The 70854-nt window shown below is 38.3% G+C and overlaps 6 protein-coding genes and 1 pseudogene across 21 annotated transcripts in view; 4 read left to right on the top strand and 3 right to left on the bottom strand.

Annotated features, from left to right (window-relative positions):
• Positions 1-5037, bottom strand: part of LOC103970706 (protein TIC 56, chloroplastic) — a 6432-nt gene extending 1395 nt beyond the window's left edge. The window contains exons 1-3 of the mRNA XM_009384600.3: positions 4240-5037; positions 2415-2612; positions 1877-2159 (exon numbers count right to left, since the gene is read on the bottom strand). Of these exons, the coding sequence (XP_009382875.2) occupies positions 1877-2159; positions 2415-2612; positions 4240-4921 (1163 nt within the window). The 5' untranslated portion in view covers positions 4922-5037. The remainder of the gene's footprint in view (positions 1-1876; positions 2160-2414; positions 2613-4239) is intronic.
• Positions 5038-7280: 2243 nt separating this feature from the next.
• Positions 7281-10685, top strand: LOC135596415 (ubiquitin-activating enzyme E1 1-like; annotated as a pseudogene).
• A 132-nt stretch (positions 10686-10817) lies between these two features.
• Positions 10818-12082, top strand: LOC135597093 (uncharacterized). 2 transcript variants are annotated; one of them, XM_065089582.1, is made up of 3 exons: positions 10818-11561; positions 11694-11754; positions 11848-12082. In XM_065089582.1, exons 1-2 carry the CDS (start codon positions 10989-10991, stop codon positions 11718-11720), a joined length of 600 nt encoding a protein of 199 aa, XP_064945654.1. In that variant the 5' UTR covers positions 10818-10988; the 3' UTR covers positions 11721-11754; positions 11848-12082. The 2 variants fall into 2 exon arrangements, with proteins under 2 accessions (XP_064945654.1, XP_064945653.1); XM_065089581.1 differs by lacking the exon at positions 11694-11754 and having other exon boundaries at positions 10838-11561.
• A 16974-nt stretch (positions 12083-29056) lies between these two features.
• LOC135597095 (ran-binding protein 1 homolog a-like) lies at positions 29057-32478 on the bottom strand. The gene is made up of 4 exons (XM_065089583.1): positions 32277-32478; positions 32041-32192; positions 31841-31966; positions 29057-29636 (listed from the first exon to the last, which is right to left on the bottom strand). Exons 1-4 carry the CDS (start codon positions 32417-32419, stop codon positions 29434-29436), a joined length of 624 nt encoding a protein of 207 aa, XP_064945655.1. The 5' UTR covers positions 32420-32478; the 3' UTR covers positions 29057-29433.
• A 5376-nt stretch (positions 32479-37854) lies between these two features.
• LOC103970950 (probable DNA helicase MCM8) lies at positions 37855-48013 on the top strand. 3 transcript variants are annotated; one of them, XR_010481116.1, is made up of 19 exons: positions 37855-38074; positions 38749-38889; positions 38978-39095; positions 39186-39408; positions 39497-39660; positions 40474-40734; positions 41985-42080; positions 42225-42377; positions 42622-42692; positions 42787-42905; positions 44722-44851; positions 45047-45098; positions 45170-45326; positions 45413-45587; positions 46220-46390; positions 46479-46592; positions 47109-47177; positions 47267-47317; positions 47516-48013. XR_010481116.1 is itself a non-coding variant. In XM_009384860.3 (18 exons), the coding sequence occupies exons 1-17, from the start codon at positions 37889-37891 to the stop codon at positions 47157-47159; spliced, it is 2382 nt and encodes a 793-aa protein (XP_009383135.2). In that variant the 5' UTR covers positions 37855-37888; the 3' UTR covers positions 47160-47177; positions 47267-47507. The 3 variants fall into 3 exon arrangements, 2 of the variants coding, with proteins under 2 accessions (XP_009383135.2, XP_018675908.2); XM_009384860.3 differs by lacking the exon at positions 47516-48013 and having other exon boundaries at positions 47267-47507; XM_018820363.2 differs by lacking the exon at positions 47516-48013 and having other exon boundaries at positions 37937-38074; positions 38967-39095; positions 47267-47507.
• A 592-nt stretch (positions 48014-48605) lies between these two features.
• On the bottom strand, positions 48606-59717 carry LOC135582459 (uncharacterized). 7 transcript variants are annotated; one of them, XM_065089584.1, is made up of 14 exons: positions 59587-59717; positions 59009-59108; positions 58733-58854; positions 58487-58643; positions 58288-58400; positions 57260-57343; positions 57126-57174; positions 56916-57007; positions 54705-54834; positions 54443-54522; positions 52637-54366; positions 51267-51383; positions 50047-51194; positions 48606-49211 (listed from the first exon to the last, which is right to left on the bottom strand). In XM_065089584.1, the coding sequence occupies exons 2-13, from the start codon at positions 59099-59101 to the stop codon at positions 50644-50646; spliced, it is 3318 nt and encodes a 1105-aa protein (XP_064945656.1). In that variant the 5' UTR covers positions 59102-59108; positions 59587-59717; the 3' UTR covers positions 48606-49211; positions 50047-50643. The 7 variants fall into 7 exon arrangements, with proteins under 7 accessions (XP_064945656.1, XP_064945657.1, XP_064945661.1 ...); XM_065089585.1 differs by lacking the exon at positions 58288-58400 and having other exon boundaries at positions 58527-58643; XM_065089589.1 differs by lacking the exons at positions 58288-58400; positions 58733-58854; positions 59009-59108; positions 59587-59717 and having other exon boundaries at positions 56916-57027; positions 58527-58555.
• An 8377-nt stretch (positions 59718-68094) lies between these two features.
• LOC108951696 (zinc finger CCCH domain-containing protein 11-like) overlaps positions 68095-70854 on the top strand; it is a 16448-nt gene continuing 13688 nt past the window's right edge. For 4 of the 7 annotated variants that reach the window (XR_010481117.1, XR_001976224.2, XR_010481118.1 and 1 more), the window contains exons 1-2: positions 68095-68280; positions 68358-68687. Coding sequence is in view for 4 of the 7 variants with exons in the window: in XM_065089592.1 (XP_064945664.1) it covers positions 68561-68687 (127 nt within the window). In the remaining 3 variants the exon portion in view is untranslated. The remainder of the gene's footprint in view (positions 68281-68357; positions 68688-70854) is intronic. The other 3 variants (XM_065089594.1, XM_065089591.1, XM_065089593.1) reach the window with 2 other exon arrangements.

Here is a 70854-nt window from a genome sequence, read left to right on the forward strand (position 1 = left end):
GAAAAGAATGCACAGCATGTAAATGTAATGAAGAAAGATAATAAGCAACCAATAGAACAAAAAATCTTCCATGGCATACTAGAAATAGGAAAAAGAGGAGTGTAACCAAACCATGTCCCTCCGCAGCAGCTAAAGGAAGTGCAAAAAAATCAGAATAGCAAATGACTAATTGCTACTATCTCTTCCTGCATTTATACCAACAACTGCCTGCATATCACTCCTTTCTTTATGATAAGTAGACACTCGAAGGGGAGGATAAGAAAAGGTTTACTTGCTACTAAGACTGAAAAACACAAACATACAAGAAGGGATCATTCGAAAAGAAAAATGCAAAGGACCACATTTATAGATATATGATCTCTATTAAAAAAAATTGAAAATCTTAGAGACAAAAAGTTGGTGTACTAAAGCCAAAATGGTCTGCAACATCCTAATTTCGAAGGACATGGTCTGCAGCCAAAATGGTCTGCAGAAATCTTAGAAACATGGTCTGCAACATGTCTGCAGCCAACAATCTTAGAGACATCCGATTTAAAAGATATATGGTCTGCAGCCAAAAATCTTAGAGACATCCTATTTAAAAGATATATGGTCTGCAGCCAAAATGGTCTGCAAAAACCTTAAGAGACATGGTCTGCAACATCCTACTGATCCAGGAATGGAAGAAGGTGGATCCAATCATGAAGTCTACTAATTTCATGGAATCAGCTGTAGCTTGGTGGATACTCAATTATATTCCGCCAATTTTGACCACATTCCACTATTCAGATGGAGTTTGGCTTGTTCCTAGCAATTCCTGTTAGTTTCAATTTCTTTAGGAGGCCGAAGAAAGACTAGTTAGCCTGATGCTATATGATCTCTGTGGGAAAAGTTCCCGACCACAGCTTCAATCAAATCTCAATTTGTTCCAACTGATTCCAAAACCAACTTATAGTCAATTCTGGTTATTCTTTTGAAGTTTTCAGCAATCCCTCTGATTCGATTGATCCAGATAATTTATCCTAAATGTTTACTGGATCAGATTTATGAAATTTGACAACTAACAAGACAGTGAACCAATGGAACTACAGTTACCACAGTTCCTGCAATTCAACAAATGTATAATAAGGTTCCTGCCCAGTGGCATCCAAATTTTCTATTCTCATTCTACGAATTTGCTTAGAGATGACAATGAGTGGACCAACTACAAACACAAATTAGTTTAGGCCTTAACTAACAGACAGAATACAAACAAGCATTAGAATAAAAACTAGAGGTACAGTTTTGAGATGAATGAGAAAAAGAATAGTGATTCCACGGCCATTTAACCAGGGTATCACACTGAAAGCAAAGTACCCAGCCAAGTCCTATTGATGTACATGATCAAAGTTTGCGGTGCTTAGAAACTTAATTTTGTGACAATGTGGTCTAGATGATTTCTAGTAAGCTTCTCAAACCTATTGTACAAAATAAAATAAAAGCTTAAGAGCACCTTTATAATTTAATTATATTATGAAGCCTTTAACCAATGAGGCATGCATTGGTATAATGGTAAATTTGCTCTTTTGTAACCTGGATGAATTGAGTTTGGCTCACAGAAATAACCTGTCTGCAAGTAGAGATAAGACTGACACCCCATACCATGCATTAGTGTGAAACTCCTACACTGGACCCATCCTTTTTTTCTGGTCTTTAAGCATCAAACTCAATAACAAAGCAAGTAAAATACAAAATTGCACAAACTCAATCCATCAAAAGTTTCAAACAACAGGCACTGCCTAATACAAAACTAAAATAAAGAAATGATATGTGAAGAATGTGGAAAATGGTATATAAACCGAAAGGGAGGATCTGATTCAGAATGAACGAAGAAGAGGAGAAATTAGGAAGGTGATACCTCATCTCTTTGGGAATATATTTGTTAGGCATGTGATCTCTTTCCAAGATTGTAGTGAGTTCGGAGCCACTAGCCCAAAGAAACATCGCATGGCTAGGAGTTCTTACACCAGGCCATATGCCACCGTTGGCTTGAAGAACTGCCATGTCACGTTTTTTGCTCTCAATAGCCTCTTCTTGTAATTCCTTGTAAGTCTTCTTTTCAAATCCCTTTAGAGGAGTCCAGGGAGATATGCCTTTCTGTAGTTTGTGAAGGAAAGCTGTTGCAGCAGCACCTAGTCTGACTGATAAAAATGAACAATGCATAATTCAGCAGCAATTAATCAAAATACTACCTTACAAAGTTACAAACTATTCAGTTATGATAAATCATAGAGAAGAGTCAAGTAATTAACATTTAATCTCTAAAATGCTATGCATGAGAATTCTTGGGTCAGGTAAAGCACACTTAACAAGTAAGCATACGAGCTCATCGCGTTCTAATATTGCCTACAAAATTATCAAGCAAACCATAATAACTCTGTCAAATTTGAACTAACCTTCCCAAGTCGCAATTGCTTTCTCTAAGCCATAAACCATTCCGATAGGTGCCCACTCATCCATGTCTTCGCCCCAGATAAATGTGTGTGTATCAATTATCCCAGCAGCCCATGCAGTTTTAAGAGTTATAAGCTCTAATGGTCCTCTGGTACGTCCTAGCCTGTCCTTGTAATACCAGCCACCGCTTCTCATGATAACTATTGCATTCAGAATTGTGAATAATTTCAAGAAATGGATATAAAAAAGCATAAGTTAAGAACAAGAACAAACCCACATGTAACCAAAATCACATACCAAGAGATAAAAGGAAGATAGCTTATCCAAGAACAATCTAGAAATACCAAATTACCATACATATAGCAATTTATAGAGAATTAATGACCATTATTCTCCACTACTACTATTACATTAAAAGAAAAAATCAGAAAGGAGCATGCCAAGGGGCACATGATATAAGATGAGCCAAAAAGAAAGTTTATAAATAAAGACCCATTTAAACTTCAATCAACCACACCAATGAATTGTGCATAAGAGAACATATACTGCGATCAATTCTTCAGTGCATGGTAACACAGAGTGGATGGCTTCATAATTATCTCAACACTGGCGTGGAAACCATTATTTACATGTTAACAAGACCATAACAACCATTCGTGAAGAAAGGCACTTGAAAATGCTTGTTCTTATTGTGTACGTGTCAAACACCAATTTGTTGAATACCTTTAAGACCTTTCAAAAATTAGGACAAGTCCATCATCCAGACTTATGTTAACATATAATATATAGGACTCATAAAATCCACATAAGGCTTCTAGACATGTTGAATATTGGAGATAAGCATGTATTTTGAACTTTTTAACTCAAAGTGACGATACGTATCTCCTTAACCTTTTGCATACATGTTTGAATTCTATGGCAAATGGTTGTTAGGTAATGAATATAAGTATACAATGGATGTAAGTTGTCTAATTGTGTAAAATATATCTTCATATACAAATTGATTACCAATATATAGAAGATATAAAACCACTGATTCTCGTCTTGTCCAATGTTGACCTCGGAATATCGCGTTGTGCCAGTGACCCATGTCCACGACAGAATTCCTTAGCAAGCATTATTACCCAAAATTACATAGTTTTTTAGCTAATAAGTAGAAAATGCAACATTTTACAAACAACTTTAAGCAAACTATTTTAATCTTAATGCAACTTTAGAACTTCAAACAAATGAATCATACTGACTATTACCTTGCAAACCAAATAACAACCAGCAGAGCCGCTACCAGATTTAATTGGTAATAAGCTTCACTATAACTAAAAGCCAACACTAGTGTTCACTAAATCTAGTTGAGCCTTTTACAAGTTTCCAGTAACATCTAAAGCACTAACTAAAGGGCTAAGTATCGTGCCCATAAAAAACCACAAATGCAGAACCCACGCACGCACATGCACGCACAAAAAGAACCCTGAATCTTTCTATTTCAATGCTGGATATTTTCATCCCTAAAGATTTTGAACTCAAAAACAACTTGCCAAACAACCACTCACGATCTGATATTTTCATCCCTACAAGTTTTTGAACTCGAAAACTACTTGCCAATTAACCGTTTACAACCTTATATTTTTCATCCCAATAAGGTTTTGAATTATAAAACTACTTACCAATTAACCATTTACAACCTATGTTGTCCCTCTAGTCTCATCAGTCCACAAAGGGGTTTAACACCAAATAAGTAGCAAACAAATGAGTAAAATGGAGAGTAAATCACATCAGGATCAAATTGCTAAGTTGAATTTGTTGAATGCACCAAAGCTTATGACTTACAGTCATAGTACCGCTTCTCCAGCCGCTTATACCCGATCGCTTGTGCCACATCGATGGGCCGCCCGGGAGGGTACGGACGCTGCTGGAAACCCCACAGCCCAAAGAAGAACTGCCTGGCGAAATCCCAGAACTTGTCGTCAGACTCCTTCCTGGTCCTTATCGACTTCCTCGGCATCGGCCGCCCGTCCAACCCAGGTACATGGGGGAGCTTCTTCCACAGATCCCGGTCCTCTCGCCGGTAGGGGTGCTTATTTTTCTCGAGCTCCAGCTCGTTGATCCTGTCGGCGATGACCTCGGCGCGGCGCAGGAACTCGACCACGGGGTTCTCGTTGAACTCCTCCCACCATTCCCGGTTCTCTTCGACCTCCTCGGGCGTGGGGTTTTCCTTCTTGTCGAAGCAGGTGTCGTCGGCGAGGATACGCTCGACCTCCGGCGTGTGGCGGAAGTCGGGCCGGTGATCGCACTCCCAGAAGAACTGGTCCAGCATCTGGGAGTACTTTCCAGGGGCCTCCTTGGTATCTGCGGGGGCAGAGGAGGAGGATAAGGAGGCGGTGGGGTTGGATTTGGGATTGGGGAAGGAAAAGTTATGGCTGCCGATGCAGGCGAAGAAGGGGGGTTTGGAGGGCTTCGGGGGCTTCGGAAACCAATTGTCGCCGATCCATCCGAGGTTGATGGACGCCATGGATGGGGTGATTAGGGTTTTGCGAGGTGGGGATTACGGCGTCGGGCCTCGCCGCGGGAGGTTTCGAAGGAGAGCAGAAGATAGGGTCGAGTCGAAAGAGTTCAGAACGAGACAGAGAAAGAACGATACTTGATCGAAGACCTGCGTTGCCATTCGACACAGGGTGGGACCCAAGTGAGAGCTTCGCGAAAGAGATAAATTGGGGTAAAAACTGTTTCAGAACTATGCGGGCTGCGCTTTCGACGCCCACAGAGAGAACATCACTCCTCGAGATACCAGCATTACTATTGGATTTACAGTGGGACCCGAGGAATACGCGGGCTGTGCTTTTGACTCCCACAAGGAGAACGGAACAACAAAGACAAAGAACATGAATACGTTACTCGCAAGTATACCTGCGTTATTATTTGAGGACAAGTGGGACCCGAGTGAGAGCTACGCGAAAGCTATTAATTGGTAGGAAACTGTTTCGGAAATACAAGGGCTGTGCTTTACACGCCCAAATCATACCCAGAAAGCCAACCATTGTGAGATCGGCGTCGAGTAGAATTGCTGATGGCGTTGACGGCTAGGATTATTCGGTATCAGCACGGGTCGTTTACTTTTGTGTGAGAAATCATTTAGCTTGATTAATATGCCATGATACATCCCACAAAAGGCATTAATCAAATGCATCAACTATATAAGTCATATTATTAATTTTTACTTTTTTTTAATATATAGTGTTCTCCCCCCACTCTCATCATCTTGCTAATTTGTGATCATATTAATCACAAATAATGATCCAATCCATATCCCTATATATCAATTCTCTTTGTGAAAAAAAATTCCACTCATGTATTTAAAAATTAAATTATTTTAAAAATATATGATAATATGTGTATGTAGATATCACTATATAAAGTCTCGCATGCTAAATTTGATTAATGCTTATACTGGATTAAATCTCAAGTTATTACCAAGCTAAGTCTCAAGTTATACATTATATGCACTATATTTATATTAATGTTTGATTCTTAGTTAAGTTGGGATATGGCTTTATTATAATATTTGATTTTGAGTTAAATTGATTTAATGTGGGATTAAATTAGGATATTACATTAGCTGAAAAACAAATTAAAGCATGTCAATAACAAATTTTAAGTAGCTTTAGGTGCACTGTATAAGGCAATGAATGCCCCTTGGCATTTATAATCATTCAAGTAATGGATGCTTATAAAGATGATTTTTCTTTTTTTTATTGTGAATGCTTATAAAGATGTTTTCCTTTTTTTCCCCCACAAGATGGAAGTCATCATAAATTATTTATTGAAGAGCTTTTTTTTCTCTTTTTTTTATGTAGCACTTACCTATCTATTACATTAGTAGGCTAAAAAATATTTTCCAAAAAATAACATCACAGAAGAGTTTGCCTGAATAAAGCAAACATTATCTGAAATATAACAAATAATAACATATTATTGAGAAATTTAAGATTTTCTGAATCATGATTAATTTTTAATCATCATAAAAATGACTAACTCATTAATAAACCGAATTAGCCGAAATCGAAATTTAATAATAATAAACGTGACTTTATAAAATGAATGTCTCTCTATCTATGATAGATGTGAGACTAAATTGGAGTATCAGAAAAGAACCGACGAATGTAGATTACAATGATACATAACAGAACCATAATTGCATCGATTTGGATATTTTATCAAGAATCAAATATAGTTAAAAATAAAATAGATATAATCCATAAGAAGAAGAAAAAAAAAAAGTAGGAGAATCTCTCCAAATTAGTAGAGCATTAGGGTATCATTGCACCCACATAAATTATTGTTGAATCATTTAGCTAACATATATAATTTATTTTTTAAAAATATTTAATTAATTTTAGTTATAAAATATTATCTATTATTTATTTATGGTGAAGATTTTAGCTTATTTCTTTCGCTTCTTTTTTCACCTTTTTTTTTCCTCTCTATTATGAACATATCTCGAAAAACTAGTACCATTTTTACATTATCTAATTGATGAATTCTTGAAAAAATTTATAGCTTTATGTTTTTCATACATATCATTGTGTTTTAGGTTTGAAAAATTCTAACATAACGAATAAATTATTTTACCTATATAATATTTAAAAAATATATCATTTTACCCTTAGTTGCTCGTGCTGCCAACCGTTACACATTAGAGCTGTGAGTGACGACAAGAACTCTTATGTGATGATCATAAGCAAAGGGGGGCGACCTCACACGATAAACTCTGGAGGGTCACAAGTAACAATAGGATGACAAAGATTGATACCTGTAGATTGATAAATCCTTACTTAGGGTTGTAAGCGACGATAACCCATCGCACAAGGGCTATGAGTCATGACGAGATTGCAAGGGCCGACGATGAGCAATGGTTAATAACAGAGGACACTAGTAGATGAAGGACAAACGGGTAAATATACTTATTTTTCTGAAAAAAAAGTTTCACTATTAATGTTTTCCATGAATTCGCCCAAATCTAATTACTTTTATTTTCTTCCCTGACCCTGGAAGCATACGGGGATTCTCCACCGGCCTTGTAACCGGTTGCTGTGAGCTCCAATGGGTTCCACCCTGACTCAAATCAGAAGGCAGGTAGTTATTGTGTAGGTTGCCGTAGGGTGGAAGAAACAAACAGTTTTTACTATCGTTCAAGATTAATTCTTCGACCACCTATTTTTACTCATTCCTGTCTTTATAGTTGAGTTTTATGTGGACCCCATATGATATTTGGTCCAATTAAAGGTCAGGTATTTCGAAGGATAATAATAAACAGGTGGGAAAACATCGCCTTCTCTTCCGGAACCGTCGATTCTCACGCCATGATACTGAGGCAGTGTTGGTGGTGACATGAGACCGGTCGATCGAGGGCGATGGGATTCATCAGAGTCCAATCTAGAAGGAGGAAGAAGACGAGGCGCGCTTCCGACCCCTGCGGTACGTCTCTGTTTCTTCCCTCTCTCTCGATCGACCGATCGAGTTCGGATTTCCGTTTGGGTTGGTTTCGCGGTCGTTCTTGAGACCGGGAACTGTTTTTTTTTATATTATCGTTTCTGATTTGTTGGGTTGTGAGCAGCGTGCCGCTCTATACGATTTCGAGGAAAAGAGCAGTGGAAGCCGAGATCGACGAGGACCAGGCTGCAGCAGCGGCGGACGAGACTTTGCTGAAGAAGACGAGGGGTGCCTCCCTGATCTCTTCCGCGGCTGCTGAGGGTGCATCGGCGATGGATGAGGAGAACAGCCAAGCAAACGGAATGGAGGTCGACGTGAACGGTTGCAACCAGGCCGAGATCGACGAGGACCTCCACAGCCGGCAGCTGGCGGCGTACGGACGGGAGACCATGCGCCGGCTCTTTGCGTCGAACGTTCTTGTTTCGGGCCTTCAGGGCCTTGGTGCTGAGATCGGTAACGTTTCTGGATCACCGATCTGATATTTTTGTTTGAATTCTTTAGCACTTTTTCTCTGGATATAATTCTGTTATCTGAAGGACCTCATATTCTCATCATTAACGATTCACGGAAATGCACTGTGTTTCTAGTCATTGTGTTTGTTGAACAATAACTTCTGTTGCAATATTCATCTTTGTTAAGTTTTTCTTCTTGACAATTTGCAGATTTGTAATATTTGCATGAACACAAGTTGAATTGTCGAGGTTATTTGATTACACCAATATATCAAAGTGGAAGGAGCGATGGGGATATTAATTTTTTTTTTCTTTATTCTTTTGAAGTTTGTTTTAATTGCTTATAAAAAATTAAAAAAATATCTTTTTTAATATGAAAATTAAAAAACACCCAAATGCATTTTAGATAGAGTCAACGCATTCCTATCTAATCCAAATGCATATGCTGCTTCTACGAGGAATGCTGGTGATGGCCAGGCTAGGGAACTTCTTGAACGTGTTCTCGAGTGCCTTGATATGTTAACTGGGCGCGACTAAGGTTACCCTCAGCATCTTCTCTTGTTCTTTTCGAGGGGGAATTTCGGACTCTTATATTGTATATTACTAGGGCTTTGTTTTATATGTATGTCTCGATGGCCACTGATAATGATTTTTATTCAGGCAGAATTTGGTATCTGATACTTTTGCGCAGACTTCTTTTTTATCATGCAATTATATTCTGTTCATGTTTTTATTTTTTATAATAGTGTCCTCTCAGGTTTGAAGATTGCTTCTCCAACCGTGTGAAGCAGTTGACATTTACTTTCCCTGAGGATGCCACCACCAGCACCGGTCCACCTTTCTGGTCTGCTCCTAAAAGATTTCCACGACCATATCAGTTCTCATCTATTGATCCCAGCCACCTTCAATTTGTCATGGCTGCTTCCATTCTTAGAGTTGAGACATTTGGACTCTGTTCCTGACTGGACCAAAAATCCAGAGAAGTTAGCTGAAGCTGTTCATAAGGTATTAGTCCCTGATTTTTGGCCCAAGGCAGATGCTAAAATTGTGACCGATGAGAAAGCTACTAACCTGTCCACTGCTTCCAGTTGATGATGCTGCTGTCATCAATGACCTTATTGCAAAGATTGAAGAGTGTGCCAAGAAGCTGCCCCCAGGATTTCATATGAACTCAATTCAGTTTGAGAAGGTTAGTCCTCTCTCTCTCTCTCACACACACACACACACATATATATGGCATCTCCTAAGGATATATGCACATATACTTTTCAATCATGTTGAAACTTCAGGAGTTCAATTCATAATGAGATTTGCTCTTGACTTGCTTGATTTCTCTTATGATGGGCATACTTTGCATATTTTGAAGAGTCATATAATGGTTTCCTTTGGGTCAAATGATTTTGATACCATTCAATACTTGAAATTTATATTGTTTTGTACACAAAAGGAGTTTCGCCCTGGGAACTTTGGCTTCTAGATGACCCAGTTTTCTGTAATCACATCTTCCCTTCTTGTATACTTTCAGACCTTTGTTTTGTTGAAATGGTTATAATTTTAGTCACTTGTTGCATTGAAAGAATGGATTTCATTTGTTGTCATTTTGGTTCCACCTTTTCTTTTCACTATTGTTCCATTTTTGTTCCATCTCTCGTATTATTCTTATCAACCACTTTTTGGTTTATTGTTCTACTTGGTAGTCTTTAAAGTCTGCTTTTCTATGGCGATTTATTGTGGTTGTTGTATTCATAGTCAGTGTAGCTGAAGTGATTGTGGACTTGCAATCCTGTATCGATTTGTTAAGCTGACATGTTGTTGGTCTCTGGAAAGTGGTCCATTCTCTAACTATCTTTTGCATTTACTGGTAATGTACAGGATGATGACACAAGCTACCATATGGATTTTATAGCTGGGCTACCCAACATGCGTGCAAGGAACTATAGCATTCCCCAAGTAGATGAGCTGAAGGCAAAATTCATTGCCGGGAGGATCAACCCGGCGATTGTCACGTCAACGGCCATGGCTACTGGCCTCGTATATCATCACGTCAACGGCATGAGACTACTACTGCCGTTCGCTGGCTCCTCCTCTGTTGCGTTTATGGTTCCGTTACGTGTTCTCAGGACCATGGTAAATGTATATTACTCTATCAGTGACATGTTTCATCATTGACAATAACCCCCAAGTTCTCTCGCAGCTTAAGATTGATTATGTCTCTGAGATCCAAGACCTTTTTCCTCATTGAGCCATTCATATCTGTCATCCCCAAACCGGCCGTGTCGCCTTCCACCACCCCGTTGAAGCTTCAGCGGGAGGGCTTTTACGAACGAAGAGTCGGATGTCACGCACATGAATTTGACAGGGGCTGGCTTTCACTTACGAACTCTCCCTCCCGTGTTCGGTAGTTATCAATCGGTATTGTTCGATAAGCCTGTGAATTTGGTTGTGATTTCTCCCGTTTGTTCGCTTTATTCTTCTGAAAAGTCTTTTATTTCACATGGGGGTTTCAGCAAGCGACGTCCATCTGCTGAGTTGGTATCATGCGGTTGGATACTGACGTGGTAGATCAACAGCGACGCCCCGCGACCGGAACCGGCAAATGGCCTACGTCCATGGCGCCGGAGAGCTCGACGCGTGTCCATGAATCATCTGCTACGTGCACCGAGCTCCGCAAACCTCCACCTGTTGCCTCAAGCTCACGAACGCAGGCCTATTAATCCCGACCGTCGTGATGCAGCTTCAATCGTCTTGCAGCGGGAAGGGAAGGGAAGGGAAGCGGTCACGATGGCGCAGGAGACGCTGAAGCTGGTGTCGCCCTCCATCGGCAACGAGGGGCGGCTGCCGCGCAAGTACACGGGGGACGGCCAGGGGGCGCGCAAGGACATGTCGCCGCCGCTGGAGTGGTACGGCGTACCGGAGGAGGCGCAGTCGTTGGCACTGGTGGTGGAGGACGTGGACGCGCCCGTCGACTCGGACGGCCCCGGTGTGCCTTGGACCCACTGGGTGGTGGTCAACATCCCGCCGGGTCTCCGAGACCTCCCCGAGGGCTTCCCAGGCAAGGAGGAGGCTGTGGGCGGGGAGTACGCGGGCATCAAGGAGGGCAACAACGACTGGAAGGTTCCCGGGTGGCGCGGCCCCAAGCCGCCCACGTCCGGCCACCACATCCGCTTCAAGCTGTACGCGCTCGACCAAACCTTACGTCTTGGCAACAAGGTATTTATTTATTTATATACGTTCCATTTATTATTATTATTATTATTATTTGGAAACAAGTTCGAAAAATTCCTGAAAACAAATTTAAAAAATAAAGAAAAGAAACGTCGTCTTAAGAGCTTTCGTCTATAGACAAAAGAAGCGGACAGACGAGTTTGAAACGCTATTTCTTCCACCTTTCGGCGGAAAAGAGGTTGTAATTTTCTTTACTGTCGCCTTCTGACCTCTCTCTCTCTCTCTCTCTCTCTATTCTTCCTCCTTAGTTGTTTGTGCACGTTTCTGACAGGTGACAAAGGAAAGGCTGGTGGATTAGATGGACGGACATGTTGTGGGAGAAGCAGAGTTGGTGGCCATGTATTAGACTACGAAGCTCTGGTGGTTGCTGGACGCTACGGTTCCCTCACGTTGGTTCTCTTTTCCTTTTTCTTCTTCTGAAAACGATACAAAGGGAAGTGTTGTCTCAATGCAAATAAAGTCGTATCAGATTCTCCCTCTCTCCTCCTGTACAGGAAGGGATATCAGTAGGTGTTTCAAGATCTGCTTCTGCCTCGTCGCTTAATAAATAAAATATAAGATAAATGTTTATACAAAATGTTATTTTTGAAAATTTTTAATAATTTATTTGAACTTTCAAAGACATTTTCGTATGATAGTTTTTCTTTACCATTGGTTCCGTCGAACTTGTCATTATCTCCGTCGGATCTTTTCGTCGTCGATGGGATTTGCAGAGACAATGATAGAATTGAGGGGGCAAAACAGAGGGGAGGGATAATGAAGATAAAAAGGTAAGTTAATTTTTTTACACAACAAATGTAAATTAATCTTTCTACATAAGAAGCGGTGTTGTGCCCATGGTCAGTGAGTCGCTGTGTATCGTTTATAGTCGACACGTCTACGATAATATTAGTATCGATTTGATCTTCATTGTCGATTGTAAGAACATATGTTTTCTCTTCTCTTTAATGGTGATAATAATTTAGTGTCGTTGGATACGTAGACGTCCAACATGCAACAAAGAACATATGTTTTCTCTTTGATGATGATAATGAATATATATTTTCTATTTGACGATGATAATAATTTAGTTCTGAAGAGGTCCAACATGCTCTCGGAAAGAATAGAAGATAAGAAGAATTATTGAAGAATTTTTATTAAAGAAGTAAAGAAGTTTAAATATATTAACTATTATGTCCCCGCAAGATGGTGCTCCTGTTAAAGATATCAATCATTGCTGCTGTTGTGGTTGCTATTGCTGTTATTGTGGTTGCGATGACGACGTCTGCTAAAGGAGAAAGCTACAGCACTGTAGTAGAGAAAGAAGTCACAGCAAAGGAGGAAGCTGTAACAAAGGAGGAAGCTACAGCAATAGAGGAAAAAGCTATAATGATGTTGTAGTGATGCTACAATAGTATCAAGGAGGTGAGAGGTGGGTGACTATGGTGGCTTGAGTTCGTGTACGCAGCGACGATCCACGTGGTGTTGTGCGTAACACGACTATACGTATACGCGAAGGAGAGCGCATCGGACTGTTGAGTCCCGGCGTGTAGACTGTTGAGGGCATAAGCATTTCCTTCGTTCTTCTCAAGTCCGTCGACTGTTGACAGATCAGTGAAGATTACCGCGGTGAGAAAAATGAGGATTGGTTGCGGAGCCTCTTAGGAATGTGCCTGTAGTGGTGTTGGTCGCTGGTCGGAGGCAAGGTGAAGCTTCGTTTTTTTCACTGCTTTGATACCATGTTGGAAAGAATAGAAGATAAGAAGAATTATTGAAGAAATTTTATTGAAGAAGAAGAAGTGAATAGAACGAATTTATTTTTTTTTAAAGGGTGGTTATATAATATGAAATTCAAATATCTGTGCACTTAAATTGTGCACGGTTCAGTATATCACTTGATAATTTTATAAAATTTAATAATATTTAAAAATTATTAAGAATTTATAAATTAAAAAAATCATTGAAACATTATGATCATAAATTAATTATTTATCATAAGTTAATATCAAAATAAAAATTTAATATTTTAGCTTTCAAAATATGAGAGATTTTTAATAATTATAATAACTCGACCAACTTAGAATTTTAAATAATATTACAAGTAAGATGTTATATATAATAATATTTTATTAAATTATCAAAAATATATCATAATTTTTTAGTATTTTATCGATAGTTCAAAACTAAAATGAATATAAGTGATAAGAAAAAATTAAAATTTATGTAGCAACGAGATTATCATATCCATAGAGAATACGAATAATATAGTAAAACATTTTGAGTGTAAAGTTTGGATTTAAAAATTAATAAATATCATCTCACTATATTATACTTCACAAGAGAGTAAAAAAATAATATGAGCTTATCAATAACAATTAGAAGGAATGAGCTCAAAGTGTAGTCATATTTAATATTTTATTTAATTTTATTGATATCAAAGAAGTATAAAATAATATATGAGTAAAACAAGATCACGATTTAAGGTATAAACTAAGAGTCATATTTGATAATTCAGTTCATTAATAACATGAGAATAAAGAGTAATTTATGAGTAAATCAAGATTCAAAAGGCATGGGTGTTATATTTGATATTTCATTTGATTTGTGATAACACTGGAATAAAGGGTAATTTATGAGCAAGTCAAGATTCAAAGGTATGAGTGTTATATTTGATATTTCATTTGATTCATGATAACAAACGAGGAATAAACAACCAACCAGTAAATCAATATCAAAATATAAGGTAATGAGTAATTATATTTGATATTTAATTTAATTTATTTATATGAAAGAAACATATAGTAACAAATAAGCATGTCGGAATCATATAAAAAAATATAAATTATGAAATAAAGATCATAATATATCACATACAATCAATTTCTTAGTATATATAGCTTTTGATGGCTCCACAATTGGTAGTATTTATGTAATGTGCGTTTAAGTGATGTAGGACTAACTTCGATCAAAAGAGAGATTGTCAGGCGTTAATACCGTAGGTTTGGGCGGTAGTACCGTCTAATGATCGGGTGTCAAGCAATGGTACCACCAGACTGGGAGATGGTATCGCCCAGTATTAGTGCTGTAGGCGATGGTACCACCCAGCATGAGCGATGGTATCGTCCAGCACAGGTGGTGGTACCGTCAGGATCCGAGAAACTCGGGATGAGACGCCTTTAGGCTCTAAGTTTGAATCCACTTGAGACCTATAAATATCTCTCTCATCCATGGATAAAATACACAAGAATTGAGAGTGAAAAAGAAGGAAAATGTTGTTGTAATCTTGTGTGAACTCCTCTCAAACTCCAAGTGTTAGTAAAGTTTAAGATAGGAGGTTGTGGGGGTTGTAAAGGTTCTCTCTTGAATTTGTCAAAAGGAGGATAGAGTTGTAAAGAGGTGGTTGGTCTTTGTCTATTGAAGGAAGATCGTTGTGGATGCCAATGGTCTCGACGAAAAAGGAATCGATAGAATGGATGTAGGTCACGATAACCGAACCACTATAAACATCTGGTTTGTATTTCTTTTAAGCAATTTATTTTAAATTGTAAACTGCTTTCATTGCTCTACTTTCTAATTATATGCTTCTGTACGTTTTCAAAGTGTAGCATTTTCGATATTGGTTTTCATCGAACATACAAAAATTTCAGAACCGACATAATTTTATCTGCTGCACTAATTCACCCTCCCTTTTAGTACCAACTCGTTCCTAACAATTGGTATCAGAGCCACGTTATATATATATATATATACTGTATATATATATATACTGTATATATATATATATGTATATATATATATATGTATATATATATATGTATATATACATACATGTACATACATGTACATGTATATATATATACATATATATATATATATATATATATATATATATATATATATATATATATATATATATATATATATATATATATATATATATATGTATGCGTGCGTGCGTGCGCAGTGTGTGTATATAAATATGTATATGTATATATATATATGTATATGTATATATATATATATATATATATATATATATATATGTATATGTATATGTATATATATATATATATGTATGTATATATGTATATATATATATATGTATATATATATATGTGTATATATATATATATATATATATATATATATATATATATATATATGTATGTATGTACAAAAATTTCAGAACCGACATAATTTTATCTACTGCACTAATTCATCCCTTCTCTTAGTACCAACTCGTTCCTAACAATTGGTATCAGAGCCACGTTATGTATGTATGCTTGGACATCAAATAATATTAAATTTTATGTATGTTTTAAGAAATAATAATGTATATTTTGATGATTTTCGATTTTGATTGAAAATACTTTATAAAATCCTGTTTGATGATATCATGCTTAATGAGTTTATAATTTGAAATTGTGCATGTTATATCTTAAAAATTTGAAACCATGTTTTGATATCATGCCCAAAGCAGTGATGCATAATGATCATGCTTAATAAGTTTATATTTTGAAATTATACATAATGATTTTTTGTGATTCTTGCCTTATCGATCTTTGTCGCATTGGAAGTTACCTTTTTTTTTTTTTAAACAAGATTGATGGTTTTCATATGAAATACTTGAGCATATTTATATTATATATAAAATAAAACACATAATATATATATATATATATATATATATTATCATTAAAATTAAAATGATAAATCAAATCTCTTGTTTAAAGAAGTCATATGTTGAACATGTCATATTTTTTGTCATGATGATAAAATTTGTTGTTCGATCTTAAACAATGATACATATTTTTTTTTGTATAAAAAAAGATAAAAAGACATGCTTATATGAAACAAAAACTTAAAATGAAACATCTTTATCTTATTGATTTTTCGATAAAAGATTTATGAATCCATATATATTATGCTTTTGTGAATCTCTTGGACCATGAAAATATGAATTTGAATTAGTTTTATTGAAATCATAATTTTTTTTGAGACTTATAACATGAAATCTTTTATGAATCAAGATCTCTTATTTGATCTCATGTTTCTCTTTGACATTTACTAAATAGAAAAATAATTCAATTCATGATCTTGATTTCTTGATATTTGATACTTGAGATTTTTCTGTGAATTAAGATCTTGTATTTAATCTCTTATGCTTCTTCTTGTTATTCACTAAAGAGGAAAATTTTGTAGATAAATCATGAATTTTTTTAAATTATAATTATTTTTTAAATTGAGACATTATGTATGAATCAAAGTTCTCATGTGAATTTATCTACGTTGTCTTCGTTGAATTTTCTGAAAAGTGATTTTGATGATTTGATGATTTGAATGAGTTTTATCTATATCATGATCAATCTTGAATTCTTGAAATCAAATCTTGATAGTTTCTTTATATGAAACAAGATCCATCACTTTTTATTCTCGAATGATTTCTTACATTTTTAATAAAGAGAATATCTTGAATCATATCTTTTGATATTAATATAATCTTTCATGATATGATTTTTGTTGGGAAATCATGGGGGGCGACATCATATGCGCAGCGGAAGAACAAGAAAACAAAAATCCCCGATTCCCAAAAAGATGTTCGTCGTCGTGCGAAGATTGGTGCGCAAAAATCCGCAAAAACACAAAACTGCGTATAGAGATTGTGTTACCTAGGGAGATCGTATATCCCTGTTTCCTTGCAGATCCTTAGGAGAGGGTGAAGGAGGTCAAGCGTCCTCCTCTCTAGCGGTGATCCACACAGCAGGGTTGCGACGACGCTCCTCAAAACTCCAGGCCTACTCTGAGGTGGAGAGGGAGAGGAGAATAGGAAGGGCAAGCAAAGACTCTAGCCTATGAGGCTGTGAATCCCTCCTATTTATAGAGATCCCGTGTCAAAACCCTAATGGGTCCTTTCCCTAGTGGGTATTGGATCTGCATCCAATAAGACAAGGGCTCCGTCGGATATCTCATATCCGAACCTCTACTCATCGCAATGCCTACCATATGTGTGTGACCCTCTAGGCCCAATATCGAGCTGGCCGTGAGTCATACCTGTCAGAACTCCTTCTAACTTAGTGAATTATTATCTCTGTAATAATTCACTCGACTCATCGACTACGGAAGTACTAGGCCACTACGCCGTAGTCCCCAGACGATACAGGGGAATCCAATCCATTGGACCTGTCTGTCCTCAGTTACCATGTACCTATAGTCCCTCATCCATCTAATATCCCAGAGACCGTATATCGAGCATGGTGCTGTCAGACCCATACGGTTTCTACTCGAGTCTCGCTCTAATCGGATTCTCCCGGAGAACTCTTTCTCTCTCAACCCGAATGACCCTGGCCAGGGATTTGTCTGAGCAAGAACACATAGGATATTCCTCTCATGACGCCGAGAGTGGATGATCCTCTGTCGACACTCAATAGCCCTCGTAAGGTCGACTACCACTCCCAATGACCAGCTGTACTAGATCTGAGAACAGTCAAACCTATAAGTCTGGTATCAAAGAGTGGAGCACTCATACAGGACATCCTTGGTGTCTCAAGTCTAAGGACCAGATACACCACTAGGACTATGGAATCGCTGTCTGACAATAAGGCATCATCAACCATCCAGCATTCCGTAAGCGGATCAATCAGTGAACTCATTCTCCAATGAGCACCTGTACTGTATCCCTAGTGTCCCTACACGAGCAGCTATGAGACCAGCTGCATCCATCATATGGACGGGTATACAGCACACCAGTCTATCCGGTTATCACGATGTCCCTCTCGAGTAACCTATGACCGGGATTATTTAGGATATGTATTTAAAGGTGAATCGATCTCATTATCGTGATCTCATCACGATCCGATTCCCATTGCATAAATCCAAGGACATCACAATATATATGCATTTATGCAATAGTTATAAAGTGATATACGCCATAATATAATAAGCAAAAAGATTCTGTATCAAGTCACACGTGCCATCACTCACGTGATTGGCTTGCTGGGCACCTATGACTAGCAATCTCCCACTTGACCTAAAGCCAATCACCTATGTGTCTGATCCCCATCAGACCCCTGTGACGCTCAAAAACAATCTGAGACAACGGCTTTGTCAGTGGATCTGCAATGTTATCTTCGGATGGAACTCTTTCCACTACTACATCTCCTCGGGTCACGATCTCTCTTATAAGCTGGAACCTCCTCAGAACACTTCTGATAAGACCCGGGTTCCCTTATTTGAGTAATCACCCCATAGTTGTCGCAATATAAGGAAGTCGACTTGTCGCTATCTGTATCGACTCCCAAATCTGTGATGAACTTCTTCACCCAGACTCCCTCCTTTGCTGCATCTGATGCAGCAATGTACTCCGCCTCTGTGGTCGAGTCAGCAGTGGTATCTTGCTTGGAACTCTTCCAGCACACTGCTCCTCCATTCAAGGTGTACACATACCCTGAATTCGACTTGCTATCATCGACATCAGACTGAAAACTTAAGTCAGTGTAGCCTTCAACCTTAAGGCTATTACCTCCATATACTAGTAAAAGATCCTTAGTCCTTCTCAAGTACTTAAGGATACACTTTACTGCTTTCCAGTGCTCCAAGCCTGGATCCGCCTGATACCTGCTCGTGACACTCAGAGCATGCGCTATATCAGGCCTAGTACATAGCATGGCATACATGATAGACCCTATTGCTGAGGCATAAGGTATCATATCCATGTTCGCCCTTTCTTCTAGAGTCTTTGGGGACATACTTGTAGAAAGCGATATCCCATGTCTCATCGGTATGAGACCTCTCTTGGAATTTTCCATGCCAAACCTTTTGACAATAGTTTCTATGTACCTGGACTGGGACAAGCCAAGCATCCTTTTGGATCTATCTCTATAGATTCTAATCCTCAAGATATAAGATGCTTCTCCTAAGTCCTTCATGGAGAAGTGTCTAGATAACCAAGCCTTTACTGTGGATAGCATTCCTATGTCATTCCCAATGATGAGGATGTCATCCACATATAACACCAAAAAGGTGATAGCGCTCCCACTTACCTACCTGTACACACAAGGCTCATCTTCGTTCTTAACGAAGTTATAAGATCTGATTGACTCATCAAATCTTATGTTCCAACTTCGGGAAGCTTGCTTTAGTCCATAAATGGATCTAAGCAACCTACACACCTTATCTGGGCAGTTCTTGGACACGAATCCCTCAGGTTGCATCATATACACCTCCTCCTCCAGGTTCCCGTTGAGGAATGCGGTTTTCACATCCATCTGCCAGATCTCATAATCATAGTGTGCTGCAATAGCCAATAGAATTCTGATGGATTTTAGCATTGCTACGGGTGAGAAAGTTTCGTCGTAGTCAACACCTTGCCTTTGACGATACCCCTTAGCCACTAGCCTTGCTTTATAGGTCTCTACCTTTCCATCTACTCCGATCTTTTTCTTAAAGATCCACTTGCAACCGATGGGTACAATACCTTCGGGTGCATCAACTAGGTTCCAAACCTTATTGGAGTACATAGAATCCATCTCAGAATTCATGGCTTCTTTCCACTTCCCGGAGTCTATACTCATAATAGCCTCCTCGTAGGTCTGAGGATCAATATCCTCTACATCCTCTGCTCTAATATGTCCCACATATCTCTCAGGAGGATGGGATACTCTATCAGACCTGCGTAAAGTTGATACTTGTGTATTAGGTACCTGAACAGACTCGGGCTGTAGAGTGGTGCTTGAGCTTGGTTCCCTAACTTCGCTCAACTCTATCATTCTCCCACTGTCTCCGCCAAGAATGTGTTCCTTCTCAAGGAACACTGCTCTCTTAGCTACAAAGACCTTTTGGTCCTCGAGATGATAGAAATAATACCCACAAGTTTCCTTGGGGTATCCCACAAATTTGCATCGCTCTGTCCTTGATTCTAACTTATCGGGGTTGTGTCTTTTAACATGGGCAGAACAGCCCCAAATCTTAACAACCTTAAGATCAGGCTTCTTCCCTTTCCATATCTCATATGGTGTAGACACTACCGACTTAGTTGGAACTCTGTTCAGAAGGTAAGCTGCGGTTTCTAGGGCATATCCCCAGAATGAGATGGGTAGGTCAGCGAAACTTATCATGGACCGTACCATATCTAATAATGTACGATTTCTCCTTTCAGAGACACCATTGAGCTGAGGTGTATAAGGAGGTGTCCATTGGGATAATATCCCATGGTCCTTAAGGAAGTGAGTAAACTCTGTACTTAAGTACTCACCTCCTCGATCTGATCGAAGAGTTTTGATACTCTTTCCAGTCTGGTTCTCCACCTCATTCTTATACTCTCTGAATTTCTCAAAGGCCTCGGACTTGTACTTCATTAAGTACACATATCCATACCTTGAGAAATCATCAGTAAATGTAATGAAGTAGGAATAACCTCCAATGGCATGAGTTGACATGGGTCCACATACATCACTATGTATGAGTTCCAACAACTCAGTGGCTCTCTCTCTAGTTCCACTAAATGGAGAGTTGGTCAATTTTCCACGAATGCAAGGCTCACAAGTTGCATAAGACATATAGTCGAATGGATCTAGATATCCATCATTTAGTAACTTTTGAATCCTTCTTTCATGGATGTAACCTAGCCTACAATGCCACGGGTATGCACTGTTCACCTCATCTCGTTTCCTCTTAGACACATTTACATTCATGATATGTGGAGTGGTGTCTAACATAAATAAACCATTATGCAATGTTCCTTTCGTGATGATCTTATCATCTAATAATATCGAACGACCATTGTTCTCAAAAACAAATTTATATCCACTAACTGTTAAACATGAAATGGAAATAATGTTTTTGATAATAGAAGGAACAAAATAACATGCATCTAATGCAATAAAAGCTCCACTAGGCAGATGTAGAGCGACCTCGCCAACAGCTAATACAGCAACTTTTGCTCCATTACCCATTCCATCTCGCCTCTCTCTAATCTCCTAGGCCTTGCCAGAACCTGCAATGAATTGCATATATGATAAGCACTACCGGTATCTAATACCCATGTGTTATCATAAGAGTCTGACAAATGGAGACTGATCATGAATGTACCTGAAGCTTCATCAAGCTTTTGTTTCGCCCTTTCTGCAAGGTACTCTTTGCAGTTTCTCTTCCAGTGCCCATCTTTACCACAGTGGAAGCACTGGCCTTTGTCCTTTGTTGGGTCTTTCTTAGCAACCTTTGCTTTACCTTGTTTGCCCTTGCCCTTTCCCTTCTTAAGGGACCTTTCTGCTTTCCTTTTCTTTCTGGTCTCACCAGTGTAGAGAACTGGCTTCTCTTTCTTAATAGTACTCTCTGCCTCCCTCAACATATTGAGGAGCTCTGGGAGAGTCACCTCAAGCTTGTTCATATTAAAATTCATTATGAACTGTGAAAAGGAATCTGGTAGGGACTGAAGCACAATGTCCACACACAAGTTATCCTCTAGGACCATTCCTAGACCTGTGAGTTTCTCTATCCACTCAATCATCTTTAGGACATGGTTCTGAACCGGTGTCCCCTCAGTCATCCTAGCGCGGAAAAGGCTCTTGGATATCTCATATCGTTGAGTCCTTCCCTGTTCCTCAAACAATTTACGGACATGTAGGAGAATGGATCTGGCATCCATCTTTTCATGTTGTCTTTGTAACTCTGGAGTCATAGAGCCCAACATATAGCACTGAGCAAGAGTGGAGTCATCAATGTACTTCACGTAGCGAGCGATCTCATCCTCGCTTGCCCCTTCTTCGGGCGTAGGCATCACTGTATCAAGGACGTACACGATTTTCTCCGCTGTGAGAACAATTCTCAAGTTACGGAGCCAATCCGTATAATTTGGACCAGTGAGGCGGTTGACATCAAGTATGCCACGTAAGGGATTTGAAAGCGACATTTTCTGAAAATAAAGATGTAGCAAAAATGAATAACATGCAGATTTTGCAAGAAATAAACTATCAAGATATGGACTTCTATCTTAATATGCTCCCACTATTTTACTAACGAGTCACGCGACACCCTCAGCACGTGAAACGGAAGTCTCCGGCAGACTTCTAGTGGGGATCAGGATCCAATCAGCGTCTTAGTGTAACCTCGAGGGACTCGACCAATCACACTAAGCCTAAAAGGTAGACAACTCTTGCCGATCACAACTCCTTGTGATTCCCGTCCTGTTCGGCCTCCGAATCACCATGGCCTCGAGGGACTCGACCAACCATGATGCTCGGTTAAGTCAACACCTTCGTTACAAGATGAGTCTGATTTGATGATATACCCTCGAGGGACTCGACCAAGCATATCATGCCCTCAGGTCACCGGTGACATCTCTATGTCGTAAGCAAGATAGCGAATCGCGATATAGGTGAGTCTCGAGGGACTCGACCAACTCAACCTACACCGGGATTCGGTTCCTACTCATAACGATGGAAGGCCACGTGGGTCAATCTAATTGCCTCACGTTTACCGACTTAATATTATCGAGAGATGTTTCTATAATTTGGTCTCCTAATATGACATGTCACACATATACATATTTAATATATATCTACATCGCATGCAAATATATATACTTATCTAGTATGTGTATAAGCAATCACATCAGATGATCATGGACCACAACCTAATATGATTAGGCCCGAGCCAGTAGGCCTAATCACTCACATCAAGATCTATGTGTGCAACGGTGCATCTCCATGCCCTGTGATCGTCCATCTCGTCCTCGTCGGTTTCGTCGATATCTTGATGCATCTCCATGCATCACGATCGTCCGTCTCGTGGGTCCCGCTGTCGCATCCACGCTCCCGCTGTGCCTCCTCATGTGATTACAACTTAATCATAGGCACGCAGGCCCGACAATAAACGAGAAATATAATGGAGGTTCGCAGACCTCAATAATAATAATCACAAGTACACACATCACACGGTCCATGATCATCCGTCCACACATCATACATCACATGTATAAATAATCATCATCATGTAGGACTACTAGATAATAATAAAAAATAATAATCAACTAAACCTTTTAATTAATTAATATTTTTCTGAAATCAGGGACATGTAGGGAATTTCTCAATTCCTAAGGGTATTTTCGTAATTTGGACAAAAGACAGAAACTGGAATTTCTCAAATTCCGAGGGGCAAAACTGTCTTTTTCCCAGAAAACCCTAATGCCCTTTCCCCTTTTCGCTGCTGCCGCCGCCGCCACCCTGCCGGCGGCGGCCTGTGCGGCGAGGGGCGGGGCGCTGCCCTCGCCTGCGGGCGTCGCCACCTCCGCGGGCAGTTCTGCCGGCGAGGCAGCGCCCGCAGGCGGTGCTGCCTCGCTGGCGGCCGCCCCTGCGGGGTTTTTGCCCGTGGGAGCAGCGGCCACAGGCGCCGCTGCCCTGCGGTGCCTCAGCCCGCGCTGCTGCCCCGCGGCGCCTCTGCCCGCGGCTCTGCCCTGCGGTGCCTCAGCCCACGCTGCCAGCCCCGCCGGCCGAAGCCTGCTTCAAGCAGGCCGCCGGCCGGCTGCTGCAGGCACAGCGCTTGCGCATGCGCCGGCGCTGTGCTGCCTGGCTGCGACTGCGGCTGCCGCTGCAGGTGGCTGCAGGCATGCAGATCGAGGGTAGCAACTGTTGCTACCCTTCCTCGCTTTTGCGTCAACGATTTTGACGTCAATTTTCTTCCTAAACACAATACACGCAGTTCAAAACCAATCATTCGCACGAACAACCTGGCTCTGATACCACTGTTGGGAAATCATGGGGGGCGACATCATATGCGCAGCGGAAGAACAAGAAAACAAAAATCCCCGATTCCCAAAAAGATGTTCGTCGTCGTGCGAAGATTGGTGCGCAAAAATCCGCAAAAACACAAAACTGCGTATAGAGATTGTGTTACCTAGGGAGATCGTATATCCCTGTTTCCTTGCAGATCCTTAGGAGAGGGTGAAGGAGGTCAAGCGTCCTCCTCTCTAGCGGTGATCCACACAGCAGGGTTGCGACGACGCTCCTCAAAACTCCAGGCCTACTCTGAGGTGGAGAGGGAGAGGAGAATAGGAAGGGCAAGCAAAGACTCTAGCCTATGAGGCTGTGAATCCCTCCTATTTATAGAGATCCCGTGTCAAAACCCTAATGGGTCCTTTCCCTAGTGGGTATTGGATCTGCATCCAATAAGACAAGGGCTCCGTCTGATATCTCATATCCGAACCTCTACTCATCGCAATGCCTACCATATGTGTGTGACCCTCTAGGCCCAATATCGAGCTGGCCGTGAGTCATACCTGTCAGAACTCCTTCTAACTTAGTGAATTATTATCTCTGTAATAATTCACTCGACTCATCGACTACGGAAGTACTAGGCCACTACGCCGTAGTCCCCAGACGATACAGGGGAATCCAATCCATTGGACCTGTCTGTCCTCAGTTACCATGTACCTATAGTCCCTCATCCATCTAATATCCCAGAGACCGTATATCGAGCATGGTGCTGTCAGACCCATACGGTTTCTACTCGAGTCTCGCTCTAATCGGATTCTCCCGGAGAACTCTTTCTCTCTCAACCCGAATGACCCTGGCCAGGGATTTGTCTGAGCAAGAACACATAGGATATTCCTCTCATGACGCCGAGAGTGGATGATCCTCTGTCGACACTCAATAGCCCTCGTAAGGTCGACTACCACTCCCAATGACCAGCTGTACTAGATCTGAGAACAGTCAAACCTATAAGTCTGGTATCAAAGAGTGGAGCACTCATACAGGACATCCTTGGTGTCTCAAGTCTAAGGACCAGATACACCACTAGGACTATGGAATCGCTGTCTGACAATAAGGCATCATCAACCATCCAGCATTCCGTAAGCGGATCAATCAGTGAACTCATTCTCCAATGAGCACCTGTACTGTATCCCTAGTGTCCCTACACGAGCAGCTATGAGACCAGCTGCATCCATCATATGGACGGGTATACAGCACACCAGTCTATCCGGTTATCACGATGTCCCTCTCGAGTAACCTATGACCGGGATTATTTAGGATATGTATTTAAAGGTGAATCGATCTCATTATCGTGATCTCATCACGATCCGATTCCCATTGCACAAATCCAAGGACATCACAATATATATGCATTTATGCAATAGTTATAAAGTGATATACGCCATAATATAATAAGCAAAAAGATTCTGTATCAAGTCACACGTGCCATCACTCACGTGATTGGCTTGCTGGGCACCTATGACTAGCAATTTTTACTATGCAAGTATATCTCATCACCAAACTTTTATTGTTATCCTTTATGTAATGATTTAAAAATTGATGTAACGAGGAAAATTTTGTATTATTGTAATCATCCTTTCTTTTTTACAATGACAAAGGAGGAGCAAAACTTGCTAGCTTGCTCATCTTAAAAGAGAAGTAAAAGTGCTATCTTGCCTATCTCAAGAAGCAAAACATACTAACTTGCAAATCTAACAAAATTTATAAATTTATAAAATTTAAAATTTGTTAGCTTGTATATTTTAAAATGGTGCATTACTATTTTGCTAGTTTTCATATTGTAAAATGATATAAAATTTTTCTAGCTTGTGCTTTGCAAAGGAAGCAAAAAATCGCACTTCTCAAAAGAGAAGAAAGAACATGCTATCTTCAACATCACAAAAAAATTACTATCTTGCCTATCTTAAGAAGCAAAAATGTAAACTTACAAAATTTGTAAACTTGTACATCTTTAAAATTAATGATGATTTGAAGATTATGCATGTTATAAAGTGATGAAAAAATTTACTAGTTGTATGTTATAAAACTTGTATGATGATAAAACTGGAGATTATATTTATTATGCAATAATTTGAACTTGCATATCTCAAACACTTGATAGTTGTACTTCTCCTTTTTGTTGATGACAAAGGGGGAGAAATATGATGATGTTATGCATAAGTTTTTTGATAACATGTTGCTTGGATTTTTGAATCCAAGAGTTCTATCAAATATGTCATATTGATAGGGGGAGTTTGGTTAAATTCCGGGAATTTGTTTAAACTCCGTCATCAATTGTTTATCATCATCAAAAAGGGGAAGATTATTGAATCTTTAATTTTGATGATTAAACCAATTGATAGTGTTTATCTAATGTGTATTTGAGTGACGTAGGAGTAACTTCGATCAGAAGAGGCAAATCGATTAAAGTATGAGGAATCAGACGTTGGGCCGGAGCAAACATGTCAGAAGATTAGACGTCGAGCCGGATGATCGGTCGATATGTCGACAGAAGACTTCGGTCCATGAATTCGAGCATCGGGTCAAAAAGATCGGACATTGTACCAAGGAGATCAGATGTTGTGAGAAGACAACATGCTGATTGGGCAATACGCCGAAGGGAGCACCGAAAGAATCAATGACATGTCGGAGAACAAAGGATTCGCTTGTAATTTGATTATATCTAGATCGAGTTAGTTTAGAGTCTAATTGAGTCGATTTAGAATGTAATTAGACTAACTCAATTAGGAGCCAACTAGGCCCAAGTTTGGGTTGTGTTGGGCCAAGTGAAAAGGCCCAAACAGTGACCCAATAGGTGGCACAGTCTCTAACACTATGTCGGGCGGTGGTACCACCCAGACACAATCTCCGAGAGATTGTCAGGCGATGGTACCAGTGGCAAGGTGTTAGGCGGTGGTACCGCTAGAACCTGGGAAACCCAAGATGAGACTCTTTTAGGCACCAAGTTTGAATCCACTTGAGACCTATAAATACCCCTCTCATCCCTGGTTAAAGAACACAAGAATTAAGAGTGAAAAAGAAAGAAAACGCTGATGTAATCTTGTGTGAACTCCTCTCAAACTCTAAGTATTAGTGAAGTTTAAGAGAGGAGATTATGGGGGTTGTAAATGTTCTCTCCTGAACCTGTCAAAAGGAGAATAGAGTTGTAAAGAGGTGATTGATCTTCGCTTATTGAAGGAAGACCATTAGTGGATGTTGATGACCTCGACGGAAGAGGAATATGTGGAGTGGATATAGGTCACGACGATCGAACAATTATAAAAATTTGATTTATATTTCTTTTAAGTAATTTACTTAAAACTGTAAACTACCTTCACTGCTCTATTTTCTCATTACACGCTTCTGTATGCTTTGAAAGTTTAGTATTTTCGATATCGATTGTCATCAAATGTACGAAAATTTCAAAACCGATGTAATTTTATCTGCTAAACTAATTTCTCTAACCCCATCCTCTCAGTGTCGACTCGTTCCTAATAAACGTAAAACAATCTTTTTTTTTATTTTTGGCTAAGGATCCAGAATATTTTATAAAATAGGATGCTATGATGAGAACATTAAAAAAAAATGTTATGGGTAAAAATATATCGAAAACACGTGTAAAACAACAAAAGCATAAACTTTTAAGGATAATTTGAACATACTCATAATTCATTTAATTATAGTCCAGATCAATAAGTAAGTGATAAAAGAGTTTAATCGATAATATGACTTTAATTATGAGAGGATTCATAACTTAAATCAAGTTTTGAAAGGTAGATGCAAGAATTACAACATTTGTAAGGTAAATTGCATGATGTTCATATAGCAATTGTGCTCCAATTTATTCGAGAAAGATATCATTGAAAAAATATATGAGTTTATTTTTTAATAAAATAAATCTTGTGTAAATTAGAGTTGTCTTAAAAAAGATAATTTGATATAGATAAATCAAAACATATCTTTGTATAATTCAAGAGATCAAAAGAAATAATCATTTGGATAGTCATTTATATTTCAAATCATTCAATAGGTACTAAATAAAAATTATAAGAGTTTAAATTTCATTGAAAAAAAATTACTTGATTTAGAATCTTATACGGATCACTAATTAAAATAACGTAGATAGGTTAGATCATTTTATTTTTATTTTATAGAATTCGAGGGATCAATTGAAATAAACATTTCAATAGATAATTATACATTAAATCATTCAAAAAAGGCAATGATACAATGATATAAGAGTCTAGTTTTCAACCAAAAAAAGGAATTTGTTCAAGTACTTGTAGATAGGATACAGATAGATAGGTGGTTAAAATTCTTAAAATTCACACATTGTAAGCTTACAGCTCAATTGAGGTTAATGCTATGGGAAAGAGACAAGGCTTTACAAATTATTTACAAATAAGAAAAAAATCAAAGATAAAAAAAAAAAAACTATAGAATGAAGATTGAACACTTGCCATAATAAAATCAAATCAGCCAAGGCGAGAAGACTTTTTTTTGTTTTTCTCATTCAATTCTTTCCCTCACTGGGTAGAGAGGGTTGCAAGGTTGTAACTTGATAATATTTTACAAGTGTGCAACGAAAGGTATGTGTGTCAATAATATAATAAGCACGAGTGACACATTGACTCTTCCTCTCTTTTTTATCTTTCATATTTTTTTCCCTCTATTAATTTAACATAACATGAAAACTTTCACAAATCGATTCATAATTAGGCCTCTAGCATTAATCCTCTAATATAATATCACTTAATATAAAATAAAATTTATAATTTATTTAACATAACATTGCTTCTGTCTACATCATGTACTCTTTTACCCGAGGAGAAACTAATTGAAGATAGATGAACAGAGGAGATGACACACCACATAATTCGAATAATGACCGATAAAAACAAGACAACATTGCCAAAGAGAAAGACTCAAAAACCTATTTTGAGGAGCCAACCATGGCTTCCGCAAGCCAAAATAAACAACACCCACAATGACCGACTTGACTTGACTTGCGGTCACTTATACAACTATTCCAACAACAATGCCAAACTTGATATAAGTGATGATAAACATTTTCCAGCAGAACCGACTCCCATCAAACAACAACAACACCCCTCGGACTTAGTTGATTCCTCAGCTTAGGGTTTTTCCACCTCCGATGATTCTTCTGCCTTGACAGAAGCGGCTGGAGCTTCCTCTGAAGCTTTCTCTGTTTTGCTTTCAGCAACACTCAATTTCTCCAATAGTCCAGCAGCTGCCGAGGCATCCTCGCTCTCCTTCTCTTCGCTCTTTCCGAGAGTTTCAGTAATGCTTTCAACCGTCTCCATGAACTTCTTGCAGTCTGCACCAGATGACCAAAGCCAAAGGTCACAAGTCAAACATAAGTTGGGACAGTAGGGAAGAAAATAAATAGAGAAGAGAGGACAGGTGATAATTAATTATTTTTAATCCACTACAGTAACAGGGGAAGATATGACTTGAGAGAGAGAGAGAGAGAGAGGAGGACAAAAAATTTATTCTGCATCTTGAAAAATATAAATGTTTTGTTTTGTTCCGGATAAGTGTCATGTGAAGCTGGGTGCAAAAACTTGCAGGTCTAATTAATTTCCTGCCTAAATGCTATCAAGCACACACGTCCCAATGTTTGGAATGAAAGACACAGAACGACATGCTTAATGAAGTAAATTTTGCAACAAATTTAAGAATAAACAGATATCGAGGTTGAATTGCATGAGCACACACATCCAAGAAAATAGCTACAAAAAAAAAAAGGAAGAAAAAGGAGAAACTCTACATATGCTTCGACTGGCCAACAAACAAACAAATATGGAGTTTAATCATCACACCAATGCGGTACATCGACTAATCCCACTTTGAAGTTTGAGAATAGTAATGATGGTGTCTAGGGCCTCGAGCATTTTTTTTTTACTACATTCCAGATTGAGTTATTAGGCCACTAAGTCCACTGAACCGAATAATGGATTATGACAACACAACCACAGTTAAGTATTTATTTCACACTAAATACTCAAAGTCATTTACTATTATCACAGAATAATTGGATATACCCACCATCTCTCTCTCTCTCTCTCTCGCTCTCTCTCTCTCTCTCTCTCACACACACACACACATAATAATTCAGTTTGACCCTTGGCGGTGCATGTCCATGGAAGCATAAAAGAACCCTGCTCATTAACGTGCATTCCTAGTAAAACTTTGGACTGTAGGTGTACCAAGAGAACTTCTATTTCCAGATAATTTCATTTGTCAGACTACAATAACATAGGAGATCATCAAACGGATCGATAAAATACAATCATGTGCATGTATAAAAAAAGTGGGTTGATGGTCCATCATGGCATTATAAGTGAAATTAACCTGCACTCTTAATAAAACATAAGTGTTTCAATTTAAGTCACTCCATCTTTTTTTGTTCAAAATTCAAGAAATTGACTAACTAATCATATTTGCTTTGTTTATATCATGAAATACTTAAATTTTCGAATAAAAAATTTGGTGGGATTCATCAAAGACGATTAGCCACACTTATATCTGATACTTAGTGATGAATGCAACATAAACTCCATCTGCTACAACTTATAACTTCAATATAAACATTCAAAGAGCTAAGATGTAGAAATTACAAGTTCAAAAAACTAATAGAATGCAAATGGATAGCAAACTCCCTTTCTTGAAAGGACAATGTAAGCACCCCAGTGACTCTACTACCACATATAGTAGGTTTGCTTACAAATACCACCATGATTATGGTGACAGCTCAACCTAGGCTAACAATTACATGGGGGACAAAAAACAATGACCACAACTCCAAATATTAAAATCAAGTGATCTTAAAAAAAAGCCTAGAGATTACTGGCATAAAGAATTCTTTCAGCGTACACACAAAAAAAAAGGCAAAAATAGACAAGTAGAAAATAATGGAAAGAAGGTAAATCACGCATATGCAATAACAACACAGCTAAAATACCCACAAACAATAACTTTGACACGTATATTAGATCTAAAAAAATCTAAGATTGGATGATGTTTTCGAGTCTGCAGCACACGAATAATAAGAACCGACCCTAATTGGACGAAAGTGGATGAACTTATGCTATACTTGTTTCACATCTAAACAAAAAGATCTAAGCAGGCTCTTCTCCCAAACAGTAAGAATTACAGTATAACTACTAAAAAAAAATTTGGTATTCTGGTTAGTGAACCAGCAAAATCAGCACAACTCAAAAATTTTCAGCAAAGTCCTCTATGACTCGTTACGGAAGCAAGTCTTCTATAACTCGCTACCGAGGCAAACGAACAACCATAAATCAGTGACCATGTCTTGGTAATGTTAGGACGACAGCACGATGAACAAAATCTCATCGGGCCTCTGTGAAGCTTAAAAACCTCATAAAGGTGTCGGATATGGTATCAGCAAATCGAACTAAAGCAGCAACTACTAGAGCAAGGAATTAGAATGAATTAATTTCGGTTAGATAGAGTTAGAATAGCAACTTGCGAACAAAAGAAGATGAAAAAGCTCACTTTCCACTGAGCCGAACCGAATGCAGAACATCTCCTCCTTCAACTCCCCATCAGCGAAATCCGACGCATGCCACACGCACGACTTATCATTCCCCGCGTGCTCCTGAATCTTGATCGACGGAATAACTGAGACGGCAACAAGGAAATTCCAGATCCAACCAAACGAGAACCAAGAACCAAGAAACCAACAAGAGCTCCACCTAGATGGTTGGCGCAGATCTTGAGGGTTTTCGCCTGGCGCATCACCAGCCGCACCTTTCCCGTCTCCCGGTGCTTCAAAAGCTTCACGCTCCCCGTGCCCCTCTCTTTCCACTGGTTCCCCTCCTTATCGAACCGGTACAGCTTCGCCTTCCTGAAAAGGACGAAGGCAAAGCAAATCAAACCTCAAGATCTCGAAGAGTCCAACAGGGCGATCAGGAACAAAGAAAAAGACTACAGATCGAGCAAGGCGTCCTCCTCCTCCTCGCCGGTGGTGACGGCGACTTCCGAGAGGGTGACGATGGGGGCGATCTGCGCGCCAGTGTCCTCGTCCTCGCCGGCAACGGCCTCCTCCTCGCGATCTGGATCGTTGCTCGCCATGGAATTCCAATCGGGTGCGAGACGTGATGAGAAATGGATCGATTCGAGAAGTGGAAAGCCATTAGGGTTTAGGCCCTTATATATGGGCTTTAGCGAGGTGGGGGCCGAGGCGGTGAGTGGGAAAGCGGAAGAACACGCAGAAACTTTATGCACGGATCTATAGCTGCCGTCTATTTCCACCTGTCAAGAGATCTGACCCGTTGGATTAAGTGCCGTTTAGGGAAAATGGACGCTTTCAGATCGACGAACTATTCGATCGGACGGAGATGGACGACTTTACATTCTTATCCTCTCCGAGTTTGACAGCAGGGAACATATCTGCCGTCAGTTATACCCTGTGGAGAGATCTGAGCCGTTTGATCACAACTGCCGTGTATGAGAAAATGGACGCATGAGATCGACGAACTATTTGATCGGACGGAGATGGACGATTTTACGTTCTTATCCTTTCCAAATGTGAGAAAGGCATATCTGCGTACATTCGCGTCGTGTACATGATGGCGTCTGTACCCCACAGGTGGGTCCCGGAGAAGCCTATGTCGATTTCGAATCACCGCTTGGGTAGGAAAGTGGGCATACATATTGGAGATCGGAAACGTAAGTGGCCGTTCCTTTCGAGCTTCAAGCTTACGACCGTATCTTTTTGTCTCGTAAAAACAAAAAAGGAATCCTCCCAAACAAACATTAAGCAAAATATTACAGTAAATTATCGTCGAGAGTCATTCGGACGTAGTCCAAATTCAAAGATATAAAAGTGTCTAAAGTAAATTTGAGGTGATTGTTGAGCGGCCCTGAAGTGGGGGCCGAGCTTTCGAGGCGTCATCTACATTAAAAATACTTCAATTCCTCTTTTGTATCACGATAAAAGTGATAGTACTTATATTCGTTCCTCCTCTTCAACAGTGTCTTCGTAAGTTGATAGTCTTTTAAGAGCTTTTTTTTATTATATGTAAAAAGACTTCGGTTCTAATCATGTTTAAGTGAGTCGACTCTAACCTTGAGCAAGGCAGCTTGGGTCAATTATTTTTTCTTCGCCTCATATTCTTTGTCGGGTTGGTCATTTCTTTCTTCGTCGTGGTGACCTTAAGGTTGGGATTGACGGTAACCACTCTTGTCGCGATCTCTTGTGCATCTTCTTGTGCTTATTTGAGACCATTGCCTCCATCACTATGTATTAATTGGTCCTTTGGAGGACCTCAGGTACCATCATCTGTCGCCTCTTAACCAATGACTAGAAAAGGCGAGAGGCCCTGAGCTCCATAATGAAGGCTCGAATCACGAGTGACGAACGTGCTTCTTGCATGCCATAGATTTCGTTAGTGAATTAAGTGACAAAATTAAAAAGTGTCGCTTCCTCTCCTTACCTAAGTCTGAATAGCATCGTTGCCAATGGCCTCGAGCGTATATTCTCGAAGAAGTACATCCCGAACTCTTTTGCAAGCTGAGCAAATGAGTAGACCAAGAGTGGCTTCAAGCGAGTGTATCATTCTCGTGTCAGGTCTCTTAACGTTGTTGGGAAGGCATGACATGCATCTGAAGTATCATACAATGACATTTGGACATTAAAAGTAATAGTATGCTCTATCGTTGGTACTGTCGTTAAAGGGCTCCAGCAATAGGATGCAAAAGTTTATTGGGATTGGTTCCTCCTAGATGTTCTAAGTGAATAGGGATCGACCTAAGGTGGGATCAGTTGGACTCTTCCCTATGGACTGTTGAAACTCCCATCACATCTCATCTAAGTGTTGGTCAATTTGTTGTAACCGGACCTTTAGAGAGTCATCCATCGAATCCATTGATTGAGTCTTAGATTTGGGTAGAGCTGAACGAAGGTGCGGTGGTGCATTGAACTCCACAATTGGGGAGTAGGGCTCTCCTTTGGTTGGCAATTCTATAAGCCTGGGGCGATCCTAAAATGTTGGCATCACATTGGTCGGGGGGATCTCGATGGGTGTCGATACTAGTGCAATTAAGGTGTCGACCGTGGCTAAGATAATGATGTCACTTGTTGGGTTAGCTAAGGTGAGAACGGGGTGATAGCATGTATCATGCTAGTAAGTGTCTACACTAGAGAGATGAGATTTAGAAATATCTTAGCGGATACGAGTAGGTAGCTTGAGTTCATCACTAAAAGTGAGAGACTTGGGCCATTGAACAAATACTAGTACCTCACCGACATTTACATCAAAGTGGACGCATCCACATGTGAGAAGAATATCAGTTGTCTCCCTAATTAAAAATATTATAGGTTAGAAGCAGGACCTCCTCATTAGAGCATTTGTTGAGAGGATTAGCGAATGAACATTCTAGCACTGAAATGTTAAGGTAAATCATTATTAACGTTCTAGTCCAAGGTTCTTTTTGATATTAGTTTTTCTCAAAAAAAAGAGTTCTCGCGTTGGGATTACCTTTTATATTTGGTCTTGGAGGGGACAACTTGTAACATCTTCAATGTCCCTCCCTTACATTTTACCCATGTGGGCGATAAGAGGGAGACAAATTTTTATCCATATGAGGAAATGAGAGGAGATTGACTTAGACCTTTTTCTTTCACGATGACTTTTATGTGATGCTTACGTGTGATCGTTAATATATTCTGTATCATATAATTTAAGTAATATGCTAACATACCATGTGATTTAGAGAGACGATAAAAGAGAACGGCAAATAATATCAATTAATTGAGGTCTTTTTGGTTGACAGAATTACCTATGTTTATAGATGATGTAACAGGGCGGTCAAGTGTGCAGCCCAATATGATACAAACTCTAAATTTAAACAGACTTGGGTAAGGGAGTGGCCCTCCAATCTGCTCTTTTTGTTAGGCACTGATGCAATAATGGGTGGATTCCACACCTGATATAGTAAATAATATATTTAAAAAAAATGATATGTTATTGGCCAAACATTTGTTGTTACGTTAAACGGGAAAGATGCAAAATTCTAACTGATTATTAATTAATTATAAACATTTACTTATTTTTACCCTAATTTGAAAGTTCGGTGCGATTTCGTAGAAACTCGTTCTCCCGCTCGATGCCTTCAAGTCGCCCATCAACAAACTCCCAACAGAGTCACTGGAGAAGGATCCGATCACCACAATGGCCTCCCTCGAGCAGCCACCTCCCGCTTCGGTCCACGTCGACGCCGCCGGCGCCTCTTCCTCTTCCCCAACCCCGCCGCACCCCCGCCGCATCCCCTCGTGGCGCCACTCCCGGAGGCTCCGCATCGAGATCGACCTCCACCTGCCGCGGTGCGGTCTCCGCCCCAGCAAGGTCCTGATCCACTCCTTCTGGATCTCCCTTGTTGGTCTCTTCCTCATCCGCCTCTCCACCGCCGTCACGACGGCCACCGAAGTCAGGGTCTTCTCCATCGCTGGCGCTGTCGCCGCCTTCCTCCCCTGGCTCCTCCTCTTTCTCTCCTCCTCCGCCATCACCGTCCTCCTCGAGACCGGCGTCTGCGACCTCACCTGGATCTTCTCCGGCTCGGGGGGCGGTCCGCCAGGAGGGGAGCCTCGCCTCGTTTCCGGCCATGGCGACGACGATCGGGACGGCGAGGGCATTGGCGGAGGCGAAACTAGCTATGCGATCGTGTCATCTACCATGGGGACCGACGCGTCGACGTTCTCCACTACGCAAAGAGAGACAAGCCTCGTGGGCATCGGCGGAGGCGAAGCGAGCTATGGGATTGTGACGTGTACCATGGGGACCGACGCGTCGACGTCCTCCACTACGCAAAGAGAACCAAGCCTCGTCTCCTGCCAATGTGACGGTGACCGCGACGACGAGGGCGAGGGCAGCGGCGGAGGCGAAGCGAGATATGGGATTGTTTCGTATACCACAGGGACCGAGGCGTCGTCGTCCTCCGGTACGCGAAGCGAGCCGCGGCTCGTCTCCGGTCCGGGTGACGAGGACTGTGACGACGAGGGCGAGGGCAGCGGCGGAGGCGAAGCGAGCTATGGGATTAGCTCCTCTACCGCGGGGAGCGAGGCATCAACCTCTTCCGCGACGCCTCCAGCGGTGCTGCCAGAGTCCGTGGAGTCGGCGCCGCCGGTCTGATCCCTTGCGCCAGCGAGCTCAGTGAGACTTGTCTCCATTTTTTTTTGGGTTTTTAATCGCTTCAATAATATAATTTTTAATTATTCTTCATTGGCATTTCTACTTGCCACGTCTATATTTTTATAGGAGATTTATGCATTAGAACATTTCGTTAAATATTTAGTAAGCTGCTTGGCATTGTAAATTCCTTAACACCATGAGCAGATTAGTAGTTATAGAATTTAGTTTGTATTTCTTAAAACTATGACAGCAGATTTTTGCTGTCATAGGGGTTTTGCAAATTTCTAGCAAATTGATTCAACATATGAATTAATTGAATATATATATATATATATTAATATTAATATTAATATTATGAATATGATGTGGATAGGATTTGAATACAAGACTTTTGGTTATGAAATCGATTTAAATTAAATCTCAACCGCCCATTCTATTAAAAAAAAATTATTTGAAGTAACAGACGAACGGTCAGGATTTAGAGGGAAAGTGAAATGGACGGTAGTGAAGATTCTTTTGTTCTCTCTAACAAACTGGATGATGCTGTGTCGCCGATCCAATCCCGAATTGCATAGAAAATGAATTATCGGGTATGGATCTTTTCATTTAACCCGAACCCAATCGAGATGAAAGCAATACAATAGTGTCAACCGAATCGGGCTATCGGTTTTTCGGGTCCAAACGCGTATCCACGATTTCGCGATGACAGGTTCAAATCCAAAGGAGCACGTTCGTTATATCGCCATAAAGACAAGGGTAACTTGGGACTTTGGCCCTCTCTCTAAGTTGGCCTTCGAGAGCGATCAAAACCTACAAATTAGTGGATATTGTTAATATCTTAATCCGTTTGTGGATAATAAAAATATTATAAGGATCAATAAAAATTATTTACAAAAAAAATAAAGATGAAAAGTTTTGATCTTAGAAGTCCAATAAAATAAATAAAATCAGTTAATTCTCGGATATATATAACAAAAAAAAATCTTTCACTAATACTTGACTGATATTTCTCAACACATATTGGCACTTAAGAACATATTATGACTCTAATATCATTAGCACTTTTTTACTTATATCATCTACAGGGATTGTGTGTATAAATAGGATTTCTGAAATTAATGTTTTAATTTTTTGTTAAAAAACATTTTCAAGGATAAGCATTTGCTATTGTCATGCTGCTTATAAATAATTCTTAGTCAGTCCCCACAGAAGAAATTAGATCCGGACCCGAAACCTCAAGCGGGTTACATTTGAGACGGTTCGGGTTTGAATCGGATCCTGCTTGTAACCGATCGGATCCGGGTAATCGGGTTCTTGGTGTCATCCTCATAAATAATTACTCAATTTCAAGCAGCTTGTATCCCCTTCGCGCTCCCTCTTTTCTCCTCTCTCTCTCTCGATCCCTACCGCGATGTTTGCCGAGGGCGGAGAGAGGGGCGTTCCGGGTGGCCGCCCCCTGGATCTGAGTGCGGCGTCGAGGATTTGGCCCAACTATTTCCCGCAGGTGGAGTTCGCCTTGGAGGATCGCAAGGTCAAGCTCGTCGCGTTGCTTGCTGATTTCTTCTGCACACCCCAGGCCGATCCTTTCCTTTCTCAGGTCCTGAGATCGTATTATCCCTGGTTTCTTCTTTGACTTAGGGTTTCTTGCTCTGGGTTCTTAGGTGTCAGTACTAATCTCTAATGGTAAATGATCTACGGTGTGGAAGTTCGTTTACTGGGTAAGGTTAGTCGGTGGTAAATTGCGGGTGGTGCAGAAGTAAGAGATCACACAGTTTGAACTCAAGTCGTGATGCTTATCCCGAGAGCAAAATAAGCTATGATGAGTGCAATCTGTCCTGGATGCGTATACCGAAGATAAGGTCTGTCACTATGAATATATGGATCGGAATGCGTGGGAATTAGTGCCACTGAAAAAAGTTGGAGAAATTGATCTTTGTCATTTTGTTTTGCCCCCAGGAAAATAGTTTCGTTAGGTTGTAGGCTCTGATTGAATGGTTTGCTTCCAACGTTGATGATTGTATTTGCGTTATTGACTGCGCAAGCTACAGGTAGATTGCGTTGAGATTGACCTAATATTGAAGTCCTTGGAGAATGGGAACCACAGGGCATATGATTTCAATTTTTGATCCGTTGTTTTATGTTATTTATGTTGTGTCTTTCATATTTTGACCCAGTGGTCAACTTAATGTCTTTACTGAAAGAACTGGATGATGCCCTCTTTTGAATTTTCTACCTTAATTTCCACATTAACAGCTTTCTTTTTTGAAGCAGGTGCAAGATGATTGTGGCAACTTCTTTCTCCCCATTGACATGCAGCATTTCCAGAAGGCATGTGGAGTTGATGAATATTATGCCGTTTTGGAGGAAGCACCTAAGGAAGCTCTGTCATGCATGGGTGCTGCAGTTCACATGGTACGTCTCATAAAATCATCTAACTTTATTTGTTCTACTTTTATATTGTTATCCATACGTTTACCACCAGTTGTTAGACCGTGAACAGGTTCTCTCAACAAAGAAGATTAATTATCATTTGGAGGACGCAGAGAAAATAAACATTAGGCTATATAACCACCCTGATTCAATGATCACTTTAAAGAACTTGAAAGCTGCATATATAGGTTGTGTTTTATGTTTCTGACTATTTTCCCCCTTGGCCAGCCATAATTTTAGTGCACAAAGATTGAGGTCTTTACATTATTGTTTGACAGGGAAGCTAGTTTCAGTGCGTGGTTCTGTTGTCAAGGTCAGCACAACCAGACCTTTGGTTCTGCAGATGGAATTTGCATGTGGAAAGTGTGGAACTGTTATTGCGCGTGTATTCCCTGATGGAAAGTTTTCTCCTCCAGTAGCTTGCAGCATCCATGGATGCAGGAGCAGAACTTTTATGCCAAATAGATCTACTGCAAAACTGATAGATTTTCAGAAAATAAGGTATGCCTTTTTTCTCTCAATTGGAAGTTACAGTTTTATCTTATGCAGCTGCAAACTGAAATGTTGATGTTATCTTTTCCCTTGTCAGAGTCCAGGAACTTCTTAAATCTGAAAATCATGAAGAGGGTCGGGTGCCTCGAACTGTTGAGTGTGAATTGGCTGAGGATCTTGTTGATTCTTGCATTCCTGGTGATGTTATAACAGTTACTGGAATTATAAAAGTAATTAATAATTACATGGACATTGGAGGAGGTATAGTATTTGCCTGCCGCTATGCTCCTAGAAATTGACTGTCCCATTCATGTTTTCGCTTTTGGAATTATACTCGGCAATCATCTCATATGATATAGGATATAGTGATAGATATAAATTAAACTGATTGATTGGAACCAAATGTTAAAAGAGAATTTGTTGAAACATTATTAAACAACATGATTATATTTGTATTATAACATTTTGTAAAAAATGATTTCTGTTGTAATATTTTTGATCCTTGTGACTGATTTAATTTGGAAACTTAGTGTAGTAGAAGAGATCAATGAGTTTGTAGAAGTTCAATAATGAAACTTCTAAGCTAAAATTTTATGTGATCGATCTCACAACACTGTTCTCCTTTGAACAAAAACATGCAGCTCTGTGGCTGGTGCTTCCATCTTGCCCTCTGATTCTTAGTGTGTGCAGTTGAGATGGTTTCTGCTTGGACTGCTTGCGTACTTCAAGAAGTAAAACCATCACTACAACCTTATTGTTCCATGAATTATTGCATAATTTTGCATATTCCAAGTGACATTTATACACAAATTGTGTTTAACACTGAATTCTTGTTTTCATGTGTTTTCCTAAAATTCTTAATGACTGCTATTGTATTTGCTGGATATGACATGGTAATTTCGTGACATAATAACTTTTTATATATCATCTTGTGCTATGTGGCTCATTTTCTTAAGAATTTGGAAATTACACTCTTCTTTCTTTCTCTCTTGGGAAGCAAGAGAAGCAATATATTATTTGTTTCTTCATGTTTTGGTGTAGATTGAAATAAAGTGAACTTCTGCAATTTTCCAGGAAGGTCCAAAAACAAGAATCAGGGGCTGTATTATCTATATCTGGAAGCAGTTTCTGTTAGAAACTCAAAATCTCAGAGTACTGAGGATGTTCGTGTAACTAATTCTGAAAGTGGAGCTTATATGCTGTTTGATTTTTTTTCTTTTTCACCCAGAGATCTTGAATTTATTGTGAAATTCTCTGAGGAGCATGGTTCTGACATATTCCGTCAGATAGTTCATTCTTTCTGCCCCTCTATCTATGGGCATGAACTTGTGAAAGGTATGCTTATTTTCATTGACGATATGTGCTGTTATGCGGAATTATTCTAATGCAACCTTTTCTACTAAAAGATTCTTTAAAGTCTTATCTTTGTCAGTATTTATTGACAGATTATTACATTCTATAATGGTTACTTATCCTAACTTCCATTGACATTACCAATTATTATTATTATTATTATTATTTTTGACAGTGATGCATTTTTTGTCATTTATTTTTTGACCAACTGATCATGCGGTCATGGAGACAAGAAAAGAAATCAAGAGAAAATACCATTTTTATTTGAAAGATACCAAAAGAAAGAAAACCTGGTTAAAATTTCTTTAGCATGTTAAAAGAAATCCTTTCCACAGGATCTAAATTTCAGATAATATGAATATATCACACAGTTCAGGCATTTTTCCTCCATCATCATTGAAAAAGAGTGCAACCACCACCAATAATACACCATCATCTCTAGGTCACTTTGATTGGCAACAACAAACCCAGTTGTTCAGTCTTCTCATTTCTCAGGTGCAGGAAAAAAAATGCTTTATTTATTGCCCTGTTTCCTTTTCTCAGTAACTGAATTATTTTACATCTTTTACCAATAAAACTAATATGACTGTTTGCATTACAAGAAATGTCACAGTACTAAAGATTAAACTAAAATTATAGAGGCATGCTTTCTTAGCTAGAACATCCGAAAAGCTCTAAGAAGCATGCTCAAGGTATGCCTCAGTACAGCTTATAAGCCTCATCTAATGCAAGAACCAAAACTTAGTTCAGTGAGCTTTATGCCTCAGGTGTTTCTAATAAGTCTGATTGTCACAGTCATTACTCTTTGCCACAACTAAATAAATGTTATGACAGAAAGCTGCTCAGTATGAGGCAAGTATATTGTCAATTATAAAGAAGCAGGTGATTTGAGTTGACCTGGCAGATATCTATCCACCAAAATTATCAGACCAAAACCTCTACCATGCTACTTGACACTTCCCTTTTTAGGTCTATTACCTTTGTACAATTATTGCCACCATTGCTATTGTTGATTACACACTTACTACTGCTTCATCATCCTTATCATTGTCATTGTACAATCATACTTGTTTGTCTATACTATCAGCATTAAATTTTTAAATTTGTCCTAAAATGAAAATGTGTTCCATTGGCCATACCTGGTGATTACTTATTTCTGATTTAATTTAGTGGGAATTTGCATCTACAAGGGATTACTGTGCTTTCGTTGATAAGTTTGATCCTCTCTGTAGCTGGCATTGTGCTTGCACTGTTTGGGGGGTTGCAAAAGCATTCGGTGGATCAAAACAAGGTCCCAGTTCGAGGAGATATTCATGTCATTATTGTTGGTAATTGCAATCTACACTTTGTTTACTGAATTCTTTCTGGCTTGTCTGTTTTGTAAATTTACTGCTAATTTGCAGCTTGTGGATTTATCATTGTATTTTGGCATAAAACACTTGTTTATATAGGCTTTATCATCTTTGTTGTAGGTGATCCTGGATTAGGTAAGAGCCAACTCCTGCAAGCAGCAGCAGCAGTTTCCCCTCGAGGCATCTATGTTTGTGGCAATGCAACTACTAATGCTGGCCTAACTGTTGCTGTCGTTAAAGATCCTATGACAAGTGATTATGCATTTGAGGCTGGTATACATGAACTTTTGGCATATTTTCGGTGTTAACTTTTATATATCTATTTCCATGTTCCATTTGTCATTAATATCTCTGTGAGGCTGCAAGAAAACTACATTTCCAGCCTTCTTTTAATATAACCTTCAGTTTAAGTAATCATTACAAAAGGCAGCTGTCATATATGCAGGTGCATGTGCACTTGTATTCATATGTTGTATACTATATATCTTGATGATTAGCATTGATGGGTCTACCACAGGTGCCATGGTTCTTGCTGATCGTGGGTTATGCTGTATTGATGAGTTTGATAAAATGTCTGCGGAACATCAGGTACGATGATAGTTATATGATGATCCATGAAAAGGTGCCTTCATCGTTGGGCTTATGAAGAATTTGGAAATCCTAATTGAATTCAGTTTCTTAGGCTTTACTGGAAGCCATGGAACAACAATGTGTCTCTGTTGCAAAGGCTGGATTGGTGGCAAGTTTGTCAGCTCGTACCTCTGTTTTAGCAGCAGCAAATCCTGTTGGCGGTCATTATAAGCAAGTTTCTCCCAGTTGCTTCTTCAGACCTTTTAGATTATTGTCCTAGGAAATTTCATTCATGTGCCTCAATAGTGATATATCATGTGTGAGCTTCTATCTAATGCTCAAATGAAACTTCTCTTATTCTAGTTACGCAAGTCAAAGGAAATGTTAGTTACTAAGAATAGTGTCCTACGATTTCCTAGCTACAGAAACTCTTCATTATGAAGTCTACTGTTCCTTTCAAATGGAAAAGAAGAGAATGATATCACTGTTAATGTTTCTGGTTGCCCGTGGACAAGTGTGAATATGCTCAGACCAAAATTTGATTTTCGAAAGGAAAATTAAATTAAGGCATAATGTTGATGGAATATATTTTCAGGAAAGACCTAGGGATACATGTTATGACGACAGCACACTGGATGTGAGAAAAAAGTAGTGTTTTGTTGTAAGGGATAAATTAAGTTGTATAACCAATTCTTCTGGATCTTTTGATGATTGTAGGTTTTGTTTTTGTTTATTCATAGACGTCCTGGGGTTTAAATTATAGAAGGGTTTTTCATGTATAACACTCATTTTGCTGTGAAATCATAGAAAATCCCCTCTTTATTTATATCTGGAACTCAACATGACTTTTACATAATTATATCTTGAATATCTCTTTGTTTTGTATGCTATATTTAGATTTGGAACTCAAGTACTTGAACTACCCTTGTCTGTCTCTTTTGCTCTTAACCTTCGCCTCTATATTGTTCTTGATAGTGGTAGTTCTTGAGGATAAGAGGCCAATAATGACAAAGATAGTGATGGCAATGGTGCTGAATTTGGGGACTGTGGTTGTGATTGACAAGGATGGACAAACCATAAAACCACAGTGCTGTGGAGTGACAAATGGGTGGAGCTGGGTGGAGCATGGTGAGGAAGGTAACGTGGTAGGTGCAGTTTGTGACATGGCAATAATCATGGTTTCAAAATGGAGCAATGACGCCATGAATGTGAATGATGGAGAAGGCGGGGGGGGGAGGGGAGGAGGAGGAGATGGTGGCGGTGGCTGTGATGGCGACAATGTGATGAGTTTAAGTGAAAGAAAAGGTGGTGGTAGTGGTGAACACAGGAAAAGGAGCTGGTCTCAATTTGGTATAGCATAGGGATAGCAGCAAGTTGAGTGGGTGAGGATTGTTTCATAATTATGTTTCAGATTTATGTACAAGTATATTACAAAGAAAGGGTATTTTCCAAGACAATATGAGTTATTTGTGGATTAGGTGCATGGGAGTTTTATGTAATTTTGGGACAATGCAGGGCTTATATGTGAAATCCCTTAAGAAAACGTAAACTTTTGAGTAAAGATGGCATCTTGTTAGAGAAACTTGTTATAATTTAATTGCTTCAAGCTTATCTGTCAATAAATGATATAATGTTCCAGATTGTGTTTGTTTTTTTAACAATCGTTAGAAATTCTACCTTAGTTGCAATAACATTGATCAAATAAGACAATGTAATGGAAGCAGTCTTTTTTTCTATGATTATAGCAACATTAATGCACTAGAAAATGTCCAAATTTTACTCAAGAATCAATTGTCCATATTTCTCATATTATTGATACTTTTTCCTCATAAAATTCTTTATCGTTATCTTCACTTTCGTAAACTGCAGTATTGTCATGAATCGCTTCAATTGTTTTGGGTTTCTTTTAATTCAGGACTACAAAAGTATCTTATTTTTCCAATGGTTTGCCTTCTCAAATTTGCTTGAACTTACTATTTTAAGTTATTGCATTGTTGGTCTGTCATCTATTTGAGCAGCTTTCATTTGTTATCAATAATCATTGCAGCCGGGCAAAAACTGTCAATGAAAATATAAGAATGAGTGCTGCTCTCCTCTCACGATTCGATTTGGTTTTCATTTTACTGGACAAACCAGATGAGCTGCTGGATAAGCGTGTCTCTGACCATATAATGGCAGTAAGTCACCATACTGATTGTAATTGCTGTGGGGCTCTGTTGTATGTGCACCATCAGATAACGTTCTTCATTTTTGTAAGCATAAGGATGACATGAAATATACTACCATCAAAATTTATGTACCTATTTTTCATATGAGAGAGCTGATCCATATCTTTGTTAGATATTTGATAGATTTTAAATCTCATATTGCAGCTTCATACAAGGAATTCAGAGCATTTGTTTTCTACCAAGAAGCAACGCACAGGTACTATCTCTCTTTTGTTTATTAAAAAAGTTGAAGTTCATGTGACAAAAAAATTAATATAGCTTACGCAGCTATGCAACCTGACAAGAACATGGAGGTAGGTGTTCGTATTGGTTCATTGGGTTCAAGGTTGAGACTGGACCCGGTGAAAGACAAGGACTTTGTTCCCCTTCCTGGTCCTCTTATTCGCAAGTATATTGCTTATGCAAGAAACTTCATCTCCCCTAGGTAATTAATTTATGTTAAAGGTTGTGTCACTTGTGATAATTTTTGTGTGTTGCTGTCAATGAGCCTTGTTTCTTCTTTTTTGTAAGGATGTCTAGACCAGCAGCTGAGATTTTGCAGAAATTTTATCTGCAACTTAGAGATAATAGTACTTCAGCTGATGGCACACCTATCACTGCAAGGCAGTTGGAAAGCCTAGTGAGGCTTGCAGAGGCTCGTGCTCGATTGGATCTCAGAGAAGAAATTACCGTTGAAGATGCAATGGTAGTCTTCTGAACTGTTTGTCCTCGTGAACTCTTATATTTATGTTCAGTGCATGTCATGCATGTTATTAACTAACTCGATTTATGGTCTTTTTCGAATTGTGGCTGATTAGACATCAGGAAGGAGTAACATACTATAAAGGGCATTTGAATACACGAAACTTGATATATCCTATCAGAAATAAAAAGGCAGATAAATCATCTTCGGAAGCATTAATTTTCTACTTTGTCTTCATCAATTATTAATTACAATAACAGGTTCATTTTAGGCCCTCAATTAGAGGGCTAGCCTTGGTATCACAAGAAGATTACTCCTTTGCAATCTAGGTGGCCAGGGCTTGGGTTATGGAATTGGTTTCTTGGCTTGTAAATTAAGACAGCATTTATTGACCCTTTCTAAATATTGCTTTTGCGGGTGTCTTATGTACTATGCCACCCTTTTCTTTGTGTCTTCTCTGGATGTTACATGAGTTTCTAATTATCAAAAGTTGGTTAAGTGTACTGTTACCATGCAGCAATTTGTTGGTGTCCAAATAGATACAGTTGGTAGCAGAATTTTTGTTCTGCCGCAGATATTGCTTTGTTATCAGAAATTCATTAAATTATCATTATGCCACTTCATGTGGTTGGCAGGACGTGGTCGAGATAATGAAAGAATCCTTGTATGATAAATATGTTGATGAGCGTGGTTTTGTCGATTTTGCACGAAGTGGTGGGATGAGTCAACAGAAGGAGGCAAAAAGATTCCTGGGTGCTCTTCACAAACAGTCCGAGTTGCAGCAAAAAGATTGCTTCTCAATTTCTGTAAGCAGCATAATCCTTTGATTGCATAAAATGTGGATGGTCCTCATTTCTCTTAATTCATGACAATACCTTTTATTTGTTTTCTCAGGAGATATACAGCTTGGCAGACAAAATCAGTTTGCGGGTTCCAGATATAGATACATTTGTGGAAAATTTGAACAGTGTAGGATATCTGCTTAAAAAAGGACCTAAGATGTATCAGGTAATTCCATTGCGACTTCATGATTTATAAAGTGGATAAAGAAAAAAAAATATTTAATGGACATAATAGCAGTAGTTGCTTTTGAAGTCAGTGTAAAGCAAAGTGTCGGCAGAATGAGACAAGCATACAAGGGTAGTTGTAATTTAAGATGAGAAACTAATCCCATTAATGGAATATCCTGCGAGTAGTGACTAGTATTCTGAAATTTGAACAAGACTTCACTGTAATTCGATAAGAGAAGAAAGATAATTTTTAGATGCTGGGTCATATAGAGTGAAGGTTTGCTCATATAGAGAGACCTCTCATGCCTACACTCTCATCATTCTATTTTTCGCTTATCTCCCTTACTTACCATTGGTGATTTTCTCAGCACCACCATGTGGTGGCCATTAGCAAGAAGGCAAAATCATAGGATTAGCAAAACCTACAGGTCTTGAAACAGCCTGTATATTTATAATTTTCAGTATGTTTGAGCTCATGAATACTTTATTTTAGTCAAGAAACATTTCTGTGCAGGTTTTGTCTTCGTCATACTCTCACAGTCAGTCAACAAGATCAAGATGCTAATAGTTGCTTGAACATTTAGTAAGTCTCACCTATCATGCTCGTTGAAAGTCTGTTTTGTGCATGCAGTAGCAGTTTACTAATCGAAGCATCTTATGTTCCACCAATAGGATTGTGGTAAAAGAGTTTCAAAGAGGACAGGTCTACCGATATATTGCCAGGTTTGACAAAGCTATTCTTCTGTTATTATTGGCTATGCATTCATGGGTAATAGAATCATTGGCTTTTGTCAATTTTGAGTTATATGTGATCATCGTACCACATATTTGTTATCTTTTACAAATGATGTTTCTTGTTTGTCTCATGGTATATAAAGATCATTCAAGAACTTCACATTCTTTTTTGTTGATCTCCTGCAGTGCAAGGAATACAATATTAGCTTGCTGAAAGTGTATTCTGCGCATCACAGTTGATAGGGCTTAGCTTAGCCAAATTTACTCATTCATGCTTTTCTGTTCAATTCTCCATCGTAAGTGTATTCTGCTGCTCGTTTTTGCATGAAAGATCTGTATTTTTCTTCTCCACCCCACCCAAAAAAAACTTCTTGATTATTTCCATCGTTAAGACTTCTACCATCATCCATCTAAACCCATATAAACCTGAACACAAAAAGAAATGTCATGATTCAGCAAGCTTCAAGAAGCTGATTTCATTTCTTTTTTCTCTCTGGGTTGTCATAACATTACCACTATTTATATTCCTTTTCTCTTTATCCATCGTCACTCATCACCATTACAATAGCCAAAACCATCTCCACTTCTGGACAGAGAGAGAGAGAGAGAGAGAGAGAGAGAGAGAGGTTTTCCTTTGGCAGCTCATCTATAGTAATAATGAAATTTATATGGCTATCGTGCCATGTGACTATGCTCGGCACTGCTTTGACGCTCTTTCATTGACCTTATTTGGGTCCAACGAAGTTTGTCTATTAATTGTTGTAAAGTTCTTGAAACGGATAGTTATTCTGAATCCAATTGTGTTACGATGTTTTGGACAACCGAGTGACTTTGGAGTTCAACTTGATGCTCCGCAGCACTTTTACTCGCACCGACTGAAGTTACAATCAGTCACCATAGACAAGCTAAGACAAATATTTTTGTTTGCAATGATTAGCCCATGCACTGACTGGGCTAATAATCATGCTGACAAATACATTTCTCTTTATCATTGGTTATGCGGTTCAATAGAATCTGAACGTCATATATTTTAGTAGCAAGTACAACATCGGTTTAGTAGAATTGATGAGACTATAACGTTGTTCTAAAGATGCAACCACTAGAATTTAGAATATGACACAAGGCAGAAAACGAAGACATAATTTGATGACCGATCCTCTTTGGTGCACATCAGAGTAAATCATGTAGATCTCTTACCTTTTTGTCCACAAATGTAAACCCCCAATAATTTTGGAGAAGAAACTCCATGTTCTTCGCCTTCCAAAAAAACAGCACCTTCTTCACAAGCGTTTCTTATTATTGTAATTAAAAAAAAAATTGTATCTGGAGCTTCTACAGATAGCAGGATCCTTTTATCACATTTCAGAAAACTATCTTATACAGCTTCTCAAAAAGATGTTGCATCACATCTATAAGGATTAAAAAAGTAAATCCTTCTTAAGAAACCAAAATAGAGGATTTTTTTTTTAATTAATGTTTCCACCTTGAGAAAGTTTAAGCACACACCTTTAATCTTTGGATTTCATTAGCAAGATAGTAGCAAGACAAACTACGTAACCAATCTGAATCTGATGTTTCATCGGCTATGTAAATACTGTCAGCTACCCTGCTACATGACAAAATCATATCTTTAATTCAAGTCAAACATCATACTCACAGTTAAAATTGTCTGGCGAAGTCCGTCGGTCATCGGAAAAGGTCCTTGAAGCCTCCGTGAATCAATCAGCATTCATGAAGGAAAACAGAAGAACCCTTTCACGAGCCGGCCTGCTTCCACCATGTAAGAAATATCCAACAGTTCTTCCTGTTGTCCCCATGGTAGAACCATGCACCAAGGCAACAAGAATACCCAAGAAAGGACCCGATAAAACATGATGAATTGCTGAGAATAAGAGCGCAAGAATAGGAAAGAGATTAATTCCAAATGTCTAAGACACCACTAAGTTAACTGCATCTACTGTTTAAATAACTTGGTCTGATGTTGAAACATGAGGTCTAATAAACATTTAACCAAAGAAATTCTTACCAGAAACACCAAAATACTTATTTAATTGACAAACAGTCAAAAAGAGAGAATACATGAAAAAATAAGCAACTATTGCAGGAGCAAACATAAAAGATACTTAACAAGATGATGAACCTTGTTGCAAGAGAATGGCACTTAATAGAACTTAGAAGTCCAGGTGTAACAGCCTCAAGTGATGCAATAGAAGCCCAATCATGGCTAGTCCAGCTTCCATCCCTTGTGTGAATCCTTTAATACTACTATTACATCATGAACCAGCAAATATAGGTTTCAGATTAAGATGCACAACATGGAAATGGGCATCATTAGGACTATCCAGGAATTTCATCTATCCATTTGCAACAGATATTATGTGACCATATATAGCAAAGGGCTAACACTTGAGGTTATTAAAATTCCTCAGTAAATATTTCCCAAGAAATGTCAAAGCCATTACAAACATTATCCAATCACCAACATGTATATTGCTCTTAGATTAAAAATGATTATACATACATGTAGCCTTCAATCAGAACTCTACATAATTCTATAGTTCTACATTCATCATAAAATTGTTGACAATTCCAAATAATTTCGCGAAGTAAAGCATAGTATATATAATATGACCTTACAACTTAAAAGTAGAAGAACTAAAATAGTTGCTAGTCAATGCAGGACGTAAAAAGATCTGAAAAGGCAATGATAAACCTACCTGACAGTGTTGTGTAAACTCCAAGCCGACAAAACAAGTAGAACTTCAGCATGAGCTCGCTCATCACTCGCTTGGGCATTCCTTTTAATGTGGAGCTGATCAACATTTCTCCAACATTATATTAAAGAAACTATCGGTAAGTTTGCTCCACTTATGCATTCAGTCTTAGACCACTCATCTGGCGTGCATTATATTGAAAACTTATGCGGCAACACTCTAGTTCCTAACAACCACCATCGATTAAAAAGCTCTCTATCAGCAAACTTTGCTCCCCAAGACAATCCAAGATCAGAAAATTCCAAAATTCAACATTTTAAGTGTCACCTATCATAAAAGGTCAGAGCTTTGGTTTTGTAGAACCAATGATTCTCCTAGTATTCTCAAATTTGATACAGATAGATAAAACCCATGTTAACCTTTGATGGAAGAGGCTGAATGTATACTCTCACTTTCAAAATGCACAGCCAACCTTTGAAAGTTGCAGCACACGTGTCCATAAACTAACCTGTCTGCTAAAAAGAACCAATGTTATTTATTCAGAGATGCAAGGGCATATACATGGACGATGGACAAATGCTGCATTGTGGCAGTTAACCACTACATCCTAAATTCCCTGTTATATAGATCACCATTTGGGAAAAGAAATTTTCGTTCCTCGTTGCTAGAATAGCCGTTAGTTAGCCCAAATCTTTCATTCCTCAAAGCTTCCCTCAAACCCATATCACTTCCAGTCCGTAAATCATTCAAGCCATCCCACTGTTTGTTAAAAAATTGTTTATTTCTCAATTGCTGGAATGATATCTGTGCAATTGGAGAAAGACCCCTACGGTTTTCTGCTGAAAGTTGAGATGTAATATATGTATCACCCAATTGCAAGAATCTGTCTCCCGCAGACTCTGGTATATCCATGTTGTGATAAGAAGAAAGAGACTGCGGCCTCAATAGATGAATCCTTGGGTCACTATCTGAAACGCTAATTTGTGCAGAAAATGTAGATTTAAGGCCCAACCCAGCATTATTTATTCCAAGTGACATTCGCTCCTTGCCGACAGCCAAAATTGCTGGATCAATAAATCCTATATCACTAGGATTTCCAGATATTTGTGCTTGATAATGATTTTCAACTGCACTACTGAGAAGATGATTTTCTGCAAGAAAACAAAAACACATTAAGGAACTGAAGGTCCTGCAAGACGACTGGACAAATTTGATATACAAACCTGAGAACACTGCCTCATGTGTTTGGTAGAATCTATCTTGAGAAGAAAAATCTGGAAGGTGTACTCTGCTTGGAGTGGAAAATCCAGGTGGAGCTGATATCTTAGCCTTCAAAGTACCTTCCATTCATGAGCGAATGAATATCAAACAGAGATCAACAACCCACACAAACAAATTTAAACGACAGCACAGTATTTAGTCAAGTTCATATTGGCATGATATGCTAAATAAACAATAATTTCACATTCAAAATACCATGTCCATGTAATGAATTCATTGCTTAGTATTTAAGGTCAATTATCATGGAAGTGACAGAAACCTGTTACATATAAAAAGAGAAATGTCGTGGTAATTGTGTATAGTCACCCATGACCCATGGATCAGGCTTGCTGACAACAACATGCAAAGTTGACAATAGGTAAGATCTTTTTTTTTAGAATAATTTGACAATAAGCGAGAAGCACTATGCAGGTCCAGAAACTGCATAATGCATATGCAGCATGGGAATGCTTACCACAACAAAAATGTATAATTTTAAAAGCAGCAGATTGGGAACATAGTCCATGAAAGAAATACAAAAAAGAACTATAGCAAAAAAAAGTTCCCCAATCAAAAGGGGAAAAAGGCTTTCGAGAAACCAATGCTCCAAGTTTACCTCTTTCCTGGAATAATTAGCAGAACAAATAACAGAAGGCAGATCTCACATTGTCATTGCATAGATCCATGCAGCATCATATATAGGTGACCAAGAGGGTGTGGTCATAGTGGACTAAGTCTCAAAGGAGAAACCATATGGAACTCCTTAGATTGCGTCTGCTGGAAAGCAATATACTTGAGGAAGGCAAAGAGTGGGAATAAACATGTGGTGAAGCAGTCACAAACTAGGGCACAGACAGAAGAAAGAGTGAAAAAAAGATACGAGTCAGAGAAAGGGTTGAAGGCTCTCTTGTATCATCGAAACATATAACCTTCAGACAGATTGCACCAGTTTGGGCTAAAGCCTTTATGCACCTTATGCAGCTGCATGTGTTATGTGTGTTCCAATTATGTAGCCGAATCACATGATGCTGCCACATATATAAGGTATGTGATGAGGCTAAGAGACCAATATGCATACAGGGTGATAACAGGGTTATGTCACTGATCCACGTGTGCGGCTGCAAAGACTGCTTATTGAAACCTTGTCTAAAGGACTCACAGGCTCCCATTTAAACATTGAAAGAATCTAAATAGTTAAAACGAAAGCACACATATATAAAAGTGAACTTAGAGATATCAGAAACAGCAAAAGAGCAACAAGAATATTAAAAAGTTATTACAAGTGAACAAATTTGTGGGTTGATGATAATATTAATAATAAGCAAGCACTTACCAGCAGCCTTGTCAAATGAGACAACAGGGTTGCTGTTGATGACAGTGTTGGGAGACTCAAAAGTATCAAACATAGTTCCATTTCGAAGCCCGTGTTCAAATGAATCATGTGATGAGCAAAACATCTGTGCATGGGCCTCACCTCTGGTAGGTTGTACAACACTCCCTTGGCATTCTTGCCTGGCAAAAGAAAACCTAGACTGATTGCTGTTGTTGGATCTCCAAGAACTTAATAATTTAAAGGAGCTTTCTTGTTTTTCGGTTTCACCAAGCAGTCTAGCAAAACTATTACTTGTAGCTGAGGAGTCATCCCATGGATCAACATCTAGTGACAGTATATCCGAAATGATGCTGCTCTCCCTCTTTATCTCTACAGTTGCATATTTGTTAGAACTGGCTATATCATTAACTCTTCCTGAAGATTTCACCTTTTCTTCATTGCAGTTCATCTCAGGACACTGAAAACCCCTCCCAGGTGAACAACTGTTTTGCTCATAAGCTTTGTGACCATTGGGCAGTGCAGATTCTTTATCGCCTAATGGAAAAAATGGAAACATGGCCGTCTCCGAATATCTGTCCATATTTCTGCCAACTCTTGGGGTTTGTTTATCTTGGACATAGGTGTTCCAAGAAGTAGAACTTGAACAATTACCGCTATTGTGTGAATGATTTAGGTAAATTGAAGAAGATAGTCGATCAACAGTATCTGAAACTCTAAGTACTTTATTGTCAGAAGGAAGTAGCAAGACATCTTTGTTATTAACTGCAGAGGTCGACTTTTCCTTTAGTAGCTCGCAACTCTGGTCCCTTAACCTGTTACTAGCATCCTTATCAAGCAACAGCAGGGCTTTGTTCAATGAAGCTGAATCCGAGTCATTTGTCAGAGGCATCACAGTTGTAAAACTATTAACATTTGAAAATTGATGCTGGTTCACATGCAACTGATCAGCTCTAACATGGCTATCTATAGTTACCGAAGACAAACTTGAGCATAAACTATGTGTTACCCCATTGACAATACTAGAACCTTGAGTAGCACTACCAGAACCAGACCTGCTGAATTGTCTATCAAAACCTTTAGAAATGGTGCTATTTATTGCCTTTGTGTTGTCACCATTTGCATAAATGGATGTTTTGTTATCTTCTGATGCACTAACTGGAAGGCTATATGAGAAATTTGAGGCCACCTGCGAAGCACGAGGGATGTCCGAGAGATCTATAGTTGATACATCTGATACAACTGTTTGGCTCTGCTCGTCAATAATAGGCATAAACTCGCAATCCGAGTGTGACATTGGTTTTTCTTCACCAAGCTTTGATGTCACAACTATGTCATCCAATGAAGAAGATATGGATGAACAATTATTTGTTACAACCGCCTCCAGTGATGACCTCAAAGGTTCTACAGGTTGAGAAATGTCACCAACTTGCAGTGATTCTCGGTTTGCTGGCATTTTCGGTGTCATATCCACAAAATTATGCCTCAAAGAGGACTGCTTAGTACTTTCCGTTAACAACAAAGGTGATTTATTAGTTGTTAAAGTCTGGTTTTCAGGCACCTTGGATGTTGTAGCTACTTCATCATTCCATGCAGAAGGATGATCTGTGCTTTCAGTCAATACAGGAGGCAAAGACAAATTACCAACCATCTCTACCTTTTGTTTGGCATGGGAAACTTGGGAGCATGCTGCACTTGCAACAGGAGACCGGCAGTTCGAAGTTTGAAGACCCCTGCATGCAAGAAATTTGAACATTGACTTTGATAGACTGGGAAATCCGAAAAAGAAGGGAACAGCAAGAATCACACCATGAAGCACCAGCCGGAAGAACAGTGGGCTTCCCAGCATTGCTATTAGGAGGAGAATCTTTGGCCTGGTTTGAGATGCTCTGCTTGCATGTACAATCAGTAAATGTGATGATACAAAGCATATACAAAAAATTTATAGCCACAATCAATATGGTTTACTACAGACTAAATAAGTTGCAGGTCCTAACTAAAAATAAGTCCTAAGCCTCAGTGGACTATCAAAGCTTTTTTTTTAAGTGACTATCAAAGCATTAGAATTTACATTTGAGGCACTTCTGATGTGATATCTGCTTGAAGCTGTTATACTGTTAGAAAAGTCATCGGCTGGAGGAGGCAAAACAGTTCCTGAATGCTGTTGAGAATTATTTGAAGCAATTTGTCGAACCCTACTCCTATAAGCACAATAAGCCAAAAGTTGAGTAAAAGGGAGAGCAAACACTGAATTCATAGGATTACTTTAGATTCTGTGGAAGAACAAGGCAACAATAATAACCTCATCAAGTGCAATAAGATGATTGCAATATGCAACTAGTGAACCTAAGACAGTAGAATAGTAATTGTGGAGGGCTTCAATGTTGTTCACGTCTGTGCTGTCTCTATACAATTTACCAGTTGTGACTGAATGGATATCAACATAATATGATGATCACATGTGCTTAAGACAAATGCTGTCATGATATTACAGCATTTGTCTTAAGTACAGGACATCCAACATATACACAGCAACAAGTACATAAACTTATTTCAGTTTGTGCAAGCATATATCTATCAAAATAATATAGCCATATATGCTATGAAAGTGTGATAGCAGGCACTACAATACTCAATAATTCTTAAGTACAGGACATCATGCAAATCATACAGCAGCTTGTACTAAATGTTTGTCAATCCAGATGTCATCATATTACTAGGTACTCAGAAGTCAGAACCCTTCTTTCTGTCGAATTTATTTACAAATTTTTATAAGCCAGAAAGTTGTATAAGAAAGTGTGAACGAATGTGTTGGATATCGACAGAGAACTCAATCTCAAGTGCTATCCTGATGCTTGGGTTGCAAATCATGCATTGGAACTCAGAGATCTCAAGGGCGAGATCCATGCAAAGAAAGCATTTGATGCAGAATTATTGCCTTTAAGTTTAATTTGGATCTTGACAAACTTTAGGCTAAGCCAGAACTGTCAAGTTTGACAGCTATTGAGTCATATCATTATTATTCTTCTAGTATTTTTAGATTAATATTCACCACTTTTTACTGGCTGCTTTTTTAGGTGCCTAGTCCTGTTTGAATTGTATTGATGTTTAAAATTTTTAAGTATAGATAGTGTTTACTTGTTTATGACATAGTTAGCCACTGTAACCAAGATTAAGTTTCTAGACTTCTCCAAAGCTTTTGTACACCTTTACCTAATGATTGCCAGAATCACTAAATAATGAATTAAATTATGTTGATCCTACTTTTATAATATACTAACCAGAGGCTTTCTTATACAGACTTTATAATACTCAAATATGAACTTTCTTTCTTAGATCCCTATTGCGTAACTGTTGCTTGAGTTAGACTATGTTGAACCAAATTTAATTTAGACATTCCTCTAACACTTGGCTATCTAGAACTAAACATCACTTCATGAAGTTACTCTTAAAGTCTAGAGAACTGCACTAAGTGGCCAACTTAGTTCTGACAGTAAAGAGTTCTCATCTTCTTAGAACTATGAAACCTTGAGTGTGAAGAAAGCCTCATGCAACTTCTGTGGTGGCTAATTCCAGCATGTATATTAAAGACCCGAGACACACTAGTTGAGCATAACTGAGGAGAGGGAGACATATTATTTGATGAACATAAGTTGCTTATGTGCAACTAGTATACAAACATACTATCTATAACAAATTAGAATTTTCTAACAAGGATATCCCTGTGCAAAATATGATGAAAAAGCTTCATAAATAATAATCATAGGCTCATAGCAATGACAGCAAACAGATGTGTAGAAGAAAACTCAATCAAAACAGTATCTCTGAGCTGCATATGTGCAACAGGAATCATTTACACTGAGTTTTCGTTTGATTATGTTCGTCCTACATTGCTGCAGTGCTATATAAGAATACATGTAAGACAATTCATGGAAAATGAATCAAAGAGCAGAATAGTGTCAAGAGTATCAGATATTAGTAGAAATTTCCATCAGATGAAGAAATACTGCTCTGCCAGTACCTCATATCACCCAAAAAAAAGCTTCTTGGAAAACCAAAGAATTTACAGGGTTAAATGAAATGCATATGTGCTATAATTAAAGTTTATCGAACACTTGCGTGATGGACACACTATTAAACAATACTTATTTATGACAAAGAATTAAGCTTATTTTAACTTCCATAAAAAAACATGTTGTCATACTGCAATAGCTCAAAGTCAACAGCAATAATCTAGCATTCCATTTTAGATGGAAGGTTGTATGATATACTAATCTATTACCTTGTATAAGCTGAAATAATCTCATCCTTGCTGAAACTATCTTCTTGGCTGCCTATATCATGCAAATACAGACAATCTGGATTGCTGCAGGTCTGAACAACCAAGATAATTACTGGTAATGAAATTTGACAAGAAACAAAGTTTATCATATGTAAAAAAAATTATAGTAAAAAAGAATCCAGAAATAAAGAAACAGGCTACTTTCTGTACCATATTTCTCAACCAGGCATGGCAATATTTCGTTGTACCAAAACATGCCCTACAAAAGTGAACTACACAACTATTAGGGTAAGAACAGGTTAAATGAATAAGTCATGCAAATGAAATCTAAATGACTGGCTTACCTCAAGGTCTTACCCTCCAGAACATAATTGTGTACAGCTTTAATGCATCGAACAGCTTCTTCTTCTCTTGCATATGTAACATACCTAGTCCAACAAGGTACAAAAATATGAGAACCCAATATTGGTAAACTAAACATGAATTCAATACTTCTCAAACACTTTGTGATCAGGTCACAAAAAGCTATAGTTGAGGCCCTATGCAAACACCATGTAGAAAACTTGTTGTTACATGTGTTTTCCAGGTGAAGCCATCTTCATGAACTTACAAGGGCCAAGCACTCCATAAATACAGCCATAAATTCTTTAATTCTCTTTATTTATTTTAGATCCGCTGTTAATCAGTCATGTTGCACCTCAAATCACAATATACACAATACTCAACCAAAACCAGAAGACGATAAGAGAAGAAATATACATACATCCTTTGTCTAGTAGAAGGCTAGGCCCAGTGAGCTTAGAAAAAATTAATGACTGAATCCTAGATCAGACCACCACAAAGTAAACATGGCCCAAGTCAAAAAAAAAAAAATGAAGTAAACTAAAGAAAAATATAGAGAGTCAGTAGGACCAACAAGCAACATCTAGCACCAACATATAAACTAACACGATCCTCAAATTCAAACATGATTCAAATACTAAAGGCATGTAAGTGAATGTCTACAAGCAATGCACTTAGCATATAAGTAGTCACCACTAGATGCATAAGTGGCAATGCTTGTTTGGCAACAAATTACTGAAAAACACAGAAATTGATTTCACAAAAAACAAGAATTCATAAACCCAATTGTGCAAGCATGAAACAACATAAAAATGCAGAATAAGTTGAAAGAGATAAAATTATTGAATAAATCAATTTAATACACAGCAAACAACCTAAACTAGATCCCAAATATAAATATCATCACAACATAGAAACAAGTTATAATGCCTGAAATAAGTAGCTTCCTCAGTTTGGAGATGAATTCAAATGATTGCTCTGTTCTTAACAAATAGAAAATAATACCAAAGTCGATATAAATAAGACCTACACACTACACGTGCTGTTACTTGATGCTTGCTGGGTAGGCGTACTTGCAGGACGAGAAATTGACACCTTTATAACTTTCCCATACTGACCAAAGTATTCCTTACTTTCAAGAAACTGCAAATCACAGAGAAACCTCAAAAGAACCCCTTTTTGTTTACCTAAAGCATGAGTTCTAACAACAAAAGAGATCAAGCACACACACTATCATCGCATAAATTAGTAGGAAGTCCAATTATGTACACAAGGTTTCGTTGCATCACTCTGACACTGCTAAGATGCTTCTTAGCTTCTGCAGATGTTTTCAGCTTTGCTTTTTGAGATTTCTGCTTTTTCTCAGAATTTATCTCAGCAACTATCCTATACAAAAGAAAGAAAATGTATAAATTTAGTGTCATATGAATCTATACAACATATAAATCATTCAAGGAAAACACTTAGAACGTAACCTTTTGCAGTTGGCGGCCATTCTGACAATCCTTTCCTTGTCATATGGCGTGCGACATGCGGGACACCGCCCTTCTGTTTTCTCAGCCATGTCATTTATTTGATGCCAACACCAAACGCAAATCTGCAGACAAGATAAAGATCGTGCGTCAACTTCAAGACATGGAACTCAACGCTTCTAAGAATTCAGACATCATCTGTAGCAAAGTCAAACGTAACAAGTGTTTCAATCTTAAAACCCGAATTTCTCTCGTTTCCCAATCAGCAGGCACACATACCTCATATCCACATTTGCAAGGTTTCAGTTGCTGGTCAGTCAGATCCATCTCCTCAGCGCACAAAGGACAGGTCCTATCTCCATCATCACTCATGGTGGTCCTTCAAACACGAAAAAGTAATTCAAAAGACTAACCAAGAATGCATACAAATCACAGATAAAACACCAGAAATCCACGTCCAATAGTTACTAAATGATGCCCCTAAAAGGTCCTAATTTCTAGGATTACCTACATACATTATCCCATTCCCAAAACCAGAGAGAAGCCCTATAGAACACAATTCTTTTCCTATCCGGCAATCTCCCCAGACTTCTCCTTCACGAATAGCAAAATCTACAGGTTAACCCCAATCTAGCAACATCAAGGATTTGCACGAAATCCTTGATCGCACGAGTTCCGACAGAGAGAATACTAAAAATCTACCCACAGCTCAAAACTCCCACGTCCAATCAATGGAAGCAACCAACAGCCGGCCAGTCTACGCCATCGGTTCCGCCGGGACCATAATAGATCAGCAAAGTGAAGATAATTTAACGGGAGAAGACGGCAGATCCAGCGATCGGCGAGAGATCACTTACACTGGGGGGATTGGGAATGGATCGAAGGCTGAGGTCGGGATCGGGAGGACGCCTCTTCTCTCTTACGAAGGGATGGGTTTGTCCGCAGGACGCACTTGGTGTTTTTGCGCCGACTCGGCTGCGTATTAATGAACCGGCAACCACAACACCGGCTTCAAACCACCAACGCTCTTGCATTTATTTACGAGACGTGCCATTTCTCAGTTATGCCAATTTTGCCCTTCCCGGACTCGGACCATCTGCAGCACCTTTGTCAGCAGAAGATTCAGTGTTTCACAGGTGGGCCCAGTGGAGCCGTTGCCTTATCCTCTCTCTCTCTCTCTCTCTCTCTCTCTCTATATATATATATATATATATATATATATATATATATATATATATATATATATAGTTTACTAGTGTTATAAATATATTATTATTGCTCGATATGTCAAGAGGTTCAACGTGGCTTGGGTTCAACATTTGAACTTGTTGAGGGTCTTAGTATCAGGATATTATTGAATATTATTAAATTTCCTATTAGATGTATTAGGGACATGTCTAACAAGAGTTTTGGAGATCAAATGATTCCAAGGAGACAATAAGACCCATTTATTTTTTCTAATATATTTTATGATAATTTATCATAATAGTTAGGAAAATAAGGATATGAATTTGATAATTATATTGGATTGTTGGATGTTACTTAGATATGAAAGATCAATTAACTCATTTAGGTATTATGGTTGGTGATAAGCCACATTTTGTCCGCTTTGGACGGTCAGTATACATGTGCGTTATCTTTTTGGAGCTTGTGAGTTTCAAAAGGAGCCTCTGAAGATAAGGGTGACCCGACGAATTTACGAACTCTTGGTTCCTCATACGCTTTAACCAATATAGGACTAAATGTTACTATCAGTGCTCTCTCTCGTATGTGAGCCAATGGCTTAGAGCCCTCATTCTAGTGCTAATCTAGTAAATCATTAGTGCGATGGGCTTACGAAGAATTATTCGCTTTGGGTAACAGGTGTATTCGCACGTTTTTATTTTTTCGAAGCTCCAAAAGGTGTTTCTAAGGGTAAATGTGACCCGACGGACTTATGAACTCTTGATTTTTCTACATTTTACCTAACGTGTAACTAAATGTCTTTATCGGTTGGTACCATAATATCATATAAAACGAGTAGAACGTTTAGTCCATATATCTAGTTGATAAAGCATAATGTCTTTATCGGTTGGTACCATAATATCATACAAAATGAGTAGAAAGTTTAGTCCATATATCTAGTTGATAAAGCATTTGAGTGAATGTACTGATGATGAGATGTGATTTTTTATTATTGATATTATATATATATATATAATCTAATAATTTATTTATGTTTTTGGGTGGTACCTAAGTGTTGAATTTGTGAGTTAGAATTCACTTTCACCGTTTATCCTTGAGAAAAAAAAAACAGAAGGGCTTTAGATATCAACTTTATCATTATTATCTAATAAAATTTTATGTCATATTGTTTTTGTTCTTTTCTCTGTTCATCGCTTAAGCTTGCACCCCAATTTCCAAAGAAAAAAATTGAAGGACTATATAAAGTATTAAAATAATTAAAGACTTGACGATACAAATTATATTATATAAATGATTGATGCCCACAAAGAAATCACCCAATGCTATAATTTTTAATGTGAATTGGAGTTTGAACATTATTATATAAATAATCGACTAACCACATTAGTTATTAATATATGCTTATTTATTATTAAAATAAATAATTATTTATATTTATGAAACCTAAAATTAAGAGTAAAACAAATCGGAAGGATATATGTATATAAATTGTTTCGATACTTATATAATGATAGCACTAATTTGTTACGATTAAGAGGTCAGCACTAAGAGGGGGGGGAAGGATAAATTAGTGCGGTGGAAAGATAATGACGGTTTACAAATCTTTCGTACGATAAAATCATTTTCGACGTAAAAGCCATTTCGTAAAGATAATAACTTTGAAGGTGTATTCATAAAGATAGCTTGAAGGCAGTAAGCACTTAAAGATGTTTGTAGTAAGGAAATAACAATAATAAAATGAAACCGAGATTTAGAGTGGTTCGGTCAATCTTGACCTACATCCACTTTCGACTTCCTCCTCCGACAAGGTCACCAGCATCCACTAGAAGTCTTCCTTCAATAGGCGAAGGTCAATCACCTTTTTACACCCCTCTTCTCCTTTTCTTGGGTTTAGGAGACAAGCCTTACAAGCACTCACTCCTCTCAAACTATTCTAACACTTAGACTCAAAGAGGAGGATTCTAAAGAGATTACAGCAGCGTTTTCTCACTTTTGAATACTCTGTACTTGTGTGTTTTTACCAGGGATGAGAGGGGTATTTATAGGCTTCAAGTTGCTTCAAACTTGGAGCCTAAAACTTTTCCATCCTGGGTTTCCGGGCATGGGTGGTACCACTACGCAGTGTCAGCCTGGCTGACACTGCCCTGGGCGATACCACCACTTGGGGCGTAGTGCTAGGTGGTACCACTGCCCAAACTGGTGGTACCATTGCCTAATACCCTGCCAGGGGTGGTACAATCGCCCAGACTAGCGGTACCACCGCCTGACACAGTCTCGAAGATTGTGCCACGACGGTGAAACTTCTTGGGGCACTGTTTGGGCTTCTTATTGGGCCCAACACAGTTTTTACATGGGCCTAACTAGCCCGTAATTGGGTTGGCTCAATCCAAGCCCAATTACGTGCTAACTACGATTCGTAAGACATATTCTAAGCTAAACAAAGTCTGTAAGTCTATTTTTTTGGCGAGCTTCCGGTTATCTTCCGATGAACTTTCAACGATCTCTCGGCAATGTTCCGGTGGACTCCCAGCAAGCTCTTGGACTTCACGACGATCTTCTTGGCATGTTCCGACAAGCTTCTTGGCAAGCTCCAAGACTTCTCAACTAGTTCCTCCAGAACTTTCGACGAACGTCCGGACTTCCGACGAACTCTCGAACTCCCAACGTGATCGCGTCCTTGACTCCAGGACTTTATTTTGCTTCATGCCTTGCTATCGTAGTTAATCCTGTACATGTAAAATAAACTTCGATTTAGACAATTAATACTAAGCATTAATCAAGTTGTCCGGCATGTCATTGGTCTCTCGACACTTCGTCCGATTCTTCGGCGCATCGTCCTCTCCTACGGCCTATTGCCCAATCGGTCAGTTGACTCCACAACTCAGATATCCTTAGCCCAATGTCCACTCTTCTTGGCCTGATGCCCGAATCTAGGGCCCGAAGCCTTCTATCGATACGTCGACCAATCCATCGGCCCGACGTCCAATCTTCTAACATGTTCCTCCAACCCAATATGATTTTTCCTGCTTTAATTGTTTCATCCTGATTGAAGCATCTTGCTTCACTCAAAACATAGATTAAAATATAATTACTTATCGATTAGTTTCATCATCAAAATCTGAGATTCAACAACCTCCCCCTTTTTGATGATGACAACCAATCGACGACGGAGTTAACCTTAACTCCCGGAGTTTAACCAAACTCCCCCTATCAATATGTCGTATTGATAGAGACTCTTGGATTCAAAAATTCAAGCAAAATGTCATGATCAAATTATTCATGACACAACACACTTCTCCCCCTTTGTCATCAACAAAAAGGAGAAGTTCCAACTATTCATGTGTTTGAAAAACAAGTTCAATACATTACATGAAACACATAATATCTATTTTTATCATCATGCAAGCTAGCAAAAATTTAGCAAGTGTTACATCATATTAGAACATGCAAGCTATCAAATTTTAGATATACAAGGTAGGAAGATAGCATGTTCTACATCATACAAGCTAGCAAAATTTCGAAAGTAAATGCAAGATAGCTTCTTGTTGAAGCATGCAAGCTAGCGATTCTTGCTTCCTATTGCAATATGCAAGTTGCAAGTTTTGTTTATTGAGATAGGCAAGCTAGTGATGTTCAAGATAGCAAGCTTTTTCTTCTCTTTTGAGAAGTGTCATATTTGCTTTCTTTGCAAAGTGCAAGTTAGCAAAATTTTACTTCATTTTTGAATTGTGCAAGCTAGCATCTTTCTCTTTCTCTTTGAGATGTGAACATTAGCAACTCTTTCTCCCCCTTTGTCATTGTCAAAAAGAAGGGAAGAATATAATTTTGTATCTCTTTTTTTCTTTACAATAATTTTCAAATTATGATAGAGGAAAGTAACAATTTTATTTATGCATCATTATATTTTTCAAATTAAAACGTACATATTTTCAAAAACCTTACATTTCATACCGAATAAATCAATCATCATTATGAGCATAGCATTTATCAACATCATATGCACTATATATATCATCACAATAAAAAGCATATGCATCATTCCAAATCATAAACGTTTCAAATCATGATGGTATTAATTTGTCAAATTACATCCTACCATGCATGATCATAACTTTTTCCTCTTTTATTATTATAAATAAAAAAGAATAAAGGAAGAACAAAATAGTATAAAATATTTCAATCATTTCAAGGTATATAAGCCATAAATACAATGACATCATGTCATGAAAGATAAGACATCTTGAATTCCAAAAGACATGATTCATTTTATCAAATCTCTACTTTTATAAATAGTAAAAGTTGTATGTGCACAAAGAAGAGATCTAAAAAATATCTCAAGTAGTAAATCCAAAAAATCAAGATCATGATTTAAATATAAACTCATTCAAATTCAAATTATCAAATCAAAATCATTTTCAAGAGATTCACAAAATTCATAATATAAATAGATTCACTATTTTAATTCCAATGATAATGTGGCTTATGTTAAGTGATTGATTTCATATAAGCATGCTCAAGTTTTTCGTATGAAAACCATGCATCATAGTTTGAAAAATGAAAGAGCAAATATCATCATGGAAATTGTATATAATCATCAAGATCGAATCATCATTTCTTCAAATCATCATGCTTAATTAAATATTAAATCGTCAAGCATGATAAGTATATTATTTCATATAAGCATGTCTTTTTATGTTAAATCAAAACATGCATCATTTTTAAAACTGAGAAAGCCACTTTCATTGTGATAAAAATTGATAATTCATAAATCATAAGAATCATCATGCATAATTTTAAAATATAAAGATCTCAAGCATGATTTCATATTTTCAATCAAAATTATTTTATTTATTTATCATAAAATATATATTTTTCATGATTATTTTTAAAATTACTAGCATGATAAGCATGATTCTTAATTTTTATATTTTCATTATTAAACATGTAATTTTTAAAAAATTAATTCTAAACTAAATTTAAAAAATGCATCATGAAAAGCATCATGCAATTTCGAAATAAATTAGGGGGATTTTGATTACCTCATCATCAAAAGTCGTTAAGCCGTAGTTTGCCTTCTCGCCTTTGTTGATTTTCTCCTCGTCTTCATAAGAGCTCGATTCGTCCCAATTTATGTTCTTCATCTTGCGTTCAAAGCAAGTGGTTTCGTTTTTTTTATTCTTTAATTTTTGTTTCATTAACTTTTTTAATTTATTAGTGAGTAGTTCATGTTCACCATCACTTGAGCTTATGCTCGAGTGGTATTCAAATGTTCTATGTCCCAAATCGTTCCTGTTCTTTGGAAGGTTATTCTTGAGTTCTTTTTTTGCCACATTGTTCATTTTGTAGATCATTAAAGACTCAATTAGTTCTTCGAGTGGAAAATGGTTCAAATCATTAGCCTCTTGTATGGTCGTTACTTTAGAGTCCCAAGTTTTATTAAGAGAACGGAAAATCTTGTTTATGAGTTCAAAATCTGAAAAACATTTGTCAAGAGCTCTTAAACCATTGACGACATCCGTAAAACAAGTGTACATGTCAACAATGGTTTCGCTTGACTTCATTCGAAAAAACTCGAAATCATGCATTAAAAAGTTGATTTTCGAATCTTTAACTCTAGAAGTGCTTTCGTGTGTGATTTCAAGAGTGTGTCATATGTCAAAAGCCGTTTCGCACAAAGAAACCCGATTGAATTTATTTTTATCTAAGGCGCAAAATAAAGCATTCATAGCCTTTGTATTTAGAGAAAACGTCTTCTTCTCCAAATCATTCCAATGGTTCATTGGAAGAGAAGACATTTCAAATCCGTTTCGACTATGTGCCATAAATCAAGATTCAATGAAGGTAAGAAAACTCTCATTAGAGTTTTCCAATAAGTGTAGTCTGTCCCATTGAAGAAGGGAGGACGAATGAGAGAGTGACCCTCTTGGTTGCCAAAAAGAGTAATTTCTCTTATGTGTTAATCAAGTGAGAAATAACGAGGCTCTAATACCAATTATTAGGATCAAGAGGTCGGCACTAAGAGGGGGAGGGGGGGGGGGGTTGAATTAGTGCAGCGGAAAGATAACGACGGTTTAAAAAATTTTCATATGATAAAATCGTTTACGACGTAAAAGTCGTTTCGTAAAGATAGCTTGAAGGCAGTAAGCACTTAAAGAAGTTTACAGTAAGGAAATAGTAAGAATAAAATGCAAACCGAGATTTAGAGTGGTTCGGTCAATCTTGACCTACATCCACTTTCGGCTTCCTCTTCCGACGAGATCACCGGCGTCCACTAGAAGCCTTCCTTCAATAGGCGAAGGCCAACCACCTTTTTACATCCCTCTTCTCCTTTTCCCGGGTTTAGGAGACAACCCTTACAAGCACTCACTCCTCTCAAACTATTCTAACACTTAGATTCAAAGAGGAGAATTCTAAAGAGATTACACCAGTGTTTTCTCACTTTTGAATACTCTGTGCTTGTGTGTTTTAACCAGGGATGAGAGGGGTATTTATAGGCTTCAAGTTGATTCAAACTTGGAGCCTAAAACATTCCCATCCCGGGTTCCTCGGGCACAGGCGGTACCACCGCCCAGTGTCAGTCTGGCTGACACTCCCTTGGGCGGTACCACCACTTGGGGTGCATTGTTGGGCGGTACCACCGCCTGGCACCCTGCCAGGGGCGGTACAACCGCCCAAACTGGCGGTACCACTGCTTGACACAGTCTCGAAGACATGATGGTGAGGCTTCTTAGGGCACTGTTTGGGTTTCTTATTGGGCCCAACATAGTTCTTACATGGGCCTAATTGGCCCGTAATTGGGTTGGCCCAATCCAAGCCCAATTACGTGCTAACTACAATTCCTAAGACATATTCTAAGCTAAATAAAGTCCGTAAGTCTATTCTTCCAATGAGCTTCCGATGATCTTCTAGTGAACTTCCGACGATCTCTCGGCAATATTCCGGCAGACTCCCGGCAAGCTCCTGGACTTCACGACGATCTTCTTGGCGTGTTCCGACGAGCTTCTTGGCAAGCTCTGAGACTTCTCGACTAGTTCCTCCAGAACTTTCGATGAATGTTCAGACTTTCGACGAACTCTCGAACTCCCAACATGATCGCATCCTTAACTCCGGGACTTCATTTTACTTCATGTCTTGCTATCATAGTTAATCATGCACATGTAAAACAAACTTCGATCCAGACAATTAATACTAAGCATTAATCAAGTTGTCCGGCATGTCATTGGTCTCTCGACGCTTCGTCCGATTCTTCGGCGCATCGTCCTCTCCTGCGGCCTATTGCCCAATCAGCCAGTTTACTCCATAACTTCGATATCCTTAGCGCAATGTTCGCTCTTCTTAGCCCGATGCCCGAATCCAAGGCCCGAAGCCTTTTATCGATACATCGACCAATCCACCAATCCGACGTCCAATCTTCTGACATGTTCCTCCGGCCCAACATGATTTTTCTTGCTTTAATTATCTCATCCTGATCAAAGCATCCTGCGTCACTCAAAATACAGATTAAAACATAATCACGATTGGTTTCATTATTAAAATATGAGATTCAACATAATTAAATTAAGAAAAATCAAATAATATAAATCCTTTCTCTCACTTATTCCTTACTTTTCTCTTTAATAAAAATATAATATATTTAAAGTTATTTTTAATATTTAAAAATTATTGATTGATTTTTCTTAAAAATATTATTTTTGAGATTTTCTTATAATGTGTTTCAGTTTTTCCATTTGATTCCTATGTTTTATTTAATATCCTAAATGGCTCTCCTCATCGTTTATCATCCCGTTGCAAGTCCTGTCATAACTTATGACTATCTCTACCTTGTATTTTTTTCTTCTCTTCTATTATCATACTTTCATACTTTAACTCTTTTTCTTTTCTTATTTTTTTCTTTTCTATTTTTTTATGACTATAACAAGATAAAAACGATAGTGAAAGCAATGAGGCTCTCGGACAGAATGCATAAGAGTCTCACAATGAAACTAAGACGACTATAAGCCAAGAGTATTTTGAGTAAAGAAAATAATATCAAAAAAATTAAAAATTAGGAACATCTTATTGAAAAGATAAAAAAAGAGATTTTTTGAAAAACCAAAGAATATTTGTTTTTATAATAATTTCAGTTATGATGGTGTATGGTTAATAAATATGCAAGTCGTGAAGGGTAATTAAATAATTCTATTGATTTTAGAGAGAGAGAGCGAGGCGAAGCAGAATTTGATTCCTCTTCGCATTTTATCGTGTTTCTCTGTTGATGCTGGACCAAGAACCAGCCATCGAAGGCGGAGCTCGCCAGGAAGCAGAGGATCGTCGAGGAGGAAGACCTTTGGGGGTTGAAGAACAAGAACACAGAGCAAGAATGTCCGGTAAGTGCGTTCGTACCCTCCGGCAGTTCTCCGTCGAGATACTATCTTATCTAATTTAACCTAATCCATCTCATTAGTTCCCTGCCCCCTCACTAGTCGATGGATTCCTCGCTGATCTAACAACTACAGTAACGGGAGGGGGAGGAGGAGGAAGAGAAGGCGTCGGCCAGCCCAAAGTTCCAATTAATAAATAGGGGGGTTTTCGTCGTCTTCTTTTCCTCTTGATCTCTGTTGTATTACTGATGCGCGTGTTGATGTTCTTAGGGTTATCGACTTGCTTATGTGTAGACGCGAGTTCCGCGAGGCGGGCAGGTGCCAAAAGGTTTCCGACTGCAAGTTCTCGCATGATCTCTATGCCCAGTGGAAGGGAGTGCGGATCGACCTCTACAGCGACCAACGCGGTCAAGGTAAGTCGACGACAGTTGTATTCTTTCTTCATTGTTGATTTTGTTTGTTGTTCCTGTCTGTTCATTGAGGTTTGGCATCGATGAGGATAGGCGGAAGCTGATTGTGCTTCCGTTGTGTCTTTCTTTGGCTTATAGCAAAAAGGAAAGCTAGAAAATTGGTGATGCTTTATAACAGTCAAACCTTTTTAATCTACTCTTAGCACATGCCACCTCGTTCCGGTATTAATTTAGTTTGGTGAAGAGAAAAGGAGCGGTTAATGTACATAAAACTAAAATAGGATGTTCTAAATAAAAAATATTTTTTTTTTTTTATAAATTCAAGGAGCGAAGACTATGGTATCGCAGAGACAGGTTTTTTGTATCAAATTTTGCATTGGATGAAAACCTTGGTCATCCATATATGAGGGCTGTGTACCACCGAGAGAAAAGTTCGAATGCAAGCATTAGTGAATCTCATTGAAGGGACTTGATCATGCAGAGGTATGATCGAAGCAACTAGAGAGTTGAACTGCTCCAGAGTCCATATTCGCTTAAGGGAGCTTGACAAGTCAAAGGACAAGGTACATGATTGTTAGTTAGATAAGACTCTATAAGGTACAGGATTTTCATAATGTTGTTCATTAGAATATAAAGTAAGAAAGTTATATAGGAAGAAGAGTGCTAGCAAGAAGTTATCTGATATGGATAGTGATATCATTACATATTGTTAGATAAGAAATAAATACATTATGACAAGTGCGGTTGAGACTAAGGTGGAAATCATGGAAATCATCCGTGTGGTTCAGAGGTGTCCATTATAATGGATCATGATGGTTTTTTTTGCATTAGATTTTTTAAATAAAAATTCGGTGTCTTATTGTTCTACTGTTTATGTTGTTATGATTAATATTTGCTTTAGGTAACAAGTTGGTATTTTAGCGAGGAACCTCATTTTGATATACAAATAGAAAAAAAAATTATTCTGCTATAATAGTTTTTCCCAACAAGTGCTAGTTTTTTTCTTGTGTAATTGAAATGGAAGAGACGATATAATTAAATTGAACTCATTAAATGATTCCACTTGAAGACGTATATGAAAGATTTACTCTTTTGTAAAGATTTGTATAAGCTCATCAAATTAGTCCTAATGATGAAACCGTGGCAGCGTAGAAAAATAAACAGAGAGAGAAAGTTAAGGTTTTGAGACTTTTGATAGATGATCAAGCGGCTAAACTTTATCGGTTTTGGCCTAAATTTTATGTGAAGAATCCTTGCAATAAGCTCTACATTCTTAATGGTACCGATCTACAGTTTATCCTCTCTGAAATGCTTTTCTGTTATACCCACTTGGTAAGACTTGAAATTTTCCTTTCATGAAAGTCATCTATAATGATGATGATATGTTATTGTTGAGCCAAGATATATATTATTGATATTATTGTGATCCTTTAGTTATTTTGGTGAAGACTTATTGTAAATATGTTATCATTATTGATGATAGTGGAAGTTTGAAGTGGACTATGGTCTCGTGATTTTTCCTGTAATGAATTTTTCACATAAAAATTTGGTATCTCACTTTGTGATTAATTCATTATTCTATTGTTTATGTTGCTCTGGCTAATATTTGCTTTTGGTAACAAGTTGATATTTTAGTGAGGAACCTTATTTTGATACACAAATAGGAAAAAGAATTATTTTTCTATAATAGTTTTTCCCAACAAGTGATATCATAGCATCAGGTTGTTTGGTGCTCGTTTTTTCCAGCGATATGATTAAATTGAACTCATCAAATTATTCCATTTGGAGGCGTATGATGGAAGATTTACTCTATTGCAAAGATTTCTATAAGCCAATCAAAGTTAAAGAAAAACTTTGAAGATGAGAAATGAGAGGTTCAATATAAAAAAATCTATTGCCTATATTAGAAGATGGATGAATATAAATTTACATGAGCATATTTATGATGAAACCAGAGCTGATGTTGTTTGGCAAATGTTAGAAAATCTTTTTGCGAAAATGACAGTGGAAAATAAAATTTCTCTCCTTAAAAGGCTTGCCAATTTAAAGTATAAAGATGGTGGTAATATTGTTGAGCATATAAGTTTGTTTCAGAGTTTTGCCAACAAGATGGTTGTTATGAAAATGAATATAGATGATGAGATGTAAGGATTGTTATTTCTCAGCTCTT

The sequence above is a fragment of the Musa acuminata genome, chromosome BXJ1-11 (genome assembly GCF_036884655.1).
Source record: "Musa acuminata AAA Group cultivar baxijiao chromosome BXJ1-11, Cavendish_Baxijiao_AAA, whole genome shotgun sequence".
Taxonomy (NCBI): Eukaryota; Viridiplantae; Streptophyta; class Magnoliopsida; order Zingiberales; family Musaceae; genus Musa; species Musa acuminata.

What these genes read in the sequence shown, in the direction of transcription:
- LOC135597093 (XM_065089582.1), top strand. Translation starts at nt 10,989, where the DNA reads ATGAATCATCTGCTACGTGCACCGAGCTCCGCAAACCTCCACCTGTTG. An exon ending in CCTTACGTCTTGGCAACAAG is followed by an intron (nt 11,562 to 11,693) that starts GTATTTATTTAT and finishes TTTCGTCTATAG; the next exon opens with ACAAAAGAAGCGGACAGACG.
- LOC135597095 (XM_065089583.1), bottom strand. Translation starts at nt 32,419, where the DNA reads ATGGCGAGCAACGATCCAGATCGCGAGGAGGAGGCCGTTGCCGGCGAG. An exon ending in GAGGACGCCTTGCTCGATCT is followed by an intron (nt 32,193 to 32,276) that starts GTAGTCTTTTTC and finishes CGTCCTTTTCAG; the next exon opens with GAAGGCGAAGCTGTACCGGT. An exon ending in TCGGTTCGGCTCAGTGGAAA is followed by an intron (nt 29,637 to 31,840) that starts GTGAGCTTTTTC and finishes CATCTGGTGCAG; the next exon opens with ACTGCAAGAAGTTCATGGAG.
- LOC103970950 (XM_009384860.3), top strand. Translation starts at nt 37,889, where the DNA reads ATGTTTGCCGAGGGCGGAGAGAGGGGCGTTCCGGGTGGCCGCCCCCTG. An exon ending in TGGGCATGAACTTGTGAAAG is followed by an intron (nt 40,735 to 41,984) that starts GTATGCTTATTT and finishes TCCTCTCTGTAG; the next exon opens with CTGGCATTGTGCTTGCACTG. An exon ending in AAGATTGCTTCTCAATTTCT is followed by an intron (nt 46,391 to 46,478) that starts GTAAGCAGCATA and finishes TTGTTTTCTCAG; the next exon opens with GAGATATACAGCTTGGCAGA.
- LOC135582459 (XM_065089584.1), bottom strand. Translation starts at nt 59,101, where the DNA reads ATGAGTGATGATGGAGATAGGACCTGTCCTTTGTGCGCTGAGGAGATG. An exon ending in CTTCCGGCTGGTGCTTCATG is followed by an intron (nt 54,367 to 54,442) that starts GTGTGATTCTTG and finishes TCTTGCATGCAG; the next exon opens with GGGTCTTCAAACTTCGAACT. An exon ending in CTCATTTGACAAGGCTGCTG is followed by an intron (nt 51,384 to 52,636) that starts GTAAGTGCTTGC and finishes CATGAATGGAAG; the next exon opens with GTACTTTGAAGGCTAAGATA.